This window comes from Bufo bufo, chromosome 8, assembly GCF_905171765.1.
Source record: "Bufo bufo chromosome 8, aBufBuf1.1, whole genome shotgun sequence".
NCBI lineage: Eukaryota > Metazoa > Chordata > Amphibia > Anura > Bufonidae > Bufo > Bufo bufo.
Window position 1 is genome coordinate 91529048 of NC_053396.1, and position 60948 is coordinate 91589995.

The following is a 60948-nucleotide window of genomic DNA, read 5'->3' on the forward strand; positions in this document are numbered from 1 at the left end:
TTGCCCCAAGAGGCCATCACAGCCATGCCTACTATTGGCATGGCTGTGATTGGCCAGTGCAGCATGTGACCCAGCCTCTATATAAGCTTGGGTCACGTAGCGCTGCACGTCACTCTGCTGATACAAGTGTAGGGAGAGGTTGCAGCTGCGACGTTAGGGCGAGATGAGGCAGTGATTAACTCCTCCAAAACACTTAAGACAGTGATCGATCTACAGCTGTGGATCATTGAACTGCTGCTATTCAATTGCTCACTGTTTTTAGGCTGCCCAGAGCGTTTTTCAGTCACTTTTTTTCTGGGGTGATCGGCGGCCATTTTGTGGCTTGTGGTGCGCCAGCACAAGCTGCCACCAAGTCCATTTAACCATCAATAGTGTGGTTATTTTTTGCTATATCCTACATCAGGGGCAAGCTGTCATCAAGTGCATTTAACCATCAATAGTGTGGTTATTTTTTGGCTATATCCTACATCAGGGGCAAGCTGCCACCAAGTCCATTTAACCATCAATAGTGTGGTTATTTTTGGGCTATATCCTACATCAGGGGCAAGCTGCCACCAAGTCCATTTAACCATCAATAGTGTGGTTATTTAAATCTATCCCTAAAAGGGTATATTAGATTCAAGGTGCTGATAGGGTCATTCTCAATAACTTCACACACACGCTACTGTGCATATCCAAGTCTAATTCTGTCCGTAAACGTATACCTGTCACCCAGCGCCTAAATAATAGGCCTCAAATTTATATTCAGCTAAATCTGTGGCTATTGCTGTAGCTGCTCAAGTTATTTTGTGTCCGTCAAAGCACAGTTTTTGTTCTGGGTTGAAATACAATTCCCAACCTAGCAATTTTCTAAATTAGTGGTTTCTGCTGTATCAGGCCTACTTTAAATCTATCCCTAAAAGAGTATATTAGATTCAAGGTGCTGATAGGGTCATTCTCAATAACTTCACACACACGCTACTGTGCATATCCAAGTCTAATTCTGTCCGTAAACGTATACCTGTCACCCAGCGCCTAAATAATAGGCCTCAAATTTATATTCAGCTAAATCTGTCATTACTGCTGTGCCTTTATTAGTGTAATACGGTACCTAAATAGATAGCCAGATAGTGTTAGGTGTCTGTAAAAAAAGGCCTGAATTTGAATTCAATACATTGGGCCAAATAATATTTTTCCTATTGTGGTGAACGGTAACAATGAGGAAAACATCTAGTAAGGGACGCGGACGCGGACATGGTCGTGGTGGTGTTAGTGGACCCTCTGGTGCTGGGAGAGGACGTGGCCGTTCTGCCACAGCCACACGTCCTAGTGTACCAACTACCTCAGGTCCCAGTAGCCGCCAGAATTTACAGCGATATTTGGTGGGGCCCAATGCCGTTCTAAGGATGGTAAGGCCTGAGCAGGTACAGGCATTAGTCAATTGGGTGGCCGACAGTGGATTCAGCACGTTCACATTATCTCCTACCCAGTCTTCTGCAGAAAGCGCACAGATGGCACCTGAAAACCAAGCCCATCAGTCTGTCACATCACCCCCATGCATATCAGGGAAACTGTCTGAGCCTCAAGTTATGCAGCAGTCTCTTATGCTGTTTGAAGACTCTGCTGGCAGGGTTTCCCAAGGGCATCCACCTAGCCCTTCCCCAGCGGTGGAAGACATAGAATGCACTAACGCACAACCACTTATGTTTCCTGATGATGAGGACATGGTAATACCACCTCAGCACGTCTCTGATGATGATGACGAAACACAGGTGCCAACTGCTGCGTCTTTCTGCAGTGTGCAGACTGAACAGGAGGTCAGGGATCAAGACTGGGTGGAAGACGATGCAGGGGACGATGAGGTCCTAGACCCCACATGGAATGAAGGTCGTGCCACTGACTTTCACAGTTCGGAGGAAGAGGCAGTGGTGAGACCGAGCCAACAGCGTAGCAAAAGAGGGAGCAGTGGGCAAAAGCAGAACACCCGCCGCCAAGAGACTCCGCCTGCTACTGACCGCCGCCATCTGGGACCGAGCACCCCAAAGGCAGCTTCAAGGAGTTCCCTGGCATGGCACTTCTTCAAACAATGTGCTGACGACAAGACCCGAGTGGTTTGCACGCTGTGCCATCAGAGCCTGAAGCGAGGCATTAACGTTCTGAACCTTAGCACAACCTGCATGACCAGGCACCTGCATGCAAAGCATGAACTGCAGTGGAGTAAACACCTTAAAAACAAGGAAGTCACTCAGGCTCCCCCTGCTACCTCTTCTGCTGCTGCCGCTTCGGCCTCTTCTGCTGCTGCCGCCTCGGCCTCTTCCTCCGCCTCTGGAGGAACGTTGGCACCTGCCGCCCAGCAAACATGGGATGTACCACCAACACCACCACCTGCGCCACCAAGCATCTCAATCATGTCACACGGCAGCGTTCAGCTCTCCATCTCACAAACATTTGAGAGAAAGCGTAAATTCCCACCTAGCTACCCTCGATCCCTGGCCCTGAATGCCAGCATTTCTAAACTACTGGCCTATGAAATGCTGTCATTTAGGCTGGTGGACACAGACAGCTTCAAACAGCTCATGTCGCTTGCTGTCCCACAGTATGTTGTTCCCAGCCGGCACTACTTCTCCAAGAGAGCCGTGCCTTCCCTGCACAACCAAGTATCCGATAAAATCAAGTGTGCACTGTGCAACGCCATCTGTGGCAAGGTCCACCTAACCACAGATACGTGGACCAGTAAGCACGGCCAGGGACGCTATATCTGCCTAACTGCACACTGGGTAAATGTAGTGGCGGCTGGGCCCCAGGCGGAGAGCTGTTTGGCGCACGTCCTTCCGCCGCCAAGGATCGCAGGGCAACATTCTTTGCCTCCTGTCTCCTCCTCCTCCTACTCAGCTTCCTCCTCCTCTTCTTCCACCTGCTCATCCAGTCAGCCACACACCTTCACCACCAACTTCAGCACAGCCCGGGGTAAACGTCAGCAGGCCATTCTGAAACTCATATGTTTGGGGGACAGGCCCCACACCGCACAGGAGTTGTGGCGGGGTATAGAACAACAGACCGACGAGTGGTTGCTGCCGGTGAGCCTCAAGCCCGGCCTGGTGGTGTGCGATAATGGGCGAAATCTCGTTGCAGCTCTGGGACTAGCCGGTTTGACGCACATCCCTTGCCTGGCGCATGTGCTGAATTTGGTGGTGCAGAAGTTCATTCGCAACTACCCTGACATGTCAGAGCTGCTGCATAAAGTGCGGGCCGTCTGTTCGCGCTTCCGGCGTTCACACCCTGCCGCTGCTCGCCTGTCTGCGCTACAGCGTAACTTCGGCCTTCCCGCTCACCGCCTCATATGCGACGTGCCCACCAGGTGGAACTCCACCTTGCACATGCTGGACAGACTGTGCGAGCAGCAGCAGGCCATAGTGGAGTATCAGCTGCAGCACGCACGGGTCAGTCGCACTGCGGAACAGCACCACTTCACCACCAATGACTGGGCCTCCATTGTGTGCCCTGTTGCGCTGTTTCGAGTACTCCACCAACATGGCCAGTGGCGATGACACCGTTATCAGCGTTACAATACCACTTCTATGTCTCCTTGAGAAAACACTTAGGGCGATGATGGAAGAGGAGGTGGCCCAGGAGGAGGAGGAGGAAGAGGGGTCATTTTTAGCACTTTCAGGCCAGTCTCTTCGAAGTGACTCAGAGGGAGGTTTTTTGCAACAGCAGAGGCCAGGTACAAATGTGGCCAGACAGGGCCCACTACTGGAGGACGAGGATGAGGAGGAGGTGGAGGAGGATGAAGATGAAGCATGTTCACAGCGGGGTGGCACCCAACGCAGCTCGGGCCCATCACTGGTGCGTGGCTGGGGGGAAACGCAGGACGATGACGATACGCCTCCCACAGAGGACAGCTTGTCCTTACCTCTGGGCAGCCTGGCACACATGAGCGACTACATGCTGCAGTGCCTGCGAAACGACAGCAGAGTTGCCCACATTTTAACGTGTGCGGACTACTGGGTTGCCACCCTGCTGGATCCACGGTACAAAGACAATGTGCCCACCTTACTTCCTGCACTGGACCGTGATAGGAAGATGCGCGAGTACAAGCGCACGTTGGTAGACGCGCTACTGAGAGCATTCCCAAATGTCACAGGGGAACAAGTGGAAGCCCAAGGCGAAGGCAGAGGAGGAGCAAGAGGTCGCCAACGCAGCTGTGTCACGGCCAGCTCCTCTGAGGGCAGGGTTAGCATGGCAGAGATGTGGAAAAGTTTTGTCACCACGCCACAGCTAACTGCACCACCACCTGATACGGAACGTGTTAGCAGGAGGCAACATTTCACTAACATAGTGGAACAGTACCTGTGCACACCCCTCCACGTACTGACTGATGGTTCGGCCCCATTCAACTTCTGGGTCTCCAAATTGTCCACGTGGCCAGAGCTAGCCTTTTATGCCTTGGAGGTGCTGGCCTGCCCGGCGGCCAGCGTTTTGTCTGAACGTGTATTCAGCACAGCAGGGGGCGTCATTACAGACAAACGCAGCCGCCGGTCTACAGCCAATGTGGACAAGCTGACGTTCATAAAAATGAACCAGGCATGGATCCCACAGGACCTGTCCATCCCTTGTGCAGATTAGACATTAACTACCTCCCCTTAACCATATATTATTGTACTCCAGGGCACTTCCTCATTCAATCCTATTTTTATTTTCATTTTACCATTATATTGCGGGGCAACCCAAAGTTGAATGAACCTCTCCTCTGTCTGGGTGCCGGGGCCTAAAAATATCTGACAGTGGCCTGTTCCAGTGGTGAGTGACATGAAGCCTGATTCTCTGCTATGACATGAAGACTGATTCTCTGCTGAGTCGCTGACATGAAGCCTGAATCTCTGTTATGGGACCTCTCTCCTCTGCCTGGGTGCCGGGGCCTAAATTATATGACAATGGACTGTTCCAATGTTGGGTGACGTGAAGCATGATTCTCTGCTATGACATGAAGACTGATTCTCTGCTGACATGAAGCTAGATTCTCTGCTATGGGACCTCTCTCCTCTGCCTGGGTGCCTGGGCCTAAATATGTGACAATGGACTGCTCCAGTGGTGGGTGACGTGAAGCATGATTCTCTGCTATGACATGAAGACTGATTCTCTGCTGACATGAAGCCAGATTCTATGTTATGGGACCTCTCTCCTCTGTCTGGGTGACGGGGCCAAAAAATATCTGACAGTGGCCTGTTCCAGTGGTGGGTGACATGAAGCCTGATTCTCTGCTATGACATGAAGACTGATTCTCTGCTGAGTCGCTGACATGAAGCCTGAATCTCTGTTATGGGACCTCTCTCCTCTGTCTGGGTGCCGGGGCCTAAATTATATGACAATGGACTGTTCCAATGTTGGGTGACGTGAAGCTTGATTCTCTGCTATGACATGAAGACTGATTCTCTGCTGACATGAAGCCAGATTCTATGTTATGGGACCTCTCTCCTCTGCCTGGGTGCCTGGGCCTAAATATGTGACAATGGACTGCTCCAGTGGTGGGTGACGTGAAGCATGATTCTCTGCTATGACATGAAGACTGATTCTCTGCTGACATGAAGCCAGATTCTATGTTATGGGACCTCTCTCCTCTGTCTGGGTGACGGGGCCAAAAAATATCTGACAGTGGCCTGTTCCAGTGGTGGGTGACATGAAGCCTGATTCTCTGCTATGACATGAAGCCTGAATCTCTGCTGAGTCGCTGACATGAAGCCAGATTCTATGTTATGGGACCTCTCTCCTCTGTCTGGGTGCCGGGGCCTAAATTATATGACAATGGACTGTTCCAATGTTGGGTGACGTGAAGCATGATTCTCTGCTATGACATGAAGACTGATTCTCTGCTGACATGAAGCCAGATTCTATGTTATGGGACCTCTATCCTCTGTCTGGGTGCCGGGGCCTAAAAATATCTGACAGTGGCCTGTTCCAGTGGTGGGTGACATGAAGCCTGATTCTCTGCTATGACATGAAGACTGATTCTCTGCTGACATGAAGCCAGATTCTATGTTATGGGATCTCTCTCCTCTGTCTGGGTGCCGGGGCCTAAATTATATGACAATGGACTGTTCCAATGTTGGGTGACGTGAAGCATGATTCTCTGCTATGACATGAAAACTGATTCTCTGCTGACATGAAGCCTGAATCTCTGTTATAGGACCTCTCTCCTCTGCCTGGGTGCCGGGGCCTAAATATCTGACAATGGACTGTTCCAGTGGTGGGTGACGTGAGGCATGATTCTCTGCTATGACATGAAGACTGATTCTCTGCTGACATGAAGCCTGAATCTCTGCTATGGGACCTCTCTCCTCTGCCTGGGCCTAAATATCTGACAATGGACTGTTCCAGTTTTGGGTGACGTGAAGCCTGATTCTCTGCTATGACATGAAGACTGATTCTCTGCTGACATGAAGCCTGATTCTCTGCTATGGGACCTCTCTCCAATTGATATTGGTTAATTGTTTTTTTTTTTTATTCATTTCCCTATCCACATTTGTTTGCAGGGGATTTAACTACATTTTTCTGCCTTTTGCAGCCCTCTAGCCCTTTCCTGGGCTGTTTTACAGCCTTTTTAGTGCCGAAAAGTTCGGGTCCCCATTGACTTCAATGGGGTTCGGGACGAAGTTCGGGTCGGGTTCGGATCCCGAACCCGAACATTTCCGGGAAGTTCGGCCGAACTTCTCGAACCCGAACATCCAGGTGTTCGCTCAACTCTATTTCCTAGGCAACCAGTGGGAGGGGGACTCAGAGAGAAGTTTAGCAATGGCTGCTGCAAAGTTAGTTTTGATTGCATACAGAGGTTAGATTGACTTGCAGGCAGAATGCATGTGACAATGCAGACAGTCTAGGAACTGATTAAATAACAGTTGCATGAACAGTTTATTCAATAATCTCTGCAGAAAACTGATGAATTTTATGCTGAGATTTACTTGCTGGCTGGAGTATACAGGCGTGTACATATATTCTGCTATATTCCAGTGTCCATATACATCTCACTATACATGCATAGCTAGCAGGGATCCCTTGAAAGATATTTTGCAGATCTTGTAAGATCCCTTCACTGATTTTTTGACTGTTCTGCCTCTCCAGTCTAAGCATTGAAAGTGTGATCTCTGAACTTACAGTTCTGCTGAGATGGCGATAACCATAATCTTAGGGGAATTGGCAGACAGTGACTCGATCCAAACGAGACCTTGTAGATCGTGAAGAAGTTTATTCCAAACTGTGCAGATCATTGATAAAGCAGCCCTAAATTAGAGCATTTGAGATGCACTCTGGTGCTCCAAATCAATGTACCCCCCCCCCCCCCCCAGGGGTTAATATCCACGCGTGGCTGAGAGACTAGACGCTGACACATAGATGGTCAATGCAATCTCTCACTTTTATTACATGGGGTAAGCGTATATACATCTTCAGAAGAGGGCAGTCCTCACTGAGGCTTAAACATTGTTTCATTGGTCAAAAAGGAAGAAGAGATAAGAGAGAGGAGATAACACCCTGGCATCTGCGCACTGGGCCCTACTTTGGAATGTGAACTAATGTAAACATCTGGTTACCGTCGCCATTTTGTAATGGCTTCAATTCTAACAATAATACTGCATACGTCATATGTGACACTTCAAAGAGGTGCTTCTCTATAGACAGTGAATAATATATACGTATCATCAAGCCATATAATTGGCTTATGCATTCCTTTACACTCTATATACCTCCCTTGTTGGGACACCTGTACAAGGGTGAGAAATCAAACACTTCTCACAGCACAGCTCTTTGCCCCCCCTCTCTTCTCCAGTCTTGAGACAAAGAGGGGGGTGGGAGGAACTTGAAAAAGAAAAAGTTAACTCATTACAGTCCTAGAGATACAAAATATAGAATAAAATTCACACATCTTTAACATCATACACCGATGAACAAAGTAAGCAAGTAGCTGAGATGAGGTGTGAAGCCAGAATGAAGAAGAGGGGAGGAGACAAGAGAGAGAGCAGAAGTTAGGGGAAGAGAGAAGGGACACACATAATGGAAAGGCAAACCATGTGTAACATGATACTGACCACCCCCACAGTGCCCCGCCACTTTAAAATGGGACCTCCACAGCAGCCCATCCCCTTAACTTTGATCTTCACAGCAGTCTGCCCCTTTAACAGTGAGTTTCCCAGCACCCTACTCCTTTGACAGTGACCTCCTCAGGGGCCCACCCCCTTAACAGTGACCTCAACAGTACCCCGCTGCCTTAACAGTGACCTCACAGTACCCTGCTGCCTTAAAAGTGACCTCCACAGCAGTTGCCCCTTTAATAGTGACCCCTGCCCCCTTAACAGTAACCTCCACAGTGTCCGCCCCTTTAACAGTGACCTCCACAGCGTCCTGACCCTTTAACAGTAACATCCATAGTGCCCGCCCCTTTAACAGTGACCTTCACAGTGCCCGCCCCTTTAACAGTGACCTCCACAGTGCCCGCCCCTTTATCAGTGACCTCCACTGTGCCCACCCCTTTAACAGTGACCTCCACAGTGCCCGCCCCTTTATCAGTGACCTCCACAGTACCCGCCTCTTTAACAGTGACCTCCACAGTGCCGGCCCCTTTAACAGTGACCTCCACAGTGCCCGTCCCTTTAACAGTGACCTCCACAGGGCATGTGTAGGGCAAGTGATAATGAGCACTTTTTTTTATATAATTTATTGATTTGGGATTTTTTTATGAAAACACTGAGCAGTGAGCTGCCTGTCTTCACTGTTCAGAGAATAGTGAAGATGTTCCTCAGAAAAGAATAGAAAGTTCTCCAGCATCCATCAGTGTTGATCGTCTTTATTGTAGATAGGTATAAACGTACATACTTCAATCTTCACCACCCTCCACCATAGGTTAACCTGTGGTGGAGGGTGGTGAAGATTGAAGTATGTACGTTTATAGTGATCTACAATAAAGACGATCAACACTGATGGATGCTGGAGAACTTTCTATTATTTTCTGATTATACAAGGGACAGGTCCGGTCCTCTCCGTGCACCGAACGCTTATGGTGAGCTGGATAATTTTCTCCTTTGAATTACTGAAGATGTTCCTCACTCTGCCCTGCCCTCACTGCCTCTCTCATATATTCACTAAAGATGGCCATAAATACTATGGGGGCAGGGGCGTATCTAAAAGCTCATGGCCCCTAGTGCAAGAGTTCAGCTTGGGCCCCCCTTCCCTCAGTGCTTGTTGGAAAGGGGCAGGGGAGCACATAGCCTTCCTGCTGCCTGAGGCAAACATTGAAAGGGCACCCCCTCATGCCAAATTCTTGACCTAGCCCCTTCCCTCCAGCCAGAGGTGTAAATTGACCAGCGAGCACTTTCTATAATGCCAGTGTCTTATGTGGCACAAGGGTCTTTGGGCCCCTGAGCCCTGTAGCGACTGCTACCTCTGCACCCCCTCTAGCTACGCCCCTGTATGTCCCCTATAGCTAGGAGCAGGCCTCTGCATAGCTTTGTCCACCGCACCTTCTAAATGTAAGACAGCTTCCTTGCTGTCTTACATTTAGGCCATTTTCTAGAAAATGGTAAATGAGACAGACCCGAATTCCCTAAATTGCACCTTTTTGCCCACTTTTATGCCCCTTTCTTTGTATTTTATTGCAGTTTTGATTTACTTTGAGGCCAGCTCACTTCACCTTTTTATTATTGGTGATAAGGTCTCCTCAAAGTCCATAAAAAAAAAAAAATACAAATGATAAGAAACTAAGTAGACTAATCATGGCGGGCACTGCTCTGCACCGTCACTGGACACAGAGTGTCAGCCGCTCCCATCAGGCTCAGGGCCTCACTCCCCTGGGTATACCAATATGGCGGCTCCTGCCTCGGGAGCGCGCACGGCCCCTCCCTCCCCATCACGTTAGCAGCACGCGCTCGGCCTGGTGTGCGTGCTCGCTCGCTCCTCGGTTCTGGTCGGTTCTGCTCCAGGTCGGTGATTCGGCTCCTGCATCATCATGACCTCGACCGGCGGAGAGTTCGGAAACCCCCTGAGAAAATTCAAGCTGGTCTTCCTTGGGGAGCAGAGCGGTGAGTGACGGCTCCGGGAGTGGTTGTGTGGGGACAGCGGAGGACTGTGGCCAAGTGGATATGCCGGGGCCGGGTGCGGCAGTGGGGGGGCTCCGGTGATCCCGGCTGATCCTTATACAGTTCTAATCGCTGGGTGATCGGTCAGTGATGGGGGTGACGTCATAGCTATAAATATCTGCCCGCAGACACTACACAGTGACGCAGGGTGAGTGGTGTGACGTCACAGCTGTAACCCCTGTCACTACACAGTGACCCTGGGTGAGGGGTGTGATGTCACAGCTGTAACCCCTGTCACCCTGACACTACACAGTGACGCAGGGTAAGGGGTGTGACGTCACAGCTGTAACCCCTGTCAGCCTGAACAGTGACCCTGGGTGAGGGGTGTGATGTCACAGTTGTAACCCCTGTTACCCTGACACTACACAGTGACGCAGGGTGATTGGTGTGATGTCACAGTTGTAACCCCTGTTGGCCTGACACTACACAGTGACACAGGGTGATTGGTGTGACGTCACAGCTGTAACCCCTGTCACCCTGACACTACACAGTGACGCAGGGTGAGGGGTGTGATGTCACAGTTGTAACCCCTGTCACCCTGACACTACACAGTGACGCTGGGTGAGGGGTGTGATGTCACAGCTGTAACCCCTGTCACCCTGACACTACACAGTGACGCTGGGTGATTGGTGTGATGTCACAGTTGTAACCCGTCACCCTGACACTACACAGTGACGCAGGGTGATTGGTGTGATGTCACAGCTGTAACCCCTGTCACCCTGACACTACACAGTGATGCAGGGTGAGTGGTGTGACGTCACAGTTGTAACCCGTCACCCTGACACTACACAGTGACGCAGGGTGAGTGGTGTGATGTCACAGTTGTAACCCCTGTCACCCTGACACTACACAGTGACGCAGGGTGAGGGGTGTGACGTCACAGCTGTAACCCCTGTCAGCCTGAACAGTGACCCTGGGTGAGGGGTGTGATGTCACAGTTGTAACCCCTGTTACCCTGACACTACACAGTGACGCAGGGTGATTGGTGTGATGTCACAGCTGTAACCCCTGTCACCCTGACACTACACAGTGACGCAGGGTGAGGGGTGTGACGTCACAGCTGTAACCCCTGTCAGCCTGAACAGTGACCCTGGGTGAGGGGTGTGATGTCACAGTTGTAACCCCTGTTACCCTGACACTACACAGTGACGCAGGGTGAGGGGTGTGATGTCACAGTTGTAACCCCTGTTACCCTGACACTACACAGTGACGCAGGGTGATTGGTGTGATGTCACAGCTGTAACCCCTGTCACCCTGACACTACACAGTGACGCCGGGTGAGGGGTGTGATGTCACAGCTGTAACCCCTGTCACCCTGACACTACACAGTGACACAGGGTGATTGGTGTGATGTCACAGTTGTAACCCCTGTCACCCTGACACTACACAGTGACGCTGGGTGAGGGGTGTGACGTCACAGCTGCAACCCCTGTTGGCCTGTACTACACCTGTATATAACAGAGCTGAGGCATGGAGTGAAGCTCGCGGAAATACGTACAATACAGATATAACGGGTGGACAGCCCTACCACCTATGAGCGGGCATGATTGTGCCAGAGAAGATCTGGGGAATGGCAGAGTCATTCCTTGTCAGTTATTGCAGGTGTTCAGTGGCCACAGCCAGGCATGGCATCCTGCTGACCTCAACCAACCTCACCACATATGGCCAGGAGGCAGGGACACATGTCTGCCCGGGTATCTCTGTAAGTCTTAAAGGGCCCCTGTCAGCAGATTTGTACCTATGACACTGGTTGACCTGTTACATGTGGCCTTGGCAGCTGAAGGCATCTGTGTTGGTCCCATGTTCATATGTGCCCTCAATGCTGAGAAAAATTATGTTTTAAAGGATAACTGTCATATTTTCATAAAAAAAATCTATTGTAGCATATGTTACTGCTGCAGCATCATTATGCATAAAGCAATCTTTAGTTTCTTCACTCACCACTGTTTTCCTTGAGTTTTCCCCTTAGTTACGGCTGTTTTGAATTCTACATTATGAGGATCTTATCAAGATGGCTCCTCTGCCAGTTCTCTGAGGCCAAAACTGCTTTCCCTCACTTCACATACACACTTGCTGTAGCCAGCAGCTTGGTGCCAGCCAATCAGATTGGATTACTGAGACACGCCTCCTCACTCTGAAGCCTAATGCAGGCATGCAGTGTGAGGACCGCCCCTCCGTCTTCCTACCCAGAGACAGTCCAGCCCTAGCAACTGTCTTAGGGCTCTTTCACACTTGCGTTATTGTCTTCCGGCATAGAGTTCCGTCGTCGGGACTCTATGCCGGAAGAATACTGATCAGGATTATCCTAATGCATTCTGAATGGAGAGTAATCCGTTCAGGATGCATCAGGATGTCTTCAGTTCCGGTACGGAACGTTTTTTGGCCGGAGAAAATACCGCAGCATGCTGCGCTTTTTGCTCCGGCCAAAAATCCTGAAGACTTGCCGCAAGGCCGGATCCGGGATCAATGCCCATTGAAAGGCATTAATCCGGATCCGGCCTTAAGCTAAACGTCGTTTCGGCGCATTGCCGCATCCGACATTTAGCTTTTTCTGAATAGTTACCATGGCTGCCGGGACGCTAAAGTCCTGACAGCCATGGTAAGTGTAGCGGGGAGCAGGGGAGCAGCATACTTACCGTCCGTGCGGCTCCCCGGGCGCTCCAGAGTGACGTCAGGGCGCCCCAAGCGCATGGATCACGTGATCACATGGATCACGTCATCCATGCGCATGGGGCGCTCTGACGTCATTCTCGAGCGCCCCGGGAGCCGCACGGACTGTAAGTATACCGCTCCCCCGCTCCCCACTACTACTATGGCAACCAGGACTTTAATAGCGTCCTGGGTGCCATAGTAACACTGAAAGCATTTGGAAGACGGTTCCGTCTTCAAATGCTTTCAGTACACTTGCGTTTTTCCGGATCCGGCAGGCACCTCCGGCAACGGAAGTGCATGCCGGATCCCAACAACGCAAGTGTGAAAGAGGCCTTATAAGGAAGCAGTGGAAAGGGACAGAGGACATTAATGAAAGCTGTTATTATAAGGTAATTACAGATGTTTTGGCAATCATTGACAGACTCACTCAGGTATACATGCCTAACTCTAATAAACTAGCAAATAAAAGAAAATATGACAGTTACACTTTAATATCTGCAAATGAGCCTCTAGGAGCAACAGGGGCGTTGTCATTACACCTAGAGGCTCCGCTCTCTCTGCAATCGCTGAGCCCTCCGCACTTTGTCTTGAAATTCATCACGCCTGGCCGTGTCTTCTCCTAATGTCTCGAGCTATGCGCTTCGGTATCCGACACAGTAGAGGAACCAGGCTCGCCGTTCTTTTCTGACCTAGAGGAGGCGGCAAGCTCTTCAAACAGCTGTTCATCAGCGGGTGCTAGAAGTGGGACCACTGATCAGATATTGATGAGCTGTCCTGAGGACCTGTAAAGATTTTTGTAAGCGTTCTCCCCTCTGGCCAAGAGATGAGCATCCCCAACAGAGGACCTCATCTATTAAAGGGGTTATCCGGGGGTTTGATGTTGATGGCCTTCAGAATAGGTCACCAGTAGGAGATCAGATCAGCTGTTTGAGGAAGCTGTGGCGCTCACTTCAATGGTGCTGAGCCTGTTCCTAGCCCGTGTGACTGATGAACGTCACGTTATATGGACTATACGGAGCGTCGCAATGTCATTTTAAAGCTGATCAGCGGGAGTTGGACCCCCCCCGATCTCATATCAATTACCTGTCCTAAGTATAGGTCATTAATATGTAAATCCCTGAAAACCCCTTTAAGGCCCCTTTCACACGAGCATGATGGATTGGCTCCGGGTGCGTTCAGTGAAACTCGCACCATTTTGCAAGTTCAGTCAGTTTTGTCTGCGATTGCGTTCAGTTGTTCAAGTTTTTCCGCGCGGGTGCAATGCGTTTCGATGCGTTTTCATGCGCTTGATAAAAAACTGAAGGTTTACAAACAACATCTCTTAGCAACCATCAGTGAAAAACGCATCGCACCCGCACTTGGTTCCAGATGCAATGCGTTTTTCACTGAAGCCCCATTCACTTCTATGGGGCATGAATAATACAGAATATAGAACATGCTGTGTTTTTTCACGCAACGCAGAACTGATGCGTGAAAAAAACCGCTTATGTACACAGACACATTGAAATGAATGGGTCAGGATTCGGTGTGGGTGCTATGCGTTCATGTCGCACATTGCACCCGCGTGGAAAACTGGCTCGTGTGAAAGGGGCCTAAGGCCTCTTTCACACAGGCGTCGCGTGTGAGGGCCAGATAGAATGTGGGTGCGTCGCAGGAAAATGCGCAATTTTTTTTCCCCACGAGTGCAAAGCGTTTTAATGTGTTATAACGGAAAATAATAGCATTCTTAATACAGAATGCTAAGTAAATGAGGGATGGAGGGGTTAAAAAAATAAAAATAATTAAACTCACCTCATCCACTTGTTCGCGAAGCCCGACTCGTCTTCTTTCTTCTTCTTTGATGACCTGGGAGGAAAAGGACCTTTGGTGACGTCGCTGCTCTCATCACATGGTCCATCACCGCAGTGATGTCACCAAAGGTCCTTTTCCTCCCAGGTCATCAAAGAAGAAGAAAGAAGACGAGTCGGGCTTCGCGAACAAGTGGATGAGGTGAGTTTAATTATTTTAATTTTTTTAACCCCTCCATCCCTCATTTACATTCTGTATTAACCACCTCAGCCCCCATGGCTTAAACACCCTGAAAGACCAGGCCACTTTTTACACTTCTGACCTACACTACTTTCACCGTTTATTGCTCGGTCATGCAACTTACCACCCAAATGAATTTTACCTCCTTTTCTTCTCACTAATAGAGCTTTCATTTGGTGGTATTTCATTGCTGCTGACATTTTAACTTTTTTTGTTATTAATCGAAATTTAACGATTTTTTAGCAAAAAAATGACATTTTTCACTTTCAGTTGTAAAATTTTGCAAAAAAAACGAGATCCATATATAAATTTTGCTCTAAATTTATTGTTCTACATGTCTTTGATGGAAAAAAAAAAATGTTTGGGTAAAAAAAAAAATGGTTTGGGTAAAAGTTATAGCGTTTACAAACTATGGTACAAAAATGTGAATTTCCGCTTTTTGAAGCAGCTCTGACTTTCTGAGCACCTGTCATGTTTCCTGAGGTTCTACAATGCCCAGACAGTATAACTACCCCACAAATGACCCCATTTCGGAAAGTAGACACCCTAAGGTATTCGCTGATGGGCATAGTGAGTTCATAGAACTTTTTATTTTTTGTCACAAGTTAGCGGAAAATGATGATGATTTTTATTTTTATTTTTTCTTACAAAGTCTCATATTCCACTAACTTGTGACAAAAAATAAAAACTTCTATGAACTCACTATGCCCATCAGCGAATACCTTGGGGTCTCTTCTTTCCAAAATGGGGTCACTTGTGGGGTAGTTATACTGCCCTGGCATTCTAGGGGCCCAAATGTGTGGTAAGGAGTTTGAAATCAAATTCTGTAATAAATGGCCGGTGAAATCCGAAAGGTGCTCTTTGGAATGTGGGCCCCTTTGCCCACCTAGGCTGCAAAAAAGTGTCACACATGTGGTATCTCCGTATTCAGGAGAAGTTGGGGAATGTGTTTTGGGGTGTCATTTTACATATACCCATGCTGGGTGAGAGAAATATCTTGGCAAAAGACAACTTTGTATAAAAAAATGGGAAAAGTTGTCTTTTGCCAAGATATTTCTCTCACCCAGCATGGGTATATGTAAAATGACACCCCAAAACACATTCCCCAACTTCTCCTGAATACGGAGATACCACATGTGTGACACTTTTTTGCAGCCTAGGTGGGCAAAGGGGCCCATATTCCAAAGAGCACCTTTCGGATTTCACTGGTCATTTTTTACAGAATTTGATTTCAAACGCCTTACCACACATTTGGGCCCCTAGAATGCCAGGGCAGTATAACTACCCCACAAGTGACCCCATTTTGGAAAGAAGACACCCCAAGGTATTCGCTGATGGGCATAGTGAGTTCATGGGAAAAAAAAAAATTCATCATTTTCCACTAACTTGTGACAAAAAATAAAAAATTCTAGAAACTCGCCATGCCCCTCACGGAATACCTTGGGGTGTCTTCTTTCCAAAATGGGGTCACTTGTGGGGTAGTTATACTGCCCTGGCATTTTCCAGGGGCCTAATGTGTGGTAAGTAGGTAAATGACCTGTGAAATCCTAAAGGTGCTCTTTGGAATTTGGGCCCCTTTGCCCACCTAGGCTGCAAAAAAGTGTCACACATGTGGTATCGCCGTATTCAGGAGAAGTTGGGGAATGTGTTTTGGGGTGTCATTTTACATATACCCATGCTGGGTGAGAGAAATATCTTGGCAAAAGACAACTTTTCCCATTTTTTTTATACAAAGTTGGCATTTGACCAAGATATTTCTCTCACCCAGCATGGGTATATGTAAAATGACACCCCAAAACACATTCCCCAACTTCTCCTGAGTACGGCGATACCACATGTGTGACACTTTTTTGCAGCCTAGATGCGCAAAGGTGCCCAAATTCCTTTTATGCGGGCATTTTTAGACATTTGGATACCAGACTTCTTCTCACGCTTTGGGGCCCCTAGAATGCCAGGGCAGTATAAATACCCCACATGTGACCCCATTTTGGAAAGAAGACACCCCAAGGTATTCAATCAGGGAGTCTATATGGGGTGATCAAGGGTGAATAAGGGGTTAATAAGTGACAGGGGGGGGGGTGTAGTGTAGTGGTGCTTGGTGCAACATATTACTGAGCTGCCTGTGTCCTCTGGTGGTCGATCCAAACAAAGGGGACCACCAGAGGACCAGGTAGCAGGTATATTAGACGCTGTTATCAAAACAGCGTCTAATATACCTGTTAGGGGTTAAAAAAAACACATCTCCAGCCTGCCAGCGAACGATCGCCGCTGGCAGGCTGGAGATCAACTCTCTTACCTTCCGTTCCTGTGAGCGCGCGCGCCTGTGTGCGCGCGTTCACAGGAAATCTCGGCTCGCACGAGATGACGCATATATGCGTGACTCTGCGCAGGGCTGCCACCTCCGGAACGCGAATCTGCGTTAGGCGGTCCGGAGGTGGTTAAGAATGCCCATCCCGATCATCACCTAGAACCCATGTGTGAAAATCACACCGCATCCGCACTTGCTTGCGGATGCGATGCGATTTTCACGCACCCCCATTCACTTCTATGGGGCCTGCGTTGCATGAAAAACGCACACTATGGAGAATGCTGTGATTTTCACGCAACACATAAGTGATGCGTGAAAATCACCGCTTGTGTGCACAGCCCCATTGAAGTGAATGGGTCTAGATTGAGTGTGGGAGCAATGAGTTCACCTCACGCATTGCACCCGCGCGGAAAACTCGCCCGTGTGAAAGGGGCCTAAGAATTCTCATTTCCGCGCACCGTAAAGAGAACTGGTCACCATGAAATGCAGCGCAGGTTGTAGAAGAGGAGCAGGTGTTATCAGTGACTGACAGCTATCTCTGTATGGAGACTCCTTCCTTCCCAATAATTGCCCGCTCATCAGCGGAGGAGAAAAGCTGTATTTACATAAACCGATCACCTCCACTGTGCGGGGATGAGCAATGGCTGCTGCGATCGCTTCTAGGCAGCAGATCGCTGTGTACACAGCACGGTGTGCTGCACCTGTAGGCTATCTGCACACAGGTGCGGGTGAACGCACACATTTCCATCTGTATTTTTGTGCTTTGTGCAGAATATCCGCACCAAAATCCGCAATGTCTAACCGCAGTTCTTGGTGCGGTTTTGCCGCAGATCTCACTCTTCCATTGAAAAGGGTGAAATCCGCAGCTAAAACCGCAAACATAATTGACATGCTGCAGATTTTGAAATCCACAATGCAGGTCAAATTCCACACGGAAAAAATCTGCAAAGTTTACATAAAATTTATGTAATCTCTCACACTTTACTGGTAGTTTTTTCAGCACGGGAATCTTCGCCAATTCACTGCACGTATTCCACAACGTGTGCAGGCGGCCTTAGTGTGGCTGCACTACGCTCTTTTCATGCGGAAAAACTGCAGCGTAAGGGCTCATGCACACTACCGCAAAACACGGATCTGCAAAAAATACAGATGACGTCTGTGTGCATTCAGTGTTTTGCGGAACAGCTGGCCCCTAATAGAACAGTCCTTTCCTTGTCTGTACGCGGACAGTAATAGGAACATGTTCTATTTTTTTTTTGCTGGACAGACATACAGAAATTGAGTCGTTTCCGTTTTTTGCGATACGGTACAGCAAAGTGTATGAGATTAGACAAATCTCACATACATTTGCTTCTTTTCTTAGGTGCGGACATTGACCTGCTGTGCGGATTTTAAAATCTGCAGCATATCGATTGTTGCAGTTTTTTGTGTGGATTTCATCCTTTTCAATAGAAGGGGAGATTTGCAGAAAATCCAGAAATCTTCATAGAAAACACGATATAGTGTGGGTTTATGTGCGTTTTTTGGCGCAGACTTCTTGCCGATTTTCTGCACAGTGTGCAGCCAACCCTTAGAAGGACCGATTATCGGGAACGAGCATAGCATTCATTCCTGATAATTGGCAAGGCGGTTGTTTCCACTAAACCCACCATTAGGCCTCCTGCACACGACCGTTTTTTCCCCCTGTTTACTGGCCGTTTTTTGCGTTCCGTATACGGTCCGTATACGGAACCATTCATTTCAATGGTTCCGCAAAAAAAAACTGAATGTACTCTGTATGCATTCCGTTTCCGTATTTCTGTTCCCTTGAAAGATAGAGCATGTCCTATTATTACCCGCAAATCACGTTCCGTGGCTCCATTCAAGTCAATGGGTCTGCAAAAAAAACAGAACAGATACGGAAATGCATCTGTATGTCTTCCGTTTCCGCTCCGTTTTTTGCGGAACCATCTATTGAAAATGTTATGCCCAGCCCAATTTTATCTATGTAATTACTGTATACTGTATATGCAATACTGAAAAACGGAACAGAAACGGAAACACAACGGAAACAAAAAGCGGAACAATGGATCCATGAAAAACGGACCGCAAAACACTGAAAAAGCCATATGGTCGTGTGCAGGAGGCCTTAGAGTCCATTCACACGTCTGTAGTGCATTGCGGATCGGCAATACACCCGGCCGGCACCCCCATAGAACTTCCTATTCTTGTCCGCAATTGCAGAGAAGAATAGGACATGTTCTATTTTTTTTTTTCCGGAGCCGCGGACCGGAAGATTGGGGGCACGCTCCGGAAATGCGGATGCGGACAGCACACTGTGTGCTGTCTGCATCCATTCCTGCCCCATAGAGAATGAATGGGTCCACACCCAATCCACAGAATTGCAGAACGGGTGGGGACACATTTACGGACGTGTGAATGGACCCTTACACAGAGAATGCTATCAGTCGCTGATTACACCTCCTCCTCCGCTATAACACGCTGCCTGCAGATCGCCTGCATTTCGTGGTGACAGATCTCTTTAAGAAAAATCTGCAGTGTGAATTGACCTGCGTTGCGGGTTTGAAATCTGCAGCATGACCGTTCAGGCCTCATGCACACGACCAGAGGTCGCACTACATTTTTTCCAGAAGAGTATAAATACTCCTTACCGTTTTTGAGGAGTATTTTGGCCAAGGAGGAGTACGAAAGCTGCAGGAATTCAAATACATAATACGGAGGCCTACATAATGTTAAGGGCTTGTTCACATCTGCGTTGAAGGCTCCATTCGGTATCTCTATCGCAGATTATGACATAACGGCCGGACATAAAAAACCCTGCATGCAGGACTTGTGTCTGGTAACAAAACAGGACCCTGAATGGAAACTTGGATGGACTCCATCATAGTCAATGGAGTCTGTCTAGCTCTGATCCTGTCAGTTATGGGCCCGTCCGGAACCTCTATTTTTGTTGTTCCGCTCATCTAATGGAGCCAAACGACAGAAATAAATAGTGGTGTGAATGAGCCCCGAGGAGGGCAGTTATGAAGGAGAACCATTACTAGCCTAAATAACATCTCTCCCCTCCCATGAGCTTCTCCAACATACAGTCCCATGTAAGTAACATCACTGCCCTTCCTACGTACAGTCCCAGGTAAATAACATCACCCCCTCCATCTAGTCCCTCCAACATACAGTCCCATGTAAATAACATCACTGCCCTTCCTCCAGTCCCTCGCTCCAGGATAGGGTTAGTTAGCCCTGGGAGGGTCTGGAGTGAATGCACCGCAGGCTGTTATAGCCAGGTGATAAAGTCCAGTCCAATATGGCTGATCTTCCCTGTACTTTATCACATGGCTATAATAGCCTGCATTCACCACTAGGGTTGTCATGGTACCAAAATTTTGATTCGATTTCGATATCATAAAAAAGTATTGCGATACTCAATACCATTCGATACCACGCAAAAAAATAAAAACCTAAAAAAGCTGTGTGCATTCCTCATTTTCATCCGGCCCATAATAGAACAGTCCTGTCCTATTTTTTGGGGGGACAAGGTGACAAAAAAATGGCGAATCACGCAGTTTTTATAAAAAAAAAAATTCTGTTATGGCGCTCACCGCATAGGAGATATTTTTTAATAGTTTGGACTTTTTCGGAAGTGGCGATATGTAATATGTTTATTGTTTATATATTTATTATGTAGAATTGGGAAAGGGGGTGATTTATACTTAGGGGGGTGTTTTTTTTTTTTACTTTTATTTACTTTAATAACTATTTCCCCCCTTAGGGGCTAGAACCTGGGATCTTTTCGTCCCTTGTCCTATTCACCCTGATAGAGCTCTATTAGGGTGAATAGGATCTTACACGCTCCCTGCTGCCCTGTCCATAGTACACACAGTAGCAGGGAGCTCACTATGGCAGCCAGGGCTTCAGTAGCATCCTGGCTGCCATAGTAACCGATCAGAGCCCCAGCAGTGTAAACAACTGCCACTGCACCACCAATATAGAGGGTGGAGGGGACCCTGTGGCCACTGCCACCAATGATTTAATACTGGGGTGCTTGTGTGTGTGTGGGGGGGGGGGGGCGCACTGCACCACCAATGATTTAATACTGGGGGTGGTGGGGGGGGGGGGGGCGCACTGTGCCACCAATGTTTTTAAACAATTAATACAAATACGGGGGGCCAGCAGCAGAAACACATAGCCTGCACCCGACCTCTATGACAGGGATCAGCGGCAGCTAACCCCTCAGGTGCGGGACCTGAGGGCTTAACTGCCGCTGATCGCAGCTCCCTGTCATAGAGGTCGGGTGCAGGCTATGTGTTTCTGCCTCCTGTATTTGTATTTGATGAGTTACTTATCTTCATTGGTGGCGCAGTGGCCACAGCCGTCCTCTCCTCCCCCCCTCTCACTTGTCACTGGTGGCAGCGGCAGCACACTCCTTCTCCCCTGTGCTGCTGAGGGAACATGGCGTGCACTGACAGCAGCGTGCTCCATGTTCTCTGATACTAGGCTGCGCAGCCTAGTCTTGGTAAATGGCAAATCCCGGTATCGAATTGATATAATATATAATAATCTATATAATGCGGTTCTGTCATTTGCAGACTGCAGAATACATATGGTTTTGTGCATAAGGCTTTAGGCATCACACACACAACCGTATAGTTTTCCACATCCACTTTTTTTGCGGCAAGAAATGTGGACAGCACACAGTGTCTATCCCGCAAAAAATAGAACATGTCCTATTCTCTGTTTTGTGGACAAGAATAGGCTTTTTGACAATGGGGCCTGTGGAGATTGCGGGATGCATATGGCTGGTATCTGTATTTTGTGGATTTGCGGTTTGCAGACCTCAAAATACATGTGGTCGTGTGAATGAGGCCTTTATTTTGGGGTGGAATTTATCAAGCCCTGCACTCAAGTTTTCTGGCTTCAAAAAGTTGCTTATTCGAGCATTGTGACTAGTGTTGAGTGATTCAGATTAACAATATAGCCTACCGTATATATTACCGTAACATTTCTGGGCTCCGGAGGTCTTTGCGGTCTTGCTGTAAATATCACGAGACTTGCTTCGTCTCACGTTTATGACTTGACACTTCGGTTATGTGCATAAATTACAGTGTCAAAACCCGAAGCTGAACTCTGCTTCATTAATGAGGCACAAAGCCGAGTTCAGCTTCAGATTTTGACACTATAATTTATGCGCATAACCGGTGTCATGTCATGGAGTCTTGTGATATTTGCAGCAAGATTGCGGAGCCCGTACATTTTACAATGGTACGGAGGCTATATTGTGAATGAAGTTTTCAAGCTAATCGGGTTAGGCTACTTTCACACTAGCGTTTTTACTGGATCCGAAAGGGTTTAGCAAAAACGCTTCCGTTACTGATAATACGACCATCTGCATCCGTTATGAACAGATCCGGTTGTATTGTCTTTACCATTGCCAAGATGGATCCGTCATGTATGCCACTGAAAGTCAATTGAGGCAGAGAAAACGGATCCGTTCCCATTGACTTGCATTGGGGGTCATGCCGTCTTGCTCCGCATCACAGGCTGGAAAGCAAACTACAACATGTTGCGGTTTGCTCTTCGGTATGAGAACGGAATGCATTGTGGAGCAATCCGTTCAGTTTTGTCCCCATTGACAACGAATGAGGACAAAATGGAAGCGTTTTTTTCTGGTTTTGAGCCCCTATGACTGATCTCAATACCGGAAAGCTAAAATGCTAGTGTGAAAGTAGCCTCACGATACAGCAGTCCGAACCCCATTCGCTAAGCATTAATTGTGACTTTTTTTGTGTCGCTTGTGCAAGAATTGTGTGACTTTTTGAGCACTGCGCCGTCCAGCGCCACCTTCAGATTTGGAGTGAAAATTTGGTGTGAATCAGTTTAGTGGCACATTTATGAGGTGCAACTTTTTAAAAAGTTGAAACTCCACTCCAGGAATCCTTTAACTGAAATGGGCTCAACTACAATGGACTTGCGCCAAATTTATTACTTTGCGTCATTTTCATACTGTGCGCATATTAAGAGACAGGGGGCACACCAAATAATCCAAGGAGTGCAAAGGGTGGCGAACGAGCATATGACAAATAACCTGACCCAAGAGAGAGTCAAAAGAGCCACCCCACGAATGCACATCCAACAATGAATCAATATTAAAATGTATATAAAGTTTATTAGACACACAAACAGACACACATTAAAAATTGTATACAATGAAGACAAAGTGCGGTATGCAATAGAATATGTATAACCAACACACACAGGTCCACTGAGTTGCCACAAATAGGCATATGCGCTATAAACCAGCATATAAAGGAATTCAATAAATAACATAAAGCAAATGTCAGGTAAGACAACTGTAGATATACCAATCATGTTAACTAGTGAGGCAGCCATACCAACAGAGCTGTTCGGCACATACTGTGCGCATAGTAACTCCAGTCTAAAGGTTCACCTCAAATATACCTACATCATTTGTTTTTATTCCATGTAAAATTGCTGATAAATATTGCTTCATATTCTAAATCTGAAGCGAGGGAGGATAAAAGGCACATTCCACTTAAAGGGGTTTTCCAAGACTAAGGGCTCTTTCACACTTGCGTTCTTTTCTTCCGGCATAGAGTTCCGTCGTCGGGGCTCTATGCCGGAAGAATCCTGATCCGTTTTATCCTAATGCATTCTGAATGGAGAGAAATCCGTTCAGGATGCATCAGGATGTCTTCAGTTCCGGAACGGAAAGTTTTTTGGCCGGAGAAAATATTGCAGCATGCTGCGCTTTTTGCTCCGGTCAAAAATCCTGAACACTTGCCGCAAGGCCGGATCCGGAATTAATGCCCATTGAAAGGCATTGATCCAGATCCGGCCTTAAGCTAAACATCGTTTCGGCGCATTATCGGATCCGACGTTTAGCTTTTTCAGAGTGGTTACCATGGCTGCCAGGACGCTAAAGTCCTGGCAGCCATGTTAAAGGGTAGTGGGGAGCGGGGGAGCAGTATACTTACCGTCCGTGCGGCTCCCCGGGCGCTCCAGAGTGACGTCAGGGCGCCCCATGCGCATGGATGACGTGATCGCATGGGGTGCTCTGACGTCATTCTGGAGCGCCCCAGGAGCCGCACGGACTGTAAGTATACTGCTCCCCCGCTCCCCACTACTACTATGGCAGCCAGGACTTTAATAGCGTCCTGGCTGCCATAGTAACACTGAACGCATTTTGAAGACGGATCCGTCTTCAAATGCTTTCAGTTCACTTGCGTTTTTCCGGATCCGGCGGGCACCTCCGGCAAATGGAGTGCACGCCGGATCCGGACAACGCAAGTGTGAAGGAGATCTTAAAGGGAACCTGTCACCAGTTTTATGGTGTCCTAACTAAGGGCAACATAAATAAGTGACTGATTCTCTTAGCAAAATGCTGGGTCACTATCTTTAATTGACCAAGTCAATCTGCCAACATCTTGTATTGAAAAGCTCCAGCTGATAATAAGTCATGAATATTTATGAGCTCGTGACTCTCCCCGCCCACCTGCTGCTGAATATGAACCAGCAGCAGGTTATGGCTATGGCTATAGCTCTGAATTAAATAAACACTGGTCTCACTGACATCATGCTGGACTCAATTACATCACGCTGGACTCAAATCAGCTCATTAGCATGTGGCATCTTTGTGTGTATATTATGAGGTAACCATCTGTCACACCAGTAAGTGAATACATCTAAGGCACTTTTTTGTAGTTAATGATTGTATATAATTAGTAGGGGTGCACCGAAATGAAAATTCTGGTCCGAAACCGAAACTTCAGGATGCCCTTGACCTTTTTTTTTTAATGATTTTATTAATAATTCTTTTTCATGAATGAAATTCATCTGTGGGTGGCGCTGTTATGGAGAGGGGGATCTGTGGGTGGCGCTGTTATGGAGAGGGGGATCTGTGGGTGGCGCTGTTATGGAGAGGGGGATCTGTGGGTGGCGCTGTTATGGAGAGGGGGATCTGTGGGTGGCGCTATGGAGAGGGGGATCTGTGGGTGGCGCTGCTATGGAGAGGGGGATCTGTGGGTGGCGCTGTTATGGAGAGGGGGATCTGTGGGTGGCGCTGTTATGGAGAGGGGGATCTGTGGGTGGCGCTGTTATGGAGAGGGGGATCTGTGGGTGGCGCTGTTATGGAGAGGGGGATCTGTGGGTGGCGCTGTTATGGGGAGGGGGATCTGTGGGTGGCGCTGTTATGGAGAGGGGGATCTGTGGGTGGCGCTGTTATGGAGAGGGGGATCTGTGGGTGGCGCTGTTATGGAGAGGGGGATCTGTGGGTGGCGCTGTTATGGAGAGGGGGATCTGTGGGTGGCGCTGTTATGGAGAGGGGGATCTGTGGGTGGCGCTGTTATGGAGAGGGGGATCTGTGGGTGGCTCTGTTATGGAGAGGGGGATCTGTGGGTGGCGCTGTTATGGAGAGGGGGATCTGTGGGTGGCGCTGTTATGGAGAGGGGGATCTGTGGGTGGCGCTGTTATGGAGAGGGGGATCTGTGCACTGTTATGGAAAGGGGATATGTGCACTGTTATGGGCATAACAGTGCACAGATCCCTTTCCCCATAACAGTGCACAGATCCCTTTCCCCATAACAGTGCACAGATCCCTTTCCCCATAACAGTGCACAGATCCCTTTCCCCATAACAGTGCACAGATCCCTTTCCCCATAACAGTGCACAGATCCCCCCTCCCCATAACAGTGCACAGATCCCCCCTCCCCATAACAGTGCACAGATCCCCCCTCCCCATAGCAGTGCCATAGACCGATCCCCCTACCCATAACAGCCCCGGCCCTGCTGCTCACAGCATCACTCACTGCATCTTTATTTTACCTTACAATCGTGACGCTCCAGTAACAACTCTGCAGGCAGAGCGGAGGGCGGCGTAACGTCACTTACTCACGTGACGCACCTGCTCCGCCCACTTTATGAATGAAGGAGGCGGAGCAGGCGCGTCACGTGAGTAAGTGACGTTACGCCGCCCTCCGCTCTGCCTGCAGAGTTGTTAGTTACTGGAGCCTCACGATTGTAAGGTAAAATTAAGATGCAGTGACAAAGTAAACCGCCCGCCCGCAGATGGTGGGTGACAAATCCCACACCCCATATTTTCGGCCGATATGTAACAATATCGGCCGAAGTGGATTAGGTGCATTTTCGGCCGATATTTTCGGTTGCCGGAATTTCGGTGCACCCCTAATAATTAGTTAGATTATATTCGGATATCCACATGACAGGTTCCCTTTAAATACTGATGACCTATCCTCTGATCTGTTCGAGAAGGCAATGCCGCAGCCTTTTTTCAGCTTTTCCTAGGCCAGGTGACGACGCGTTCATCGTTCACGTGGCCTTGGCTCCGCTCAGTCACATTGAAGTGAATGGACCTGAGCTGCGATACCAAGCACAGCCACTATACAATGTATGGCGCTGTGCTTGATCTGCTGAGAGAAGACCACACCGCACACAGGAGCGCCAGTGACTTCTCAAAGCAAACAGCTGATCTGCGGGGGTCCCAGGTGTCGACCCCCCCAGAGGATCAGATACTGATGATCTATCCAGAGTATATGTTACCAACCCCTGTTAACTAACCCAACATGTCTGTAGTACACACACCCTTCATCCAGTGATGTTGGTCTGCAATCAACTTGTCCATATTATTAAAGTACCATTCATTCCATGGCACTGTACATATAAGGGGTGCACATACATAATACAGACTGGTACAGAAGGAGAGAGGGCTCTACCCGCAAGAGCTTACAATCTACAAGGATTATCTTTTCAAATCTGTATGAACATTTCCTATCCACATACAATGTGTATTAACTAGTTGGATCCTGTGCACCAGAGTAAGAGCATCTGCCAGTTTCCATGCCATGATCACTACCGTACATGCACAGAAGAGTAGTAATCATGTCATGAGGACCTTGTGTAATATCATTAAAGGGGCATTCCGGTTATGTGACGTTATCCAGCTATTTTTAGTTTTTTATGCTCAGGATTAGGGTACATTCACATGTCTGTTTTTGTCCGTGGCTGCGGACAAGAATAGGACATGCGCTATCTTTTTTTTTTTTTTGCGGGGCCGGGGAACGGAACTACAGATGTGGACAGCTCATGGAGCCTCCTTGGCGTCACCCGCGATGCTAGGGAGGCTCCAACCCCATCCCCGCCTGCCATTGGCTGTTCCCAACTTCCCACAGACATCGGATGTTTTCATTCATGTACAGAGAGAAGCCGCAGCGGGGACCAGGAGTGGGGTAAGTATATTATGCGTGAGGGGCCCTGCATATGTGGGGGGGGGGGGGGGGGGAAGGTTTCTTGAAATTGGATAACCCCTTTAAGGGAACCTGTCACATTGAACCAGGTGTCTGAGCTGCAGGCACCATGTTGTGGAGCAGGAGGAGCTGAGCAGATTGATATATAGTTTTAGGGATAATTTATACATTTAGATTCCTGCTAATTCTCAGCTTTGAAGTCCAGGAGGCGGTCCTACCAGTGATTGACAGCCTTCCCTCTATGACTGTGTATACAGAGATTGAAGTCCAGGAGGCGGTCCTACCAGTGATTGACAGCCTTCCCTCTATGACTGTGTATACAGAGATTGAAGTCCAGGAGGCGGTCCTATCAGTGACTGACAGCCTTCCCTCTATGACTTTTTATACAGAGATTGAAGTCCTGGAGGCGGTCCTACCAGTGACTGACAGCCTTCCCTCTATGACTGTGTATACAGAGATTGAAGTCCTGGAGGCGGTCCTATCCGTGACTGACAGCCTTCCCTCTATGACTGTGTATACAGAGATTGAAGTCCAGGAGGCGGTCCTATCAGTGACTGACAGCCTTCCCTCTATGACTGTGTATACAGAGATTGAAGTCCAGGAGGCGGTCCTATCAGTGACTGACAGCCTTCCCTCTATGACTGTGTATACAGAGATTGAAGTCCAGGAGGCGGTCCTACCAGTGACTGACAGCCTTCCCTCTATGACTGTGTATACAGAGATAGCTGTCAATCACTGAGAGCACCGCCTCCTTGTCTTCAAAGCTCAGAATTATCAGGAATTTATATGTATAAATTACTGCTTTTCCCATAGAACCATGTATCAATCCGCACAGCTCCTCCTGCTCCATAAGACGCTGCCTGTAGCTTACATTGCATTTTCATGGTGACAGGTTCGCACCAGCATCGTAAAGATGTCTGGGGTCCTCTCCTCTCGGACATTTATGGCGTATCCTATCGACATCCATCTTTTAAACTGCACAGTTAGGCCAAGTCACCTCTGCGTCGGAGGCTCCGCTAAGGGTCCCCATGGCAGATTCCATTAATGATGCTGGACTAAGTAGTGCCGCATGTTGCATGTCCGTAAAATGCCAGGTCACATGGCGGAAACCGGTGTGGGGTCTGTCAGGTGCGTTTGTGTCCGTTTATATAAGTGATCCGGCATTCCGTTATTTTCATTGTTCCTGTATCAGAGCAGAAGAACGGAAATAACCCTGATGTGAACGCGGCCCTAGGCTGTCCATGTAGGTTCACATGTAGCGGTGGTGTGTCACATGGCTAAACTGCATGCATTTTACCTCAAATTTCCACAGTTTAAAGATAAGACATGGTAAATTTTTGTCTCGCCTGCAAAAACTGCACCCCTCCAGCTATACAGCGCAAGCCTATAAGCTGAGCTGTGAAGGCCTCACGAGCAGCACAATTCTCCGACTTATTCCCACAGTCGCCCATTTACTGTAGTTGATAAGTGGGTCCTAATAGGCATTTACATCACACTTCCAGACATGCACTTCAGCGTACGCCCTATATAGCAGAGTCTCCTCAACTATTCCAGTCTGATGGAGGCCAGGAGGACATACTGTTAGTGGGGCCTATGGATGCGGTACATGTGTACCCTGGGAGCTTTCTGGTGCAATGTGCAGTACTGTAACTGAGGGTTCAGTGGTCAGGGATCTGCTGGTGGAGGTGGCCTTCACTAGGAAATTCTAACAGAACCTCTTTAACCCCTTCACTACTGGAGGTTTTTTTTTGTTTTTGCATTTTTATTTTTCTTCCCTATTTTCCTTGAGCCATAACTTTTTTTTATATTTCCGTTCATGTAGCTGTAGGAGGGCTTAATTTTTGCGGGACAAGTTGTACTTTCTAATGCCACCATTAACTATGGCATACAATGTAGTGGAAAGCAGTAATGTGTTTTGTTCCCACGGCGTTTCGTTTGCGGCAAAACTGACCCATGCCCTTCATTCTCTGGGTCAGTATGATTACAACAATACCCCATATGTATAGGTTTTTTATATTCTAACCCCCATAGCTTTTTATAGTTATATCTACTGAGCTGTATGGGGGCTTATTTTTTGCGGGACAATCTGTAGTTTTTATTGATACCATTTTGGAGTGTGTGACTTTTAAAAATGGCAAATTGGCCATTTTAACCCTTTTTTTTCCCCTTACGCCATTCACCGTATTGGAAAAATATTTTTATATCTTAATAGTGCGGGCGTTTTCGGTCGCGATGATATCCATGATGTTTATATTTTTTGGGATTTAGTTTTTTTACTATACGGAAAGGGGGGTGATTTTAAACTTTTTATGTATTTTTAATCATGTATTTTTTTTAAATGACCTATTACTGTCTATTGCTCATTTCTTATGTTGGCCTGCCATCTGGTGGCCAAAATAAGAATTGTAGTTTGAATACTCTGGGTCTCTTCAGCGAGACCCAGGGCATTCAAACCAGTTACCGGCATCCCCATTGGCCACAGAGGATGTCGGTAGGTGATCTCACTTGATCACGGCATCTAAAGGATTTAATTAACGTGATCGACATTATTGCCGGCCGCGGTAATTAGCGGCAGGTCTCTGCTGTTTGAAACAGCAGAGACCTGCCGGCCATGACTCCATGTTAACATGTACGGCGCTGGTAGTGAAAGGGTTAAAGGGGTTGCCCACTATTTCCTAGTTTCTACAAATGTGCTGGAAAGTAGACTATGACCACCCGCTGAAGAGTGCCGCCCCATTGTGTAGTACAGCCCTCCAGTTCCACACTGAAGCATGGGAGCCCAGTGCTACTTAGTAGAGGCCACTAATGGATGCGGCTGGTCATGTGCACCTCCTCCTATGGCTATGTTGGGACCGGAGCGCTGTGTAAACAGGGGCTCTCATCTACAGCAAACTAGCAAATGAACCATAGTGCCGATTCCAGCGCTCATTTAGGCCTGGGTCACATGTGACTCATTAGCTCTGGATTTGTTGTTGCAGATTTTCGTATGGCAAATCCGCAGAGTTTTTCAGGATTTCAGAATTCTCATCCACACGCTGCGTAAGGCTACTTTCACACTTGCGGCAGAGGATTCCGGCAGGCAGTTCCGTCGCAATACGGACGTAAACTGATGCCATTTGTCAGACGGATCCGTATGACAAATGCATTGAAACACCAGATCCGTCTCTCTCTGGTGTCATCCGGAAAAACGGATCCGGTATTATTTTTGCATTTTTAAAGGTCTGCGCATGCGCTGACGGGAAAGCCGGGCAAAACGGATCCGAACACTTAATGCCGGATCTGGCACTAATACACTTCAATGTAAATTAATGCCAGATCCGTCCTTCCGGCAAGTGTTCAGTATTTTTGGCCGGAGATGAAACTGCAGCATGCTGCGGTATTTTCTCCGGCCAAAAAACTTAAGAGGGACTGAACTGATGCATCCTGAACAGATTGCTCTCCATTCAGAATGCATTAGGATAAAACTGATCACTTCTTTTCTGGTATTGAGCTCCTGTGACGGAACTCGATAGCGGAAAAGAAAACCGCTAGTGTGAAAGTACCCTAAAGGCTACTTTCACATTAGCGTTTTATGCGGAACCGTCATGGATCTGCAAAAAATGCTTCAGTTACAATAATACAACCGCATGCATCCCTCCTGAACGGATCCAAATGTATTATGTCTTCTATAGCCATGACGGATCCGTCTTGAACATGAACACCATTGAAAGTCAATGGAGGACGGATCCATTTTCCATTGTGCCATATTCTGTCAGAGAAAACGGATCCGTCCCCATTGACTTACATTGTGTGTCAGGACGGATCCGTCTTGCTCTGCACCACAACATGGACAGAAAAACGCTGCAAGTAGCGTTTTGGTGTCCGCCTCCAGAGCGGAATGGTGACGGAACGGAGGCAAACTGATGCATTCTGAGCGGATCCTTTCTATTCAGAATGCGTTAGGGCAAAACTGATCTGTTTTGGACCGCTTGTGATAGCCCTGAACGGATCGCACAAACGGAAACCAAAACGCCAGTGTGAAAGTAGCCTTAGAAAAGGCAGCAGAATAGCTGGAGTATTGCGGATTTGAAATTCACAGCATGTCCGTCTATACAGCAGATTTCTTTTATGGGTTTTCACCCTTTCTGCTGGCTTTTTGCACGGTATTGTTACAGGTTTGTTTTTTTTGCGGCGGAAACATATCAATCTGGAGGAGATTTTTCCTCTGGATTTGTGACCACAGCCTTAGGCTACATGCACACGACCGTATGTGTTTTGTGGTCTGCAAATTGTGGGTCCGCAAAAAAAATTGATGACATCCGTATGCCATCCGTTTTATTTTTTAGTGGATCCATTGTAACAATGCCTATTCTTGTCCGCAAAACAGACAAGAATAGGACATGTTCTATTTTTTTTTATTTTTTTGCGGGGCTACGGAATAGACATACTAACGTGGACAGCACACTGTGGGTTGTCCGCATTTTTTGTGGACCCCGTTGAAATGTATGGGTACGCATCCTATCCGTAAGAAAAAATGGAATGGACACGGAAACAAAATACGTTCGTGTGCATGAGGCCTTAGAGAAGAAAATGTCTAATCCCGTCAAAGTTCTAGATTTGTATTAATATAATTGTCCTCTTTTTGTTACTTTATGGCAAGTTGATTTTAAGCGCCGTCTGTTGTGCTAGTACGTGGGATCTTTCACTGCGGCTCTCGGGCGAGATGGGTTTTTTAGGGCCACTGTTTACACAACAATCTGTAGTTCTTCAAAGCTGGTTAGTAAAATGTCCGTTTTTATTGTCAAATCCGGAGATTTGCAGTAAGCTGATTATGGTCTTGTCTTTAGCCATGAGGCTGGAAGGTCAGGCGGTGTATGAGGTGAGTGCTCGCCAAAGCTCACTGTCCTAATAGAGATTGCGATCATCAGATTACCGTACTGTCACGTGTAGGGTCTCGAACGGATGTATTACATAATGTGGAGGTCCCTGACCCGAGGCAAGGACTCCACCAGACCTGTGAAGGTGTCCTGTGGTATCTGGCACTAAGATGTTACCAGCTGATCTTTGTCACGTTGAACGTGGTGTCGGGGTGACCTGCCTGCGCAGCAGATATATGTATTTGAGAAAAGATTAGTATAACGTGTAATTAACTCCTGGGTTTAGGAGTCCTGCTCGACGACTGACAGGACAGCCGCTCATTGGGTGCGATCGCCCTCCTTATAAAGAAGCTTCTCCCTCCCAAGGATATATCAATCTGCGCAGCTCCTCCTGGTTATTACGTGAGGCTTAGGATTTTTATAGTCCTGTAAGTTGTGAGATGACGCCTCCATGGATTGGACTTCTTTTTCCAGGACATCTCACAGATATTGAGCTCTTAATAATTTGGTCTCCAAATCTTTGAACTTTTTGGGAAGATTTATCAAAACTGGTGCAAAGGAAACTGGCTTCTTGGACCCTGGCGAGCAATCCGATTCAGATTCCACCTTTTTCCAAAGGAGCTCTGAAAAATGTAGAAAAGTTAGATTCTGATTGGTTGCCTTGAGCAACTGCGCCAGTTTTGATAAATCTCCCCCTTTTATGTTCGTCAAGCCATTCCTGAGCAGCATGTCCGGCGCGTTATCCTGCCTCTTTAGGTGGGAATTAGGGAATATCGTTGCCACATTGTCTTTGCAGTGTTTAGGTAGGTGCTATATGTCAATGGAACATCCTCATTAATGCCGAATATTGCCCCCAACATCACACTCCCCCACTGGATTTGTTCCCCTAGTACATTTTGGTGCCATTTCTGTCCCTAGTAAGTGACACACACGTTGCTGGCCATCCACACAACGTATTCATCAGACCACATCATTTCATTGCTCCATGGTCCAATTCTGATCCTACACAGTACCATATGCAGCAAGCTGCCATCATCTATGTGTTCTGACGACTTTCTATCATTTACTATTGATGACCTATCCCCAGGCAGGGTTACCCAGTAGGGGGCATGCTGGGCGTCTTTCCAACAGATTTACGTTAGTTAAAGACAAAGCGTGGAGTGGTGCAGGCATAGATTTTGTCTGTCTGTAGGCTCGTTCACGTGTACATTTTTCATGGACATGTGCCACATATCCATTTGTCTTGGGGCTCATTCACACAACCGTATTTTTAGTTGGCATCCGATTAGCATTTTTTGCGGCTAGGATGCGGACCGTTTCATTTCAGTGGGTCTGCAAAAAATGCAGGCAGCACGCTGTGTGCTCTCCGCATCTGTGTGTCCGTTATGTAGCTCCGCAAAAAAAATACACGTCCCATTGTTTGTTTTGTGGACAAGGATAGGCATTGTTGCAATGGATGCGCCAAAAAAACGGTTGCAACACAGATGTCACACGGACTGCAAAATAAATACGGTTGTGTAAACGAGACCTTAATGTGTCTGTTCTCACACATCGGTAGTTTTTACTGATCAGGGACATGCAGTGATGTGGACCGAACACACCCATTGAAATCTATGTGTCCGTGAAAAACCACCGACACAAAACGGATGGCATCACACTGACCACAGTTAGGAGATGGTCTGGAAAATAATTTTCAGCAGAACAGTGTCCATGAAATAATGGACAAAAAGGCAAAAATGGACACTCAGACCAAATGCGGACCCTTCACGGTTGAAACGCCGTGCAATCCGTTTGTCACTGAAGTCCCATTCACTTCTGTGGAACCAGAGCTGCATGAAAAAAAAAAAGCAGAATATAGAACACGCTGTGATGATTTTATGATTATTATTATTATTTTCTTCCTCTTCAACGTTCCTAAAAGTTATTTACTATACTATATACAGTGGGATGCGAAAGTTTGGGCAACCTTGTTAATCGTCATGATTTTCCTGTATAAATCGTTGGTTGTTACGATAAAAAATGTCAGTTAAATATATCATATAGGAGACACACACAGTGATATTTGAGAAGTGAAATGAAGTTTATTGGATTTATGAGAGTCTGGATTCTGGTTGAAGGTATTTTGGACCATTCCTCTTTACAAAACATCTTTAGTTCATTCAGGTTTGATGGCTTCCGAGCATGGACAGCTCTCTTTAAGTCACACCACAGATTTTCAATTATATTCAGGTCTGGGGACTGAGATGGCCATTCCAGAACGTTGTACTTGTTCCTCTGCATAAATGCCTTAGTGGATTTTGAGCAGTGTTTAGGGTCGTTGTCTTGTTGAAAGATCCAGCCCCGGCGCAGCTTCAGCTTTGTCACTGATTCCTGGACATTGGTCTCCAGAATCTGCTGATACTGAGTGGAATCCATGCGTCCCTCAACTTTGACAAGAGTCCCAGTCCCTGCAGTGGCCACACAGCCCCACAGCATGATGGAACCACCACCATATTTTACTGTAGGTAGCAGGTGTTTTTCTTGGAATGCTGTGTTCTTTTTCCTCCATGCATAACGCCCCTTGTTATGGCCAAATAACTCAATTTTAGTTTCATTAGTCCACAGCACCTTATTCCAAAATGAAGCTGGCTTGTCCAAATGTGCTTTAGCCCACCTCAAGCGGCACTTTCTGTGCTGTGGGCGGAGAAAAGGCTTCCTCTGCATCCCTCTCGCATACAGCATCTCCTTGTGTAAAGTGCGCCGAATGGTTGAACGATGCACAGTGACTTCATCTGCAGCAAGATGATGCTGGTCTGTGGGTTGACTCTGACTGTTCTCACCATTCGTCGCTTCTGTCTATCTGAGATTTTTCTTGGTCTGCCACTTCGAGCCTTAACTTGAACTGAGCCTGTGGTCTTCCATTTCCTCACTATGTTCCTAACTGTGGAAACAGACAGCTGAAATCTCTGAGACAGCTTTCTGTATCCTTCCCATAAACCTTTGTCTTCAGGTCATTTGAGAGTTGTTTTGAGACCCCCATGTTGCTACTCTTCAGAGAAAATTAAAAGAGGAGGGAAACTTACAATTGACCCCCTTAAATACTCTTTCTCATAATTGGATTCACCTGTGTATGTAGGTCAGGGGTCACTGAGCTTACCAAGCCAATTTGAGTTCCAATAATTAGTTCTAAAGGCTTTGGAATCAATAAAATGACAACAGTGCCCAAATTTATGCACCTGCCTAATTTTGTTTAAACAATTATAGCACACTTTCTGTAAATCCAATAAACTTCATTTCACTTCTCAGATATCACTGTGTGTGTCTCCTATATGATATATTTAACTGACATTTTTTATCCTAACAACCAACGATTTATACAGGACAATCATGACGATTAACAAGGTTGCCCAAACTTTCGCATCCCACTGTATACCCCAAGATGGTTCCTAAAAAATAACCCACAACTAAGCCTGCAAAATAAAAAACTTGTGCCTTCTGGAACACAAAGGGGGAAATTGTTACTGGTCCCTAGGGGGTTAAAAGATGCAATGGTGTCCCCTGAGTTGTGCGCCAACAAGATTTAATTCAGACACATATTAAAAATCTACAACAAAAAAGTGACCTTTTCAGGAGAGTTTTTCAAGTTTTAATGTGACTGTTAGGAGGTTTAAAAGGGTTATTGAGACGTTCAGACGGCCGTATGTTTTGTTCTGCACCCATTCTGCATTTTTGCGGAACAGGTGCGGACCCATTCATTTCAATGGGGCCACAAAAGATGTCCACATCCGTTGTCCCATTCCGGGCCACACAAAAAAATATAGAGCATGTTCTATTCTTATCCGCAATTGTGGACAAGAATAAGCATTTTCTATGAGGGTAACGGCCATGCGCTGTCTGCAAATTGCAGAACGCACACGGACCGGTATCCGTGTTTTGAGGATCCGCAGTTTGCTGACTGCAAAATACATACAGTCGTCTTAATGAGCCTTTATATTGATCATCTAACCTCCTGGATCAGCTGTTAGGGTCCAATTACACATCCACAATTGTTATGTGATCTGCAAAACACAGACACCGGCCATGTGTGTTCCGACACTATGATAAAAATGCCTATTCTTGTCCATGGCTGCGGACAAGAATAGGACATGCTCTATCTTTTTTGCTGGACCGCGGAACGGAACTACGTATGTGTACAGCACATGGTGTGCTGTCCGCATCTTTTGCGGGCCCCATTGAAATGAATGGGTCCGCACCAGTTCCGTAAAACTGCGGAATGGATGTGGACGTGTGAATGGACCCTTATTAGAAGGGGCCAGGTGCTCTATGAGCACTCTGTCCTCTTCCTAGGCCATATGATGTCACCAGAGATGAGCGAATTTCATGTTTTGAAATTCGCTCACGCTTCGTTTGGTGGTAAAAGCAGAATTGCATTATGGATTCCGTTACCATGGACCATAACGCAATTCTATGACGGAATGCATAAAGAAATGCCTTTAGAGGCATTCCGTCATAATAGAAGTCTATGGCCTGCATAACGGATCCGTCCCGCTTCCGTTATGCAGGGGAAGTCCTCTCTGGAAACGGGACAGATCCGTTATGCAGGCCATAGACTTCTATTATGACGGAATGCCTCTAAAGACATTCCTTTATGCATTCAGTCATAGAATTGCATTATGGTCCGTGGTAACGGAATCCATAACGCAATTCTGCTTTTACCACCAAACGAAGTGTGAACAAATTTCTAAATATGAAATCCGCTCATCTTTAGATGTCACATGGCCTAGGCACAGCTCAGCCCCATTGAAGTAAACGGGGTTGAGCTGCAATACCAAGCACTGCCACTATACAGTGTACGGTGCTGTGCCTGGAAAGCTGCCGGGAGCCAGAGCTTCTATGAACGCAGTGACTCCCTGTAACAGCTGATCGGAAGGGGTGCCAGGACTCTGACCCCTGCCGATGTGATAATGATGACCCATCCTGAGCATAGGTCATCGTTATATTTACCTGGATAACCCCTTTAAACTAACACTGTTCCATGTCTCACCCGCTCCTTTAAAATTGTTATTCTTCTGCCTTTCTCCTGCAGTTGGGAAGACCTCCCTTATCACTCGGTTCATGTACGACAGCTTTGACAACACGTACCAGGTGAGAAGTACTAACGTTAATACTCCCTTATTGTTCCGAGATTAAAGTAGTTGGAGGATTAGTCAAAGCAGCGGCTCTTGTGAAGGTCTCTAATCACCTGTCATGCCCATGTCGTCTGGCAGTAATCACCCGTTCAATGTGTTATTGTTTCGGTGCCAGCTACGGGCTGCACTCCACGTGTACACATCCTGATAAGAAAAGCGCACAGTCCAAGTCTTACAGGTAGATTCAGCTATTATAGCAGCATTGTGTAACCTGCTCCCGCATCCCCCATCTTTTACTTGTTAGAAGTTATCCCCTATCCACAGAATAAGGGGATAACTTACCACTGGGACCCCCACCAATCTGCCCCCTGAAATGAATGGAACGGCCACACGCATGCCTGACCGACTGCTCCATTCAATTCAGGGGAGGTGCAGGGGGTATAGGGCCCTCGTTAGAACAAGATGGCGTCTGGTCGGTGCATACCTAATCAGAGCGCTGGATTCAATTATAGGATTCTCTCGGGCGCTGGATTCAATTATAGGCTTGGGAGGGTGCCGGCGCATGTGCAGATGGTCTGATTGAGGCCGATGCCCATAAGTATCTATCGGGCATGCGCGGCAACTGACAGGATCGGGGAATGTAAGAGCCGCCCAGCGCAGTGAATAATAATGAGCTGGGCGGCGCTAGGAAGCGACAGTTGAGGCGCAGCTGGGCACGAAGGTAGGAGAAAAAACTTGGGCATAAAGAAATGTGAAAAAACGCCCCTTGGGCATAAAGAAATGTGATTGACAGATCAATATAAAGTTGTTTTTACATGGTTTACAATGCGGACAGGGGGTACTCTTATATCATTGGAATACACTTTAATAGATCTATGACTGCATAGGAATAACTAAATATGTTTATAGGGCCTGTCAGTGTCCCTTTAAAGGGTAACTGTCATGTTTTCATGAAAAAAATTATCTATTTTAGCATATGTTACTGCTGCAGCATCATTATGCATAAAGCAATCTTTAGTTTCTTCACATACCACTGTTTTCCTTGAGTTTTTCCCTTAGTTACAGCTGTTTAAACATTTACAATATGAGGGCCTTCTCAAGATGACTCCTCTGCCAGTTCTCTGAGGCCAAAACTGCTTTCCCTCACTTCCCATACACACTTGCTGTAGCCAGCAGCTCCCTGCCAGCCAATCAGATTAGATTACTGAGAGACATGCCTCCTCACTCTAAAGCCTAATTCAGGCATGCAGTGTGAGGACAGCCCCTCCTTCTTCTGTTTACATTAAGTTGGGAGACAGACAAGCCATGGGAGCAGTGGAAAGGGACAGAGGATATTAATGAAAGCTGGTATTATAAGGTAATTACAGATCTTTGACAATCATTGACAGACTCAGGTATACATGCCTAGCTCTAATAAACTAGCAAATAAAATAAAAATATGACAGTTACCCTTTAATCTAAAGTTATTCCCCTACCATTGTACCCTGTGGCGAATCGGTATTCATTTTCAGTTTCTGTAGGTTACGTCCTGCATTGGAGCCTTCCAATGTAAGACGTAGGAACCGTCATTGTTAAGAATAAGGGGTATGGTTAGTGTCACATGGTCTGCTGAGGTCAGGACACATCTCACTGCCCTAAGGCATGATGGGAAAGCAGACATGACAAACCAGTAAGTAGGATTGAAGCACCCACGGGGATAAGAGAAAACTGCAGATGAGGTGAGTGAAAGGTAGTTTTTGGCATGACCCCTTTTTTATGTAACTTGTGTGCTTTATGCACATTTAAGGCATAGGACAAAGCACAATAACTGGTAAGGCTATTTTCACACTTGCGGCAGGATGGATCTGGCAGGCTGTTCACCCTGTGGGATTCCGTCCTGCCGCTATTTCGCCGGACCGCCGCTCCGTCCCCATTGACTATAATGGGGGCGGAGCTCCGCCATAGCACGGCGAAAGGCCGCCAGACTAAAAGTACTGCATGTCCGACGGCCTCTCACCGCGAACTGCCGTGCTGTGCCGGAGCTCCGCCCCCGTCCCCATTATAGTCAATGGGGATGGAGCGGCGGCACGGCGAAATGGCGGCAGGACGGATCCGACAGGGTGAACAGCCTGTCGGATCTGTCCTGCGGCTAGTGTGAAAGTAGCCTAACCTGTGCAGCTATGAGATTCTTTCATGACGTGTATTCTACTTCTTTACAGGCTACAATTGGCATTGACTTTCTTTCTAAGACTATGTACTTAGAGGACCGCACGGTAAGTGATGTATTCCTGTCTGTATCACTACTGGATGTGTGTGTTTTCCATTTTTATTTTTACATTTTTTTTTTAAATCTCTATAAATATACAGTATGTTACAATTCTAATGGATACAACATATCAGAATATATTGAGTCCTAGATTTATGTATTACTAGGTGTAGAACATCTAACGTATCTATGCTAAATATCTGCATTCCTTCCCATCATACAAATGTGGAGATTCAGAAGAATTTCTGGCTTCCCAGATGTCATAAAGGCATGTTAGGTTGGGGTCCCACCTGTTGGGATGACTTCTCCAGATTGCTGATTCTATGTGGCTGTTGTTTGCTCTGCTGTCATTGGAGGGTGATGTCTGTAGACGTTACTGCGCAGTACATTGAAGTCACTCATAGTACAGCAGATTGCAAGGTGTTGTCTGGTCATTGGATTATCTGAAAGGGGGCAGGAGCCAAAGATAAAATTCAGTTTGTGGCCCTCAGTGCATGACTTGTGTGGCCAGTCCTCTGGAATCTGAGTAAAAAATAAAACGAATCCCAGCAGGGCCCTTGAGTTTAGCAGTTCAGGTACCCATATAGCGATATCTGATAGACAGGGGGCTGGAATATGTTGGGACAGACGTCTATTTGTCAGTAATTTTTTAAGATTTTATTACAGCTTGGGGAGAGGGCGTTCTTTAGCTATGATAAGGAGAGAACGCTGGCTGCTATATGATCCACAGTCGTTTTTCTTCATTTTTGAAGTTTAGCTTCTTGGCTTATTTCTGTAGCTTCACAAACACAATAGTGTAAATTGTGGATTAATGCTTCCCAGTAAATCTCAGCCTTGCCGTCAAGTCAGTTGTCTACTGTTGGCTAATGTTCCCTCCTTACAATATGTGTTCCTTCTCTTTCTCCTTCTACCTGGTACCAGCAGGTGCGGCTGCAGCTCTGGGACACCGCCGGACAGGAACGTTTCCGCAGTTTGATCCCCAGCTATATACGTGACTCCACAATTGCTGTTGTTGTGTATGATATTACAAGTGAGTGACATCAGTATAAAAATCCTAATGGCATTTGTTACAGTGCCAAAAATAGGGTCGTACTGTAAAAAGTATCTATGCCTATGAGAAGGGGCAGCACACACCAGCCCAGCAGACATCAAAAGGGTTACTTAATCCTGGCCACTTACCGGTCGATGGGGCCCAGCTTGCCTGGAGCATACACTGAATGTGGTTTATGTAGGAGCAGTCCCGTTCAATACCTTGTTCCAAATCATTCATTTGAGGTGATTTGGAAGGTTTTATTATGCAGATCTTCATCTACAGTGGGTGGTTAAGACCATTAGCACCAAATACCTGGACCTTTCATCCCTTCATACCTTTTGTGAAAACTTCTGCAAAGGAATAAGTGAAGCTATAGCAGTCAGATGGCTCCTTTTGAAGAGGCCCTTGCAGAATTAAAGGGAGTCTGTCACCTACATAACATGTTTTAAACTGATGATATAGCTCTGTGGGAGGCAGATCCATAACACTGATGGTACCCATGTTTAGTTTTTCAGAGCCTCCAAAGTACCTAAAATAAAGTTTTAAAAATATGCAAATTACCTATCGCAAGTGCCGAGGGGCGGAGAGTGTGCTGCAAGTGCCCAGTGCTCCCCGCCTAACTTACTCCTGACTCCTCCCCTCTGTATCGTCCGGCCATATTTCCGGTATTGAGATCCGGCAGATGATCTCAATATCGGAAAAAAACGTTTCCGTTTTGTCCCCATGCATTCTGAATGGAAAGAGATCTGTTCAGGATGCATCAGGATGTCTTCCGTTCCGTCATCTTTCCGTTTTGTGACCGGACACAAAACCGCTGCAAAGAGCGGTTTTGTGTCCGGTCATAAAAATGGAGCCTAAAAAAACGGACCCGTCGCCTATTGACTTTCAATGTATTTAGTGACCCGGATCCGTTTTTTTTTTGTTTTGTTTTTTTAATTTTGATTTCACACAACCGCATCCTAACAGAACGGATGCATCCTGATGTGCCTCTGCCGGATCTAAATACCAGAATTAATAATGCAAGTTAGAAAGTAGCCTTAGTCCACACCTTCCTAACTTATGAACCCCTCGTCCCTTGGCCACCCACTGTTCCACTCTTATGGTACTGGGATGCAGTACATTCTCTGGCTCCCCTGCCCCCAGATCATTCTGGTACCCACATGGTCCTACTTCTGGTTCTTGCAGATATGCTTGTTGTCATGCTTTTTATGAACCCACACCCTTCTGCAGACAGGACAGATGCGTACTGTAACATTTATTAAGACTCACGTTTTAGACCCCCGTCTTAATAAGGCCCTGATCTGGTGGTGCATCGCTGAAGTTGCGCAGAGGCCTCTACGTAACTTCGGCAGATCCACCGCCGCTTCTAGATTTAAGACAGCTTCCTAATATTTAGACCAGTTTCTATGCCTAAAACAGATGTAGAAAATGGTAAATGAGATGGGGCTCCTGGCCCGTCCCCTGCCATGCCCACTTTTTTAGACCTGGTGTGAGCAGCGAAAAGTCGCAGGACCTTTGCGCCATGATCTGAGCCAGAAATACGCCTAATATAGGCGTATTTCTGCTTAATAAATGACCCTCATTTTTCTATACTTCAGTCTACTTAATGAAACTAAAATGAAATGAGCCATTCCTTTTCAAGAAATGCGAGCGTTTTAAGTAGTGTTCATATGTGCGTCGGAGGTTACAGTGCCAACTGGTGATTATGGGGCGATGATGGGGAGAATATTCACACACATCAGATTTTTTGCAGGACTTTCTCTGACTCTCCCATGTATTTGATTTGATTCACCTTTAAACAGTTCCATTGGGGCTGGTTTAAAGGCATTTTCTTGTACTTTTTTCCATTGGGGGACACAGACCATGGGTATAGCTTAGAGGTATTAGTAGGAGGGACACTATGCAAATACAAAAGAGCTCCTCCTCCTCGGGCTATACCCCCCGACTCCACCAGGAGAAGCCCAGTCTTTGCTTAGTGTCTGGTGAAGGAGGATGACACTCCCTTTTGACTACTCCTTTTTGTTATTTTCTTCTAGATGGGGACGCAGGTCGGCATGGCGCCTTCCTGGTCCCCCATGGAGTGCCCGCCGCTGTCTTTGGGACGCTGCCTGGCTGCCTCCATTATCCCCCAAGAAGGCAAGTGGATCCGGGCTCGACCTGTTAGCTCCGGCATCCCACCAGCACCTGGGTCACCTGCTGCTGCCCTCCATCCAGAGCACTGTACTCAAGGAGTCAGATGTCTGAAGAGGTGAGCCCTGCTGGTATGGAATAGAGGGAGAAGACTGCAGGAGCAGATAAGTATGGCTTCCCCTCTCCCTCCCTATGGGATCTGTGGCGGCTGGTTGATCAACTTTCTGTTGGGGGAATGGATGGGCTGCCTGAGTGCGGAGAGATGGATGTGTTCTCCAGGGCATTGGAGGCACTATACCAGATCTGGACAGTTTAGAGAAGGCCCTTACTCTGCGGGCCCCTCTCTCTGTTACCATCGTCTGTACCTGTTAGCTCCCGACCAGTTAGGGCCCTCCGTTTATTCTAGGCCACCGGCACTGCTAGTAGCTCCGGCCCTGTTTTGGGGGCGGAGCCTTCCCTCAGCAGCTCCCAACCAGCGGCGGCCCCTCCATTTATTCTAAGGGCCGCCGTCGCTGCTGTCATCCACCCGAGGACATCTTTATTTACCCCCACCAGACGTTCCCGGCACCAGATGCCATTTTTTTCATAGGACCGCGTGCGCTCTTTTTTCGCGCCTCTATGACGCGTCGGGGGGGGCGGAGCCTCGCGCTTCGCTCTGTGTTTTTTCTCTGCTTCCTGAGAAGCTTCTGAGCTGCTCTCTGCCCCTCCGGTGGATGTCGCTGCTATGCATAAATGGTAGGAACTGTTAGCTTTTTTCTTCTTGCTAATCTTGTTGTTGTGGCCATCATGCCTAAGCCGGGGCCCCCACTTAAATCTGCAAGTCCTTCAATCGGCCAAGACCTCTTCTCAGACCCAGTGGGGTCCTGTATGAGGTGTCTTATGCGCCTTCTGTCTCTGGTATTTGTGCCGCCCGCCCTGCTCCTGCCCTACCCCACCCCATGTGGACAGGATCATCCTTCTCCTCCTTCTCTCGCCAGCCCACCACCCCCCCCCCCCCCCCCCCCCATCCTTGCGGATCCTGCGGTTCCCGCTTGGGCATCTGCCATGTCCAGCGCGGCCGCTGATTTGGTCTTAGTCGCCAAGGCAGCCATGTCCTTTAATCCTGTGGCGCCAACCACTCCATATCCTCTCCGTAGTCAGGCGTCCACTGTGGGAACCACTAAGAGGCACCTCGGATGACTCCGTCTCCCCCCCCCCCCCCCTCGCCTAGAGGCGCGTTCGGACAACTCTCCCCCCTAGGGAGCGCAAGTTTGAAGGGGGATTATCTGGCTCGGACGGCCATGTCCTTTTCGGAATATAGGGCATTTTCCATTCTTGTGGCGCCAATCACCTCTCAGTGGTTCTCCACAGTGGACGCCCGACTACTAAGAGGTAGCGTGAGCGGCAGCATCCATCCTCGGATGTCTGTCTCCCCCCCTCGCCTAGTGGCGCATTCGGATGACTCTTCTCCCCCCCTTCCCCCTAGGGAGCGCAGGTCTGAAGGGGAATTGTCCGGCTCGGACCAGGTTATGGAGCGGGACCCCTCGACTAAGCTCTCCACCATGGTGGCTGACTTAGTGGCGACTGTCCGAGACACCTTTAATCTCCAAGGGGATTCTCCTCCTTCCACTAGTCGGGAGTTCCCCACTTTTTCTGTCCAGGACGCCGGAGGCTACTGCGTTTCCGGTCCATGAGGCATTTTCTGCGGTCATATCCAGGGCCTGGGGCTGTCCTACCAAAGTTCTCGCCCACCAAGCGCATGAATACGTTTATCCTTTCCCTGCTGACGGCGAAGAGAGGTGTCTTCTCCCCCTAGGGTGGATCCCCCGGTGGCCAGACTAGCCAATTATACGGCCCTCCCTGTCTTAGACAGCTCCTCTTGCAGGACGCTGTAGACTGGCGCATGGACTCTCTTTCCAAGTCCTTTTTTCACTGGCAGGCGCGTACCTGCTACCTGCCTTTGACTCAGCAGGGGTGGCCAGAGTCCTCTCGGTGTGGTTACAGCGCCACCACCAAGAACTGGCGGAACAAGATGCGTCTACGGACACACTGGATTTGGTTTTCCAGATGTCTCAGGCTTCAAAGCTTCTTTGCGAAGCTTCTAGGGACATTGCTTCCCTCTTTGCCCGCATGTTAGCCATCTCGGTCATTCAGCGCGGAGAGGTCTGGTTAAAAGTGTGGGACACCGACGCCTCCTCCAAACGTTCCCTCGCTAATCTCCCCTTTGGGAGTTCCAGACCTTCTGGGGCTCAGCTAGGTGAGTTTGTCTCTGCCGCCACTGGGGGCAAGGGCACTCATTTTCCCCAACCAAGGTCCAAGCGCACTTTTAGGACCAGGTCATCCAGTTCCGGTACTAGTCCTTTCGTCGCTTCTCGTCTGGTAGGACGTCGCCTGCTTCCTGGCACTAGAGGGCTCAGTCAGCCCGCCCTGCTGCTCCTAAGCAGTCCTCCGGATGAATGGGACTTCTTGATGGCAGTTTATTCCCTTCTGGACCGGGGGGTTATTATCCCAGTTCCCCCTGAGGAACAGGGCACAGGTTCTGGTCTAACCTGTTTGTGGTCCCAAAGAGGAAAGGGTCGGTGCGTCGATCCTGGATCTAAAACTGTTCAACACAGAACACCTACCTGCATGCCCCGATCGCAGAATCTCACCAATGATTCCTGCGCTTCGCCAGGGGTGGTCGACTCTATTAGTTGTCGCCCTTTCTTTCGGGTTAGCAACCGCCCTCCAGGTCTTTATTAGATCCTAGAGTCGCTCATGCGCTTCTTCATACCAGGGGCTTTCCTTGCTGCCCTACCTGGACGTCATTCTGTTCCAGTCTCCAAGTCGTTCCAGTTCCGGAACGCAGTGTCACATCTGCTGCGCTCCCCGTGTCTCTCCATCCGGAAGTACATGCGGGTCCTGGGTCTTATGGTAGCCTCCTTCGAGGCCGTTCCATATGCACAGTTTTCACACTCGTTTGCTGCAACAGGAGATACTTTCCCTCTGGGACAAGACCTCTCTGGGTCTGGACGATCGCATCCTCCTGTCTCTGCGGGTTCGGACAGCTCTCTCTTGGTGGCTGTTTCCGTTGAACCTGAAGTCGGGAAGGTCCTTCCTCCCGTTCTCCTGGACGGTCTTCTCCACCGATGCCAGCCTTCTGAGTTGGGGCGGCGTTCTCCATGGCCTCTTCCCGACAGAAAGGACCTACTGTCTCAGAGCCCGCTCTTTCTCCGGAATTTACGGTCTCTTCATTTAACGGCGTGACTGTTGAAACCGCCATCCTGGAGAAGAAGGGGTTCTCGGATTCAGTTATTAGAACCATGATTAGTGCGAGGAAGCCGGCTTCCTCCCGGATTTACTATCGTACCTGGAAGGCCTTCCTGGCTTTTTGTGAGAACTCAGGGTTTCCTCCCCTTCGCTTTTCCATCCCGATGGTGCTGTCACTTTTTCAGCCCGGGCTTGAGATGGTACTGTCGCTGAGTTCCCTGAAGGGTCAGGTTTCAGCGCTGGCCGTCTTTTTCCAGAGGTCCCTTGCTCTTATGGGTCCTGTGCAGACTTTTCTTCAGGGGGGGACACATTCGGTTTCTCCGTATGTTCCCCTTTTGCCTCCTTGGGATCTCAAGTTGGTCCTGCACGCTCCGCAGACGGCCCCCTTCGAACCTCTAAGAGAGGTCTCCTGATTTTTCTCACCTGGAAAGTGGTCTTCCTTGTGGCCATATCTTCCATCAACGGGTGTCGGAGCTGGCTGCTCCTTCCTGCCAGGAGCCTTTTCTGTTTTTTTCATCAGGATAAGGTTGTGCTCCGTCCGGTTCCCTCTTTTTTGCCCTAGGTGGTCTCTCCTTTCCACCTTAATGAGGATTTTGTCCTACCCTCCTTTTACCCTTCTCCGGCAAACCCCAAGGAACGCGCTGTGCATTCCCTGGATGTCGTCCGGGCCTTGAAGGTGTATCTCACGGCTACCGCTTCCGTCCGCTGTTCGTATTCCCTCTTTGTGTTTCCCGAGGGACCTCGTAGGGGTCTGGCGGCCTCCGAGGTCTCTGTAACACAATGGATCCGTTGGGATATTCCTGCGGCTGATTGCGCTCGTGGTAGGGTTCCCACAGCTCGGATACCGCTCACTCCACTAGGGCAGTGGGGGCTTCCTGGGCAAGGCGCAATCGTGCCTGTGCATCTCAGCTGTGTAAGGCGGCCACCTGGTCGTCCTTACATACCTTTACGAAGTTTTATCAGCAAAATTCCCTGGCTTCGGCTGATGCTGTCTTTGGCCGCAGGGTTTTACAGGCGGTGGTTCCTGTTTGTCCGTTGGACGTTCCTCCTGGCGGTGCTGATATTGTTCCAACCCCATGGACTGCTTTAGGACGTCCCATGGTCTGTGTCCCCCAATGGAAAAAAGTATGAGAAAAGGAGATTTTTTTGTGAAACTCACCTGTAAAATCTTTTTCTCGACTTTTCCATTGGGGGACACAGCTCCCACCCATTCTGCCTGTTGAAGGAGGGGTTTTCAGTTCGGTTTATGTTGTGGTTGGACCTCATTGGCTTTGGTCTGATGGCTTCCATTACTTTTTCTTGTCTCCTTCTCCTACTGCTTTTGCAACGCCTGAGCTTCTCCTGGTGGAGTCGGGGGGTATAGCCCGAGGAGGAGGAGTTCTTTTGTATTTGCATAGTGTCCCTCCTACTAATACCTCTAAGCTATACCCATGGTCTGTGTCCCCCAATGGAAAAGACGAGAAAAAGATTTTACAGGTGATTTTCACAAAAAAATCTCCTTTTATTGCGTATGTGTGGATCCTGTCCAATTTGTGAAATGAAAAGGAACTACTAACACTTTTTTTCCCCATCAGATCTGAACTCATTCCAGCAAACTTCCAAATGGATAGATGATGTTCGAACAGAGAGAGGAAGTGATGTTATAATCATGCTTGTGGGGAATAAGACGGATCTGGCAGATAAGAGGTAACATGCTGGGCCAGCCTATTGACATGGAGGAAGTGCAGTCACTGTTTTATTACATCCTGGGGCCAGACTTGCTGCTTTTCTGTTTTTAATATTTTTTCCACTGTTTTCATCACTTTGCTAAAATATAATTTTTTTTTCTCTTGCTGTAACAGTAAACAGGCTTTCCAGCTTGAACAATCCATTGCATAAATGCCTGCAGTCCTCCACAGTAAATCCTGCCATACACAACCGCTGTTTCTCCAGACTCCCTCCTGACACCCCCATAAACATACACGTTTGGTTCAGCTAAACTAGTATGTATATTCAATGGGGAGAGAGACCCTACCAGACACTTCTGGAAAGATCAGGCGCATATATTCACTTTACCTGATCTTTCTCTTCCCAGACATCATCTGTCGAGGGAGAGTAGGGAGCTCTCTATACACATTAGGGTGGATCCGCATTGACGTTAGGGAATTTTGTTATAACAGACTTATAGACTTATAACAGAATATAGCAGAGTTTTAAGACAGAAGGGAAGCCTTTAGTTTTGCCTTCTGTTTTGCTCCATCCTAATACATGTCTATGGGGACACATAACGGTCCTGTTGACCCCATATACATGTATTCAGACGGAGCAAAACGGAATGCCTCTTAAAGGCGTCTGTTTTGCATTCCGTCCTAGAATTCCGTTATATTTCTGTTATAATGAAGCCTATAACGGAATTCCCTGACGCCACTGCGAACCCGTCCTTGGGCTGTCGGCTGAACGCACTCTTCTTCAGCAGAGTCGGACAATTAATACACTAATGTGTATGGGGGATAACTATTAGATAGTTGGGGTCCTACCGCTGGGAACCCCACGATCACAAAAACTGGGGTCCTGTACCCCTTCAACCGCCCCTGAAATAAATAGATCAGTCAGTTGCACATCCATGCAGCTATGGGAGTTCTGGATATAGGCGAGTGCTCTCCTCCATTATCTCCAGAGCTCACATACAAATAATTGGCGAGGCCATGCACATGTGCGACTGGCCGCTCCATTCATTTCAGGGGGGCTGCAGGGGGTACGGGGGCCCCTGTTCTCATCATCAGTGAGGATCCCAGCAGTAGGAACCCCACTGTTCCTAATAGTTATCCTGTTGATAGGGAATAACTTCAACCAACCGAATACTCTTTGATGCTATCTGCGGTAATGGAGGGAGTGCTTTGCTTACCTGAAGGATTCCCTTCACTAATAGGGCATATAAAGGGGTCCTCTTACACAATTCTGCATGAATGGCCCTTCTTGTTTTACTGATTGCTTGGGTGCACCACAGGAATAGCTTGTGTGTCCAGGGGGTAGGTCATGTACACCAGTGACTAGGAGCACATTTAAAGTGGTTGTCCTCTTATTTTACAATCTTCCCAAAACCACTAAATGTGTTTAAAATAATACAATAAAATCTGACGGTTCAGCCGTCGTCCTAGTAATGCCGCTCCGGTCCTCCCGTCTGGTCTGTCTTAGTGGTATAGAAGTCGGACGATCCCTTTAATACAGATAATGTGTGTAAGCAGCCGAGGTTCTCCGTCTACTCTCTGAACTGCTGTATGTGTAAGAACGGGACACTGTGCTCTTATTTCTCAGGTTTAATATAGTAATTTATCATATTAACTTTCTAGTTTTATGGTTGCCATTTATGACTTAAAGCATATCTATTGTCACACACATCACTTGCTGTAGCTGTGTATTCAGTATATATAGGGTGTAGTGCAGATAGAAATCTCCTTCCCTTCTGCCCACACATCCCCTAGTGCTGCACAAAGCCCTTCTAGTCCATCAGGAGTTTCCCCACTTCTGCTGCTGCTGCTCCTCCACAGAAAGAAGCTGCAGCTGCATCCCCCTCCTCCCCCACTCTCCTTGTGGATTTATTATGTTTATGGCTTGAAAAGTCTGACATATTGTTCTTCCGTTTTATTATTCTTCTCCACCCCCCTTTTTTCTATAGGCTACTCCTCCCACAGTTTTAGGTGTACAGTTACCAAACTTTGCACGCTTGTTCGGCACATACCCGAATTGGTTGCTTGTGCTTTTTTAACCGATCCTACCCTCCGGGCCCCTGAAGACCCCACTTTTTGCCATAGACTCTCATTGGAAAATTGTAAACTTTTGCCACTCGTACAGCTTTGAAGTTAAACTCTCCAAACTTGGGTCACTTAGTCATGGGGTCAACCTGAAAATTTCTGTCACATTTTAGGAACTCTAAAAAGTAGGCAGAGCCACAAACAACCAATCAGATTTTCCCCTATTGACTTCAATGAGAAAATGTAAAAAGCTGTCGTTCTCACAGTATTTAAAGGGGTTGTCCAAGTTAAATTTATTGATGACCTATCCTAATATCAGATCGTCCTCAAACTTGGCCCAGTTGGTCACTGGAGGACTGGGATTAAAATTCTGAAAAGTGGGCTGGGCCAAAAACAACCAATCAGATTTCTTTGATTTAAATGAGAAAAATAAAAAATGCTGCCATTCTCATATTATTGATGTCATGGACCTCAAATATCACAAATGTGATCATTGGGTGTTTCCACTTCAAGATTAGAAAAGTAGGCGGAGCCACCAACAACCAAATTTCACTCATTGATTTTCAATAAAAAATAAATAAAACTGCTGCCATTTTTACACGTTAAATGCCATAATTCCCAAACCTTAAAGTGTTAGTCAATGGGTGATTGCGGTTCACAATTAGAGGGGGGGGGGGGGGGGGAATGGGCGGGGCAACAACAGCCAATCAGCTTTCAGCCTTTGAGCTTAATGAAAAAAAGATAAACTGCTGCTATTATCACAGTTTAAATGCCAAGTGTCCCAAACTTGGCACAATTACTCACTGGGTGACTGTGGTCAAAATGTATCAAAAGTGGGTGGAGCCTAAAACAGCCAATCAGATTTCACCTATTGACTTCAATGTAAAACTTTCAAATACTGCCATTCTCCGTTTTAAAGCCAGAGGCCCCAAACTTGGCACAGACCGTGACTGGGGTTAAAATTCGGAAAACTGGGCGGAGCTTAAAACAGCCAATCAAATATTACCTATTGCTATTCAGTGGGAATATTTAAATTGCTGCCATTCTTCCACTGTTAATGGCAGGGTCTTCAAACCATTCGGTCACTGGGTGACTGGAATTCAAATTTAAAGTGGGCGGAGGCAAAAACAGACAATCTGATTTTTTTGATTTAAATAGGAAAAACAAAAAATGTTGCCATTCTCACACTATTGATGTCAAGGACATGAAATATTACAAATGTGGTCATTGGGTGTTTCCATTTCAAGGTTAGAAAAAGTGGGTGGAGCCACCAACAACCAATCAAATTTCTCTAATTGGTTTTCGAGAGCTACTCCTCCCACCGTTTTAGTTCAAGCCAACATCCTGTGGTTTCTTCACAAACGACACCATCTATTTACTGCATTTATTTATTTATTTATTTGGGGGGGGGGTTTTCAGAATATTTACATAAGGGTGGCAGTCAGGTAAGGGGAACTACAGACAGTTGGGAGGTGAGGAAGGATGCATGTAACGTATAGTACACATCTTATGCATCCACACATGCTTCATAGCAGTAGGTACACTTTACCTTCATGTTTTCATGAGTTTTGTTTTTTCATTTTGTATGCATTTTCATATTTCCCATCAGCCTTTTAGTAGAAATATTTTACATCAGGAACACGGTTGTTTTGTGGTTTTACTTATGCGCTGCCCATTTTTTTGCTTTCATTTGCTCACTTCCTTCCTTTGCATATTACTTTTATTGTGTCCTATTTCTCCATACTTTATTTTGATTTGCTCTGATTTTTATTTCCGTTCATCTGGTTTTGTTCCATTGCTGTAGACAGGCTTCTGTTCAGAGGGCGAGAGGCATCTCGGGGACTGAATGTCTTGTATATTCAAACAAGTACTAAAGCAAGATGTTTTGGCACACAGCAGGTACGTGTCTTGCTGCTGGAGGCTAAGAGTAGCACTCCTCACTCTCCTCTGCCATTAATATACCTTGTAGTGGGGTGCATCGACCCGGCAAACAACTGGTGATCTTGCAAGCTTATCCTATGTGTTAATCTGACCAGCTAGGTTTAATGCAACCATCTATATTTTTTAGCAAAGCTGTGAATGTGTTCTAAAACGTGACTAACAAATGACTCGAGTAAATGAATCTTTTCCTGTGTCCCTTCCTTTCTAGCCATGTGTACATGTAATAAGTATTCCTTTAAAGGGGTTATGTAAAATTATCCCCTATCTACAATATGGGGGATAACTAGCAGTAGGACCTCCACCGATCTAATAGTTATCCCCTGTCGTGTGGATAGGGGATAACGTTACATGACCAAAATACCCTTTTAATTTACTTTGCAATACTTTTGTGTCTGTTATATTACTAATAGACAAATCACCACAGAGGAGGGAGAGCAGAGAGCCAAGGAGCTCAGCGTCATGTTCATTGAAACTAGTGCCAAGACGGGCTACAATGTCAAGCAGGTAAGAGCCGCCTCCTCATCAATGGGTATTGCTGTTTTCCACATTCTGGGTATTGATCATGAATAGGAGCGTTTTACTGGGATCTGTTTCTGTACATCCAGAATATGAACTGTTCAGCACTAGTACAAAACATTTGTCTGAATGAGGTCTTAAAGGGAACCTGTCACCAGCAACCTCCCTATCTAACCACTTGCATAGCCACAAAGCTGTAGTCTACCTGATTAAAATTCTTTTGTTGATCTGAGGCTCTGTTCCTGAGTTGTGATATGCAATTTAGGTATTTGGTGCAATGAGCGTGTCACCATTGCTCTTGTTGCACCCAAGCTCAACTGGTCTCTGTGGCCAGCAACTTTTTATTGGCCAGACCCCAATTACTATACATAATTTTACTCTTAAATGGGCTGTCCTATAGAAGTAATGTTTTACTAAGTGCCAGCAAGCTAAGGATTTATACTTGCCTGCTCCCTGCTACTCCAGTCCTCCACACTGCCTCCGGTTTCTCCATGTCCCGGTCCCTGCACTGTTTACATCCGGCGTGCAGAAAGAGCGTGCTCATGTGAAGTTAACCTTGCATGTAAACCAACAAATTAGGGAAGTTATACCCATGAATTCATTAAATCTGTTATAATTCAACAATCCACATTAAAGTTGTTTGGGGGGGGGGGGGGGCACCATACAGAACATGGTAAAAACGGGGGTCATTTATTTAGACCGGCGTTTTATTCTCCCGTCTTAATAATAACTCCTATAGCTGGCAGTGGATCCCCCGAAGTTATGTGGAGGCGCCAGCCTCTATGTAACTTCGGCATATCCATCGCTGATTCTAAATGTAAGATAGCTTCTTTGCTGTCTTACATTTAGACCATTTTCTACACCCTAGAAAGGCCTAGAAAATGATGAATGAGACAGGCCTGCCGGCCGTCCCCTTCCCCGACCAGGCTCTCTTAGACCTGGTGTGAGTGAGGAAGAACTTGCAGGTTCTGCTGCAACATGGTGTACGACAGAATCTGCACCACTTTTGTGACGCATATCTGTTTGTAAATGATCCCCTAAATACCAAGTAGAGCCACAACAGAAAACAACCAAAATATTTATAAAAACAGCAAAATATGTTCTTGAAGATGTGAAATATGCTGTTATTTACATTTCTAAATGTATTTACAGAGGTTTTTGGAAACCTATTTCTTCATGACAAACCATTGCATTATTAAACTTAAGGTACCCATACAAAAGTTGATCAAAACGAACGCTCATCGGTTCAAAATTAACTATGAGCGATCGTTTTAGCCGACAGATGACGGACCATTATCATCTGAAAAGTCAGTCATGTTTAATATTTGGACGAAAGATCTTTCTTTAAAAAAACGTTCCTAGAAAGATCTTTCGCCCATCACCTGGCTGCATTAAACATGTAGTGCCTTTGAAAAATTATTCATACCCCCTGAACATTTCCACATTACACCCACAAACTTAAATGTATTTTATTGGGCTTTTATGTGATAGACCAACACAAAGTATCAAGTATGTGTGAAGTGAAAAGAAAATGATACATGGTTTTCAAAATTTTTTATAAATATAAATCAGGAAAGTGTGGTGTGCGTTTGTATTCAGCCCCCCTGAGTCAATACTTTGTAGGACCACCATCTTTGCACATCTAGAGGCTGAATTTTTTGCCCATTCTTCTTTGCAAAATAGCTCAAGCTCGGTCAGATTGGATGAGAGTTTCATTCTCAATTGGATTTAGATCTGGACTTTAGGCCATTCTAACACATGAATATGCTTCTAAACCAGGGATGCCTGATCTATGGCCCTCAAGCTGTTGCAACACTACAACTCCCAGTATGCCTGGACAGCCAACAGCTGTTAGGGCATGGTGGGAGTTGTAGTTTTGCAACAGCTAGAGGGCCACAGGTTGAGCATCCCTGATCGAAACCATTTGATTGTAGTTCCTGCTGTATGTTTAGGGTCGTTGTCCTGCTGGAAGGTGAACCTCCACCCCAGTCTCAAGTCTTTTGCAGCCTCTACCAGGTTTTCCTCCAGGATTGCCCTGTATTTAGTTCCATCCATCTTCTCATTAACTCTGACCAGCTTCCCTGTCCCTGCTGAAGAAAAGCAGCTCCACTGCATGATTCTGGGCTGTCAGTTTAGGTGGACGGCCATGTCTTGGTAGGATTGCAGCTGGGTCATACTCCTTCTATTTTTGAGTGATTAGATTGAACAGTGGCCTATGAGATGTTCAGAGCTTGAGATTTTTATTTTATTTTGTATTGCCTAACCCTGCTTTACACTTCTCCTTAACTTTATCCCTGACCTGTTAGTGTTCCTTGGTTTTCATGATGCAGTTTTTATCACTAATGTTTTGTAGTTATACTGAGAATAAATTACACACAGGGGGATTCTATTTACTAATTAGGTGACTTCTGAAGGCAATTAGTTACACCGGAACTTATTTAGGAGTATCAGAGTACAGGGGGATGAACACAAATGCCTGTCACACTTCAGATTTTTATTTATTTGAAATTTTGAAAACTATATATCATTTTCTTTTCTTTGTGTGTAAAGTGAAAAAATGTGGAAAAGTTCAAGGGGTACTGTATAGGCAGTTTGAACAACTGTAATGGCCAATATGGACTAAAATATGTATGGCCATGTCTGTGAAATGGACGTTCACCAGATATTTGTTTGTTCAACAGTCAATCAACTTCTATCTAACGTGTATGGCCACCTTTATGATACAAACAGAGAATATGTCCAAATATTCTAGGACTTGATTGTTAGAACCAGAACAATGATAACTGCAGTATTGCTGATAAAGTTGTGTAGGTGGAACACATACCGTTTGTTTTTACGCTTCCAGCTCTTTCGTCGTGTAGCTGCTGCTTTGCCAGGCATGGACAGCACACCAGAGAAGAGTAAAGAAGACAGTATCCTTTTGAGGTTTATTAATATGTTGTATGTATCTGCTAATAAGGTGTTGTTCAATCGCCCCCCCCCCCCCCCCCCCCCCCCCCCCCCAACACGCACACACGCGACTGTTCTTGCAGAGGGAAGCATACTTGCCTGCTCCTGGGTTCTGGCTATTTTGCTCCTCTGCTGTGCCGCTCTGGTGCCCAAGTTTCAGCATCCTGTTTGACTTGGGTCAGATAGCTGCTGCAGCCAATGACTGGCACAATGGTGATGTGTCCCCCATGTTTCACGTCACCGGGTGACATAATGCAAGAGTGGCACATCACTGCTGCAGTGGCCACATTACCCAAATCAAACTGAATGTTGACACGTGGGAACCAGAGCACAGTGGCTGAGGAGTTGGCAAGTATACCTGCTTCCATAGGTCTGGCCAACTAGGAGAGGTGGGTCTCCCCAAAAGATGCCCTGACCCTTCAAAGGTGGACAACCCCTTTAAAGTAAACCTGTATGGTAATGTATGCTGCTTTATGATTGACAGACACTGAGCTCTATGATATACATACAGGTTTTTATGATTTGGAGACGGAATTAAGTAAAAAACATTAAAGCTTTGTAATGATTTTAAGGGGGTTATCCCATGAAAAGTATTTATCAACTGTCCACAAAAGAGGTGATATATACTCACCTAAAGAATTATTAGGAACACCGTACTAATACTGTGTTGGACCCCCTTTTGCCTTCAGAACTGCCTTAATTCTACGTGGCATTGATTCAACAAGGTGCTGATAGCATTCTTTAGAAATGTTGGCCCATATTGATAGGATAGCATCTTGCAGTTGATGGAGATTTGAGGGATGCACATCCAGGGCACGAAGCTCCCGTTCCACCACATCCCAAAGATGCTCTATTGGGTTGAGATCTGGTGACTGTGGGGGCCATTTTAGTACAGTGAACTCATTGTCATGTTCAAGAAACCAATTTGAAATGATTCGAGCTTTGTGACATGGTGCATTATCCTGCTGGAAGTAGCCATCAGAGGATGGATACATGTTCTCATTCTGTTTACGCCAAATTCGGACTCTACCATTTGAATGTCTCAACAGAAATCGAGACTCATCAGACCAGGCAACATTTTTCCAGTCTTCAACAGTCCAATTTTGGTGAGCTCGTGCAAATTGTAGCCTCTTTTTCCTATATGTAGTGGAGATGAGTGGTACCCGGTGGGGTCTTCTGCTGTTGTAGCCCATCCGCCTCAAGGTTGTGCGTGTTGTGGCTTCACAAATGCTTTGCTGCATACCTCGGTTGTAACGAGTGGTTATTTCAGTCAACGTTGCTCTTCTATCAGCTTGAATCAGTCGGCCCATTCTCCTCTGACCTCTAGCATCCACAAGGCATTTTCGCCCACAGGACTGCCGCATACTGGATGTTTTTCCCTTTTCACACCATTCTTGGTAAACCCTAGAAATGGTTGTGCGTGAAAATCCCAGTAACTGAGCAGATTGTGAAATACTCAGACCGGCCCGTCTGGCACCAACAACCATGCCACGCTCAATTGCTTAAATCACCTTTCTTTCCCATTCTGACATTCAGTTTGGAGTTCAGGAGATTGTCTTGACCAGGACCACACCCCTAAATGCATTGAAGCAACTGCCATGTGATTGGTTGACTAAATAATTGCATTAATTAGAAATAGAACAGGTGTTCCTAATAATTCTTTAGGTGAGTGTATATTGGATCACTGGAGGCCTGGCCAATCCTAAAAGTGGAGGGTTCTAGAGTCCCCTCCCTGAATAGAGCGTTGGCACTGTTTACATCAGTCCTGTAGAAGTAAATGGAGAAGTGAACCGACATACTCAATACCGCCCTATTTAGAAAGTTGACTCTGGTAACTTGCATTCATGGTATCTTGTGGATAGGTGATAAATATTTTTTTGTGGGATAACTCCTTTAAATACACTGGCAATTTACCTTCTGCATAGTTGTAGCCCTCTGTTCTTGATAGGCCTTCCATGTCCATAGGAATCCCATACCACCTAGGTCTAGTGGTGATGGTGTCCAGCAGGTCATCAATCGTGGGCCGATGCTATTCCTGATCTGAGGCTTAAGGGCTCATGCACACAAAAGTATTTTCTTTCCGTGTCCGTTCCGTGTTTTTTTTTTTGTGGATCGTATGTGGAACCATTCATTTCAATGGGTCGGAAAAAAATAAACAGATGTTACTCCGTGTGCATTCTGTTTCCGTATTTCAGGTCCGCCAAAAAAGCATGTCCTATTATTGTCCGCATTACCGACGAGGATAGGACTGTTCTATTAGGGGCAAGCTGTTCTGTTCAGCAAAATACAGAATGCACACGGATTGAGTGAGGAATCCCATACTTGTGCCAGTACTATAGTTATTGGATATAATGTAGTAGGCAGGCATAGACATGATTTTATTTCAGTACTGCAAACCTTAGTTTATATATTGAATGTCATGAGGGCTTGTTCACATCTGCATTAAAAGTTGCATTCGGGCCTCAGACGCAGATTCCATAAAAATAGAGTGGACAAAGTCCTAAATATATGACTGTAGTCAATGGAGTCTGTTCGCCTGAGTTATGTGCTGATTCCAGCAATGCCATTGTTTTCGTTGTTCTGTCCCTATAGCTGAGCAGAACAATGGAAAAATAAAGTGACAACGTGATCTCACTACTAGTAAGTGGTTAATTATTAGTTAGAACTTCTCATTTTTTATCTTATCTGGTAGTCCTTTTTTCCCTCTGTTTACTCAAACGTCTTTGCAAATCATTTTTCCAACCTCTAACCGAGTAGTATTCCTTAACCTGTGCCTCCAGTGATTGACATCAAGTTGGAGAAGCCTCCTGAGCAGCCAGTGACTGAGAGCGGTTGTTCCTGCTAACACCTCCCGATATCACAGTGTGCACCGGAGGAGAGTCCGCTGTTGTCTAAATGCATTAAAAGAAAAAGCAAAGCGTCTATTTATCTCTTAGATTCCCAGTGTGTGGATGCAGTGTGTGTTTCATCATCTTTAAAGGGGAGTGTTGGGTACATGGGGAAAAAGCCACACCCGCCTCATCTCACTCAAACTGCATGGTATTGTGTAAGCCTGCAGAATGAGAGTCTTATGTATAGTTTTTATTTCTTGCACTTTGGGCGCTAAGTTGGTGCCTACTTAACTCTCTCAATGTGATAAACCTAAATGGAACTTTGTGCTGACATGTTCTTGTTTGTTGCGGTGACTAAACCAGGATGCAGACGTTATACAAGAAGTGGGGTGCACATATGTAAACCTGGCTTTAAAGGAGAAAGGGGGCTACCTGTGCGCAAAGACCTACACAGCCGTCGTATCTTCACACTTGTGTGCAGTTGTCTTTCTTATACCGCTCTACATTTCTCACAAATGCTAGACTTTTTGTATACTTTTGTATATTGTTTTAGTTGACTGCTGTACATGAATGATTTCTTGTTTGCACTTTGACCAGTGTCATTTTACCCTGATAGCGGTCTATTGTTCGTTATCTTGCATCTATTTGCTTATACTCTACACTCTACACACCCAATAACAGAGACATCTAATGCCCAAAGGTCAGTAACCCTTTATAGACTGGAGACAGTTTATTGGGAAAAAAAATTCTGACTTTTCAACCTACATAAACATCTTCTTTCAGGTGCTCCATATTTTTATCTTTTTGAGAGGGGGGGTTTGTTTAATTTTTTTAATGGGGTGCATGCATAGGAAACTGTTCTAAGGTGCCTCAGTTTCCCGTTGCAAGTGATCAGATTCACGTTTTTTTCTTCAGTGCATATGTGAACATATGATTGTTTGCTATGGGCATCCCTTGTGCATGTGTCCTACCCTAACTTGTCTCTAAATTTGATATATCTCAAGATGTATGTTGCAAGGGGTTAAATAAATATGAAAAAGCATGTTTGCCAATAGGCCACCATGTTAAAAAATGCATCCTCCACGTTAGTGGTTCAGGAAAAAAATTCACATTATCTGGAGAATGAACAGAACATTTAGCTGCAGATCTGCCAGTTCCCACACTCCTGTGATCCAAGATGGCTGCGCCTCTGATGCACACTGTGTGTTTGGTTGTCCAAGACACTTCCTGCTCTTGGATTGGCCTACACTGCTCACATGACCTGAGGGCAACAGGAGGTATCTAACAAATGCACAGTGTACACCAGGTAGCCTGCTAGCTGCGGATCTGCATCTGAAAAGATAGAAAGGAGAGCACCAGGTAAACGGTTTGTTCTTTAACCTTCTGCATATCATGTTCTACGGTCGTTTCCCCCACACCCAATCTCTTGCACTCTGGGCTATGGCTCCTCTCTGTTTCTCACCTCCTGTGCACTGCCTGTGCTGCATCCTGGTCATGTCGCCTTGCCGTTTTTTGTGTACAGGGTTTCCCCAGCAGTCTGGGTTAGCGCCTTCGATCTGTCAGTTGTATTGTTATTGCAGATATCTGAATTGTACAAAATAAATAAAAGCTTAAAAAAATAAAAAACAGATAAATGATATAGTGAAAACGTTCTCTCCACTTGAATAATCTTTGGATGTCTTCTATTGCGTATCTGCCCCATATTACTTCTCATAGCTGTAATTAGGTGTGACTATTACTGAGTACTATATGAACACAGCTGTCACTAAATAAAATCTACACCTATTACACCGTTTTCCTTGTGCTTTCTTCATCAGACGCAGTTAGAACGCCAAAACGGGTGGACGGCTTTTTATCTCCTTGCATACAGTGTAATGCACTGTTCTGTTGCACAACTGATAGCAGCGGTGCCAGATGGACCCTACTGACTTTGTTTTCAGTGGAAAAATAGCACTGCGACAAAGTGTAAAATGTCATGTTAAGTTAAAGGGGTATTCCAGCACATAATGCTGTTCCATGGTTTGCAAAATGTTATACTCACCTTGCCAATCTGCTGCCTCTGAATTCTGACAGTGCCTGTGCCTCCGCTGTGCTCCACTTCCTGCTCCCGTTCTACGGCTGAAGATGCTGGTCAGTGGTGAAGGTGAGTCATTGCTGCATTCACTGATTGTCTGAGCAGCCTTCCGCTCAAGACGCACAATTTTTACCTCCAAAAGTAAGGGGAAAGTGGCAATGCAGGAGTCACGGGGAGAGGTGATGGAAGTGATGCGCAGTACTCGCCCTCCCTGGTCTTCTTCCAGGCCCCGCTCTGCATTGTGTCCTGATGGCGTACAGCGTCAGGACGTAGTGCATGTAGGCACAAACTATAACTGGATACTGTGCTACATCATGTCGCAGTACAGCGCAGGCTGGGCGGCAGCACCCTCCCGGAGCAAGTGAGGTAAGGTGCGTTTCCCCCAATGTCTGATGGGAGTCCGACCTGAGGCTGATGAGGTCTGTTCTGGGACTGATGGGGTCCGATTTGCGGCTGATGTGGGTTTGATATGAAGCTGATGAAAAATGGGGATCTGATTTAAACTATTTTTATTAATTTTTTTTCTTCCTCCAAATTCTAGGTGCATCTTATAGTCCGAAAAATATGATATGTTAAAAATATTGTATCCCGAAGCCATTGTATCTTGAGGGATCACTGTAATTATTTTATGAATGAAAAAGGGAGAAAACATTTGTGTATGTAGTCTGCTATACTATTAAATTGCTATAACTTTTTGTGATTTTTATTTTTTAATTTCATTAACTTTTTATTTAATTTTTTTAGGGGAAAAAAGCGAATTAACCCCTTTAACTCAGTCAGTTCAGAAAGGGGTTAATTACAGACAGCATTACTTTTATTTCACACAGTATCATTGAGACACTTGTTTGGAGACCACTTTTCCAGAATCTTCACTGTCTAATGATCAGCAGATACCCAGATCCTAATGTAACACGCCGTATATATGGGGAGTTACAGTTAAC

General features: G+C 46.6%; 1 protein-coding gene across 4 annotated transcripts; it reads left to right on the forward strand.

Annotated features, from left to right (window-relative positions):
• The first annotated feature begins 9895 nt into the window (after window positions 1-9895).
• Window positions 9896-59719, forward strand: RAB41 (RAB41, member RAS oncogene family). Of its 4 annotated transcripts, XR_005780732.1 has the most exons (9): window positions 9896-10043; window positions 37287-37345; window positions 39528-39581; window positions 40496-40604; window positions 47540-47651; window positions 51505-51595; window positions 52048-52141; window positions 54999-55065; window positions 57883-57956. XR_005780732.1 is itself a non-coding variant. In XM_040442293.1 (8 exons), the coding sequence occupies exons 1-8, from the start codon at window positions 9971-9973 to the stop codon at window positions 57945-57947; spliced, it is 633 nt and encodes a 210-aa protein (XP_040298227.1). In that variant the 5' UTR covers window positions 9896-9970; the 3' UTR covers window positions 57948-59719. The 4 variants fall into 4 exon arrangements, 3 of the variants coding, with proteins under 3 accessions (XP_040298227.1, XP_040298228.1, XP_040298229.1); XM_040442293.1 differs by lacking the exon at window positions 51505-51595 and having other exon boundaries at window positions 57883-59719; XM_040442294.1 differs by lacking the exon at window positions 51505-51595 and having other exon boundaries at window positions 40499-40604; window positions 57883-59719.
• Window positions 59720-60948: the final 1229 nt, after the last annotated feature.

Excerpts from the sequence above, each read along its gene's own strand:
- RAB41 (XM_040442293.1), top strand. The coding sequence starts at position 9,971 with ATGACCTCGACCGGCGGAGAGTTCGGAAACCCCCTGAGAAAATTCAAG. Across the intron at positions 10,044-37,286 it reads CTTCCTTGGGGAGCAGAGCG|TTGGGAAGACCTCCCTTATC; the intron begins GTGAGTGACGGC and ends TTTCTCCTGCAG. Across the intron at positions 47,652-52,047 it reads ACGGATCTGGCAGATAAGAG|ACAAATCACCACAGAGGAGG; the intron begins GTAACATGCTGG and ends TATTACTAATAG.